Source organism: Ovis aries, chromosome 7, assembly GCF_016772045.2.
Source record: "Ovis aries strain OAR_USU_Benz2616 breed Rambouillet chromosome 7, ARS-UI_Ramb_v3.0, whole genome shotgun sequence".
In the NCBI taxonomy this organism is placed as follows: domain Eukaryota; kingdom Metazoa; phylum Chordata; class Mammalia; order Artiodactyla; family Bovidae; genus Ovis; species Ovis aries.
Window position 1 is genome coordinate 25,559,381 of NC_056060.1, and position 69,943 is coordinate 25,629,323.

Below are 69,943 nucleotides of genomic sequence, written 5' to 3' on the forward strand. Positions count from 1 at the left end.
AAGAAATGCAAAAAAGCAAAATGGCTGTCTGGGGAGGCCTTACAAATAGCTGTGAAAAGAAGTGAAAAGCAAAGTAGAAAAGGAAAGATATAAGCATCTGAATGCAGAGTTCCAAAGAATAGCAAGAAGAGATAAGAAAGCCTTCTTCAGCGATCAATGCAAAGAAATAGAGGAAAAGAACAGAATGGGAAAGACTAGAGATCTCTTCAAGAAAATTAGAGATACCAAGGGAACATTTCATGCAAAGATGGGCTCGATAAAGGACAGAAATGGTATGGACCTAACAGAAGCAGAAGATATTAAGAAGAGGTGGCAAGAATACACGGAAGAACTGTACAAAAAATATCTTCACGACCCAGATAATCATGATGATGTGATCATTAATCTAGAGCCAGACATCTTGGAATGTGAAGTCAAGTGGGCCTTAGAAAGCATCACTATGAACAAAGCTAGTGGAGGTGATGGAATTCCAGTTGAGCTGTTTGAAATCCTGAAAGATGATGCTGTGAAAGTGCTGCACTTGATATGCCAGCAAATTTGGAAAACTCAGCAGTGGCCACAGGACTGGAAAAGGTCAGTTTTCATTCCAATCCCAAAGAAAGGCAATGCCAAAGAATGCTCAAATTACCGCACAATTGCACTCATCTCACACGCTAGTAAAGTCATGCTCAAAATTCTCCAAGCCAGGCTTCAACGATATGTGAACCGTGAAGTCCCTGATGTTCAAGCTGGTTTTAGAAAAGGCAGAGGAACCAGAGATCAAATTGCCAACATCCACTGGATCATGGTAAAAGCAAGAGAGTTCCAGAAAATCATCTATTTCTGCTTTATTGACTATGCCAAAGCCTTTGACTGTGTGGATCCCAATAAACTGTGGAAAATTCTGAAAGAGATGGGAATATTAGACCACCTGACCTGTCTCTTGAGAAACCTGTATGCAGGTCAGGAAGCAACAGTTTGAACTGGACATGGAACAACAGACTGGTTTCAAATAGGAAAAGGAGTACATCAAGGCTGTATATTGTCACCCTGCTTATTTAACTTATATGCAGAGTACATCGTGAGAAACGCTGGACTGGAAGAAACACAAGCTGGAATCAAGATTGCTGGGAGAAATATCAATAACCTCAGATATGCAGATGACACCATCCTTACAGCAGAAAGTGAAGAGGAACTAAAAAGCCTCTTGATGAAAGTGAAAGAGGAGAGTGAAAGAGTTGGCTTAAAGCTCAACACCCAGAGAACGAAGATCATGGCATCCGGTCCCATCACTTCATGGGAAATAGATAGGGAAACAGTAGAAACAGTGTCAGACTTTATTTTTGGGGGGTTCCAAAACCACTGCAGATGGTGATTGCAGCCATGAAATTAAAAGGCACTTATTCCTTGGAAGAAAAGTTATGAGCAACCTAGATAGCATATTCAAAAGCAGAGACATTACTTTGCCGACTGAGGTCCATCTAGTCAAGGCTATGGTTTTTCCAGTGGTCATGTATGGATGTGAGAGTTGGACTGTGAAGAAGGCTGAGCACCGAAGAATTGATGCGTTTTGAACTGTGGTGTTGGAGAAGGCTCTTGAGGGTCCCTTGGACTGCAAGGAGATCCAACCAGTCCATTCTGAAGGAGATCATCCCTGGGATTTCTTTGGAAGGAATGATGCTAGAGCTGAAGCTCCAGTACTTTGGCCACCTCATGTGAAGAGTTGACTCATTGGAAAAGACTCTGATGCTGGGAGGGATTTGGGGCAGGAGGAGAAGGGGACGACAGAGGATGAGATGGCTGGATGGCATCACTGACTCGATGGACGTGAGTCCTGTGAACTCCGGGATTCGGTGTTGGACAGGGAGGCCTGGCGTGCTGTGATTCATGGGGTCACAAAGAGTCGGACATGACTGAGCGACTGAACTGAACTGAACTGATTGTGGGGGATCAGATATTCTATGCTGAGTTTTTCCATATTCTCATTAAGGTGGAAAATGTCACTAAAGATTCAATTCTTCATAAAATATTTCATAAGTTCCTGTGTCAGATTTCCCTAAATCAGTTTGAAACACACTGCCTGTAATCAGTGGAAGTAAGATGCAGGTTCAGAGCTCTTGGAGCTGAGGGAAAACGGAAAATGATTTGGCTCTCTGACCTGAAACCATTGTCCCTATTCAACAAACCAGCAAACATCTAATGACAAAGAATCACCATGGGACACATTAGACCTCCCACAGTTCCAGTTCATTCCCTAGTCCTGAGCCAAATAGAGAAAGAATAAATTGAGAAAAAGGTGAAATAAAGTGTTGTAAAGAAGAGGTGGTTTGTCTAAGTCAATTTTTTTTTAATAGATTTACATCTGATGCAGCTTTCTTATAGGAATATTTGATTTGAAAGAAACCAAAACTTGTTTCAACTTTCTTGAGATCTGCAGATAAGTAAACTTGGTAGGTTTTCTTCATTTAGTGTCAAGCACTTGCTTGATCCACTTGCTTGGGATTTCTTTCTTTAAAATGGGTTGGGACCTTTAACTAGAGAAAGAAACTTGGCACAATGACTTGTGATGCTTGGATTTACAATTTAGTTGAAATTCTTTTGCATCAACCACATAATATTAACACTCATGTTAGTCTGGCACATAAATTTTACTTTGATAATGATAGAAAATGATTTAAGGATCTGTATCGGTAATATTTAAGCTAAATTTTATTTTAAGGTCTTCTGAGCAGAGGAGGTTTTCTAGAGGCATATCCATGTGCATGCTAAGTTGCTTTAGTTGTGTCCGACTCTGTGTAACACCATAGGCAGTAGCCTGCCAGGTTTCTCTGTCCATGGGATTCTCCAGGCAAGAATAATGGAGTGGGTTGCCATTTCCTTCTCCATAACATTTTGTATTTATAGCAGTTTATCCCAGCCCAGTCCAACACAGAGACAAAAATGGCACTCAGTAGGCTACAGTGTTACTCTCCTTGAAGATTTCTGGCATTTTTCTTCTCCTCCTTCCACACTTATTAATTTCTCATTCATTTTCACTAATAGAAAGTTGTCATTTCATAGGAGACTGACAAAATTAAAAGGTATTATCAAGAATGCTTGCTTAGACCCATACTTACTCCTCTTGGATACAAATTCCCTTCCCCACAAGAGAATGCAATGGAGGATGCCCGTTCCACTCCAGGTGATAGTTGTGACCTAGATGTCCTTTGGAATGTTTAGGTTATTTCATCACAGCATTCAGTGTTCATTCTCTTGATTATTTTTTAACATTCAAATTTTTTGGGAGAATCTTTGTAAACCATCAGATAGCAATAACTCATCTAGAAAATATTTTCACAGAATACAATTTTCCAAGCTAATACATTTTAAACTTAAATTTATCTCTTTAAGCAAAATGCATTAACCAAATATATATGACCTCCTATCTTTTTAACTAGAAAGGGCCTTTATTATCAAAGTCATTTATGGTACATTAAGTAATATTAAATGCAATTTATATCAACTGTCTAAACTCAACTACTCTCATCTTCCAATCTGGATAATTCCATTTGTCGCAACCTCTTAAACCATACTTTTTAGATTCTATTAGAGACTCTATTATCAAGGATTGTGGAAAGGGTTTTAAAGCCCTGGGATGAGGTTCTGGATGTATTGAGCATGTTAGTTAACTTTTCTAATACTCTATTTCCACATATGAAAAATGTGGACAATAATCTCCTCCTCGCCAGATTATTATAAGTACTTTAATGCACACAAAATGTATGTGAAAACACTTCCAAATCCAAACTAAACAATTTTGCCCACTGACATTATGCTTTTTACACTATTTTTTACAGAGACTGACCCTTATCACTTCTAATTATAACTTAGAAGATGAAAAGTGAGATGCCTTTTCTTAAAAAAAAAAAAAGGTTCTTGTGCTTCTAAATATATTTTTTTAAATGAATTCTAAAAAGCTCTCTCTGCAGTCTTCCAAAGAAGCTGCAGAGAGAACATAGGCAGAAAGGATTATTTTATAATCTACTGGCAAAGTGTTTATTTCTCAATTGTGTATTATCTTGTAATTCATGTTTTCACTTATTGCTTATCTCAACTTATGCCTAATTAGAAATCATTGTGTTGCTGGATATTTTTAAAAGGAGATATCTTATTTCACTAGGTCCGAGAAATTCTAGACAAAAACCTAGAAATTCCATATACTGAATATAATTCATCTTTTGGAAGGTTTCTGAGTTGATAAGTGAAATGCTGCACTTTGCCTTCAAATGATCTGTGTTAACTAAATCAGATCTTTGCATCCCATGGCTGTCACTTTATTGATATTCTGTACTATATTCTGGTCATCTCAGTTTACTTCTTTTCATATGATACAATGTTAGCTTCAAAGGGACTGTGCTTCAAACCAAAACAGCTATAATAACTTCAGAGACAATATAGATTAAATGGTTTTAATGATGTAGTGGAAATTAAGTAAGAAAAATGACAGGGGCAAGAGGAGAGAGACCTGCATAGCAAAAATCGCAGGTCTTTTCCTTGTAAGTGTGGCCTCTGAGACTTCTCTAAGAATTGAAGCTGCTTGTGGATAATCCCAAATTGATAATGAAAATCATCCAGGCAAGAAGGCAATACATGATTCTGGATGCCTTAGCTCTTCCTATTGATTGTCGTATTTGCAATGGAGATTTATTGTTTTGCTTAGCCTCATATTTGACCCACAAGTGTATAAAATAAAGTGTTGACTTACTACATCTGCACCTCTTAGCTCTCCTCCATCAGTAAGGATAATTGAGAGAAGAATCTTTTTGTTAAAGTTTTAGATAAAACATTTTCTATTAGAAACAACTCTAGAGCATTTTAAATTAATGTTGAGAAGAACCTTTTAGGATCAGGGTCTACTTTTCTTGCTCTTGATAAAAATGAATGTTTTTCTTTGTAGGTACTTCATGAACCAAGAAAATAATTCTAGGGTGGCTGAGTTTGTGTTGCTGGGGCTCTCCAGTTCCTGGGAGCTTCAGTATTTCTTCTTCATGTTGTTTAATTTCTTGTATATCATCATTGTGCTGGGCAACCTCCTCATTGTACTCACAGTGATCTCTGAACCTGCCCTGCATACACCTATGTACATAATGCTCAGTAATCTTTCCATACTTGATGTCTTTCTGGCCACTTATGCAACCCCCAAGATGATTCATGATTTCCTTCATGAACCCAAGACCATCTCCTTCGAGGGCTGCATGGCCCAGATATTCTTACTCCATGTCTTTGCTGGTGGTGAGATGGTTCTCCTTGTAGCTATGGCATATGACAGATATGTAGCCATATGCAAACCTCTCCATTATGCAACCATCATGAACGTGTGTAAATGTACAGGTCTGGTAGTAGGCTCTTGGGTGATTGGGGTCATGCACTCCTTGAGCCAATTAGCTTTCACTGTAAACCTGCCCTTCTGTGGTCCAAATGTTGTGAACAGTTATTATTGTGACCTTACTTTGGTCATCAAACTTGCCTGTACGGATACATATGTCCCTGAAGTGTTGATGCTTTTGGATAGTGGTCTCATGGGGGTGGCCTCATTCTTGCTCTTGCTGGTCTCCTACACAGTCATCCTGGTCACTGTGCAACGTCATTCCTCAACGGACATGGCCAAGGCCCGCAGCACTCTGACTGCCCACATCATTGTGGTTACACTCTTTTTTGGGCCCTGTATCTTCATCTATGCCTGGCCTTTCAGCAGCTTCCCGGTGGATAAAGTCCTTTCTGTGTTCTCTATAGTTTTCACACCTATATTGAACCCCATAATCTACACATTGAGAAACAAGGAGGTGAAATTGGCAATGCATAAACTGAAGACCCGCTATGTATGTTCTAGGCTGCCTTCTCAACTCTCTCACCTAAGACTAGATGTGTTGAGTTGAGTAGATAGAAATACACTTGAGGAAACATGGATTGTCTCTTTTTCTGGTGACCACCATCATTTTTAAAAATACTTTATTTGCTTAAAGTGATAAAGATAATGCTTGTTCTTTGTTAAATATCTATTGTAGAGAAGCTTACATACAATTATGCATTCTCTAACCACAATTATTTTTGATATAGTTTTATAGTTAATTTGCTTATATTTGCTACCTAATGTCGGTGACAAGATATTTCACAAACTATTGTATAATTTAAATTGTATGACTATGTTACCTGCACAAACACACACATGCAGATCAGTGGAACAGAACAGAGAGCCTAGAAATAAACACACGCAATTATGGTCAATTATTGTTTAGTCGCTAAGCCATGTGCAACTCTTTGTGACCCCACTGGCTGCAGCATGCCAGACTTTCCTGTCCTTCGCTTTCTCCTGGAGTTTGCTCAAATTCGTGTCCATTGAGTCAGTGATGTTATCTAATCTCTTATCCTCTGCTGCCCTCTTCTCCTTTTGCCTTCAGTCTTTCCCAGTATCAGAGTCTTTTTCAATGAGCTGGCTCTTCTCGTCAGCTGGCCAAAGTAGTGGAGCTTCAGTTTCAGCATCAGTCCTTCCAGTGAATATTCAGGGTTGATTTCCTTTAGGATTGACTGGTTCAATCTCCTTGCATTCCAAGGGACTCTCAAGAGTCTTCTCCAGTACGACAATTTGAAAGTAGTCACTCTTCTGCTCTTGGCAATTCTGTGCTCACAACTGCACATGAGCATTGGTAAAAACATATCTTTGCCTATACAGATCTTTGTTGGCAAAGTGATTTCTTTGCTTTTTAATATGCTGTCTAGGTTTGTCAGAGCTTTCCTTCCAAGGAGCTAAGATCTTTTAATTTCATAGCTGTATTCACTGTCTGCAGTGGTTTATGGTCAACTAGTCTGCAACAAAGGAAGCAAGAATATACCATAAAGAAAAGACAGTCTCATCTATTCAAGGCACAGCCATTTACTTTTCGGTATTTTGTTAGCAGATGAGGAATTATTCAAATAAATAGTGTTTTAATTTCGGGAACATTTTTGTCTGCTTCCTTCTTCTCATTTTATAGTAATTAATCTGTTCTCCTGCAATAAATATTTCCCTCTTCAAGTATTAATTAGTAATGTTGGTTACTACGAGTGAAATGACACAGAACATACAAGACATACAAGACGTACACAAGAGACATACACTCTGGCCAGAGGGACAAGAACTGGGAAAACGAATTGCCATTTATTATTATAAAGCCCTCCTTAGGCAGAATTCCAGACTGTAAGAATAAGTCTTTTTAGTACAGTGCAGGTGCATACATGTTATCGTACAGCAAAGGGGAGTGAAATCTCTGTCTATTGCAGAGTCTGCACAAAGCCCTCATCTCCTTCTTATCTCAAGAAGGGAATACTCCCTTGTTTGCAAGGGACCATTAAACTCAAGGCTGTGTCCAGACTCTTTGGCAGAACGCCTCGTATGCAAGGACGCTAAGCCTGAGCAGAGACCCATTTGCAGGCACATCTCTGCTACCCTATTAACCTATTAACCCTATTATTATGAATAATAATTCTAATGATAATATATTCTCCTTTTAAGTAGTCTTTTCCCAGTTATTTTTAAGGGATATTTGATCAATACATACATTTTATGTATCAGAATATGTGGTAGAAAACACCATTATAACAGCTAGTAGAATACTCACCATGCGAGAGGTATTGCTCAAACATATTTCATTTTTTTAAAAAATAAAGGCAGTCTCTTCAATGAGTGGTGCTGGAAAAACTGGACAGCTCCATGTGAAAGAATAAAATTAGAACATTCTAACATCACATGCAAAAATAAACTCAAGATATATTAAAGACCTAAATATAAGACTAGATCCATAAAACTCCTAAAAGAAAACATAAGCAGAACACACTTTGACATAAATCATAGCAATATTTTTGGATCTATCTCACAAAGCAAAGGAAAAAAATAAACAAATAGGACCTAATTAAATTTAAAAGCTTTTTCACACCAAAGGAACTCATCAACAAAGCAAAAACGCAACATACTGAATGGGATAAAATATTTGCGAGTGTGACTGATAAGGGGTTAACAGCCAAAATATAGAAGAAGCATCATACAATTCAGTATCAAATAAAGCAATGACCTGATTTAAAAATGGGCAGAAGAACTGAATAGGCATTTTTCCAAAGAGGAAATGCGGACGGCCAATAGGTATATAAATAACAAGTGGTGAGGATCTAGAGAAAAGGGAACCCTTGTACACTGTTGATGTGAATGTACATTGGTATAGTCACTGTGGGAAACAGTATGGAGGTTTCTCAAGCAGTCCGTCCTAAAGGAGATCAGTCCTAAGTGTTCATTGGAAGGATTGATGTTGAAGCTGAAACTCCAATACTTTGGCCACCTTATGCGCAGAGTTGACTCATTGGAAAAGACTCTGATGCTGGGAGAGATTGGTGGCAGGAGGAGAAAGGGACGACAGAGAATGAGATGGCTGGATGGCATCACTGACTTGATAGACATGAGTCTGAGTGAACTCCAGGGGTTGGTGATGGACAGAGAAGCCTGGTGTGCTGCGATTCATGGGGTCGCAAACAGTCAGACACGACTGAGCGACTGAACTGAACTGAACGGCATGTGGTGTCTGAATGTTGGTTTAAAGTGCAGCAAACTGAAAAGACATTTCTTTTGGAGATTATTAAACATTATGGTCCAGAAGCACATGCTTCCAATCTTAGCCTTCAGTATATTCTAATATAGCAGCCAAAGTAATCATGATAAAATTTGTCACTTTGCCCAAAACACTCCAAAGTGTTCATCCATTTCCTGCATATTGAAACTAAAGTTGTTATGATGACCTCTAAGTCCCAATACCTCTATCCCTTGTTACCTTTCTGATCTTAACTCCAACATTTCTCATGCTTATTAACCCTGCTTCATTCAGCCTTGTGTTGTTACCATTTTTAGAAAATTCCAAGCACCTATACCAGGCTCTTTGCATTTGATATCCCCTCTTTGTGGAAGAAATTTTCTTCCTTTTGAAATCTGTATGCTCATCTCTTCACTTCCTTCAGGTTTCTTCTTTAAGTAATCTTTTCAGTGAAGTCTTCTGTGACAGCTCTATCTATAAGTACAATGTTTTCAACAATATTTATCATGCTTCACTGTTTTATATTTTGCTCCATAGCACTTACTACCATATAATACATTATATCATGTACTTATTTCTTTATAATAAATTTGTTTGTTTCTCCCAACTACCCAGTAAAAGCTTAATTGAGGACAACAGTTTTGTTTCATTCACTGCTACAGCCACTAAACTTGGAAAATTGCCTGTTATTTAATAGGCATGCAAAAATGTTATTGAATAAATTGGTCTTAATGCTATTGAAAGCAAAAAACAAAAAACAAAAAACCTACTCTGCATAAACATAGTGGGAGTAAGAAGCTACTCATCCCACAAGTGATATTTAATCCTCATTTCTTTCTCCAAAACATAGAAAGGTTCTAAGCAAAAATCCTTCCCCTTCCATCCCACCTTCATTCAATGCTATATAAACAACCAAAAATGAATACCTAAGTCTACCAAATATTCCTACTGCAGAAAGCAGCACTCTTTTTCTGATACTTCTGCTGACTGAGCAAATCTGTAGAAAAGTTTAAGCTTTCAGTCAGGAAGCACAGTTTTTAGATTCAAATCTTGTCCACAGTTAACTTTCTAGAATCCCATTTCATCATGTACAGAAGAAGGAAACCTAGCTAATGTAATTTTTTCTCAGCCATAAAAAAACAAGCACTGAAACACTTTTTTATTTATTATGAAATTGCGGGGTCTTACTAAGAAAAAGATGAATGTAAAGCTAACATGATTATAGTGGATTGGAGGAGATAAGATTTGGAGCCTTCAGTCCCCTTTAAGAGCACATGGGGGTACCTGCACAGCCTATCCAGGGTTCCATGAACCAAGGTTTGAAATTCCCTGGGCTGTAAAGTCTTCCTGGCTCTTCCAGGATTTTTAAATTCTGACTTGTCTTCTCATTCTGATTTCCCTCCCTCTCTCTTGGTCCTTGCTTGCAATCAACTGAATAAGTCTGAATATCCTATTGTTTAATATCCAAATGTTTAATCCCTTTGACCTTCTTTGTACATGCCCATCTTGACTTCAGCAGGCATATAAGCAACTCCTGAGGTATAACTTCCAATTGCAACTACTCTCCTCTAGCCTTTATCCCCTCTCGTCACTTCCACAACCATCAGATGCATACTCCTAAATCATATTCTCCTATATTGAAATTGTGAGTAGCATTTTATTTCCCAACAAATCAATTACAGAATCCTCAGTTGGTTCAGTTTAGTTCAGTCGCTCAGTCGTGTCTGACTCTTTGCGACCCCATGAACTGCAGCACACCAGGCCTCCCTGTCCATCACCAACTCCCGGAGTTTACTCAAACTCATATCCACTGAGTCAGTGAGGCCATCCAACCATCTCATCATCTGTCGCTCCCTTCTCTTCCTGCCCTCAATCTTTCCTCGCATCAGGGAAATCTTTTCAAATGAGTCAGCTCTTCGCATCAGGTGGCCAAAGTATTGGAGTTTCAGCTTCAACATCAGTCCTTCCAATGACTATTCAGGACTGATTTCATTTAGGGTGGACTGGTTGCATCCTAAGGGATGAAGTCCCTGCAGTCCAAGGGACTCTCAAGAGTCTTCTCCAACACCACAGTTCAAAAGCATCAATTCTTTGGTGCTCAGCTTTCTTTATAGTCCAACTCTCACATTCATACATTACTACTTAAAAAACCATAGCCTTGACTAGACAGACCTTTGTTGGCAAAGTAATGTCTCTGCTTTTTAATATGCTGTCTAGCTTGGTCATAACTTTTCTTCCAAGGAGTAAGAGTTTTTTATTTCATATCTGCAATCACAATGTGCATTGATTTCAGAGCCTAAAAAATTATAAAGTCTGCCACTGTTTCCACTGTTTTTCCATCTATTTGCCATGAAGTTATGGGATTGGATGCTATGATCTTTGTTTTCTGAATGTTGAGTTTTAAGCCAACTTTTTCACTCTCCTCTTTCACCCACATAAAGAGGCTCTTTAGTTCTTCTTTGATTTCTTCCACAAGGCTGGTGTCATCTGTATATCTGAGGTTATTGATATTCCTCCCAGCAATCTTGATTCCAGCCTGTGCTTCCTCCAGCCCGTGCTTCCTCCAGCCCAGCGTTTTTCATGATGTACTCAGCATATAAGTTAAATAAGCACTGTGACGATATACAGCCTTGACGTACTCCTTTTCCTATTTGGAACCAGTCTGTTGTTCCATGTCCAGTTCTAACTGTTGCTTCCTAACTTGCATACAGGTTTCTCAAGAGACAGGTCAGGTGGTCTGATATTCCTATCTCTTTCAAAATTTTCCACAGTTTATTGTGATTCACACAGTCAAAGGCTTGGCATAGTCAATAAAGCAGAAATAGATGTTTTTCTGGAACTCTCTTGCTTTTTCCATGATCCTGTGGATGTTGGCAATTTGATCTCTGGTTCCTCTGCCTTTTCTAAAACCAACTTGAACATCTGGAAATTCACAGTTCACGTATTGCTAAAGCCTGGCTTGGAGAATTTTAAGCATTACTTTACCAGCATGTGAGATGAGTGCAATTGTGCAGTAGTTTGAGCATGCTTTGGGGTTGTCTTTCTTTGGGATTAGAATGAAAACTGACCTTTTCCAGTCCTGTGGCCACTGCTGAGTTTTCCAAATTTGCTGGCATGTTGAGTGCAGCACTTTCACAGCATCATATTTTAGGATGTGAAATAGCTCAACGAAACTAAGCCATGCCATGTAGGGCCACCCAAGATGGACGGGTCATGGTGGATAATTCTGACAAAACGTGGTCCACTGGAGAAGGAAAAGGCAAACTGCTTCAGTAGTCTTGCCTTGAGAACCCCATGAACAGTATGAAAAGGCAAAAAGATAGGACACTGAAAGATGAACTCCCCAGGTCAGTAGGTGCCCAATATGCTACTGGAGATCAGTGGAGAAATAACTCCAGAAAGAATGAAGAGACGGAGCCAAAGCAAAAACAACACCCAGTTGTGGATGTGACTGGTGATAGAAGCAAGGTCCCATGCTGTAAAGAGCAATATTGCTTAGGAACCTTGAATGTCAGGTCCATGAATCAAGGCAAATTGGAAGTGGTCAAACAGGAGATGGCAAGAGTTAATACCAACATTCTAGGAATCAGCGAACTAAAATGGACTGGAATGGGTGAATTTAACTCAGATGACCATTATATCTACTACTGCAGGCAGGAATCCCTCAGAAGAAATGGAGTAGCTATCATGGTCAACAAAAGAGTCCAAAGTTCAGTACTTGGATGCAGTCTCAAAAATGACAGAATGATCTCTGTTCGTTTCCAAGGCAAACCATTCAATATCACAGTAATCCAAGTCTATGCTCCGACCAGTAACACTGAAGAAGCTACAGTTGAATGGTTCTATGAAGACCTACAAGACCTTTTAGAACTAATACCCCCAATAGACGTCCTTTTCATTATAGGGAACTGGAATGCAAAAGTAGGTCCTCCCTTAGGTAATAAAAAACGTATCTTAGACTATCTTCTGAACAATGGAAGCTCTGGTATTTTTATCTTTCTCTGGAAAGTCCTTATAGTGAGGTTTGCTTATTTTAAGGAGTTAAAATGAGGAATAAGATATTTCCTATTACAAGGAACATGCAAAAGAGATTAGCTTATTTATAAGGTTCCTTAGTCTGGTATTAGACTAACTAGATGGAAAAGAAATTTCATGGCGTTATCTCAGAGGTATACTGAAAAATCTCACTCCTTACCTTCCCTCACCCTTTTAGTGATATTTAAAGGGTATTTGTAAAAAAGATATGCATTAATATGTGTCTTCATAAATACCTGTTAAAAAGATGAAGAGCCCATTAGAAAATGGGCAAAAGACATGGAAAAGCAATTGTGGAGTGAAAAAAGTACAAATGGACAATTCAGGGATTAGTGGTTAACTCCACTAATAATCATTAAATGCATTCATATATCAGTGAGATGCGTTTTCTTTTCTGTGGGGAGCTGTGTTGTGTGGCTTGTAGCATCTTAGTTTCCTGACCAGGGACTGAACCCAGGCCCACAGCACTGAAAGCATGGAGTCCTAACCACTGGACTGCCAGGGAATTCCCAAGATGCATTTTTCATGTAGCAAATTAGCAAAATTAAAAAACCAAACTATAATACACTGTCTTGTCAAGAGAACAGGAAGTGAAGAATAGGCATTCTGATATATCATTTTAGTGAGATAAATTTTGGTATAGTTAATTTAAAAACTCTGAGTGCATAATTATATCTTAAACAAATAATGTATATAATCATAAAATTATGTTGCAGAAACCAGTACTCGAGAAACCAAACACCACACTTGGAGAGTTGGAGAACTCAGGTTTATTACTCTGGTGGGCCCAGAGGAGTTAACACGCTAAGCTCTGAGCCCCGAACAAAGGAATTACAGAGTTTTTATACGTGGACAGGCATGATTAAGTGGGTTTGCCGGTTTGCGGGAGCTGGGCAACTGCAAAGAACAGGACAAAGGTGAGTGAGATAAGCTCCAGTTCCTAGTATTGCGAGTCCCCACTTTCTGAGACCTACGTGGTGATCTGGACTTTGCAAGGAGCAAGCTGAATTACAGAGGCAGAGGAGCAGGAAGTTATGTAAAATTTTAACGTTTTCTCTTCAGTTACAGCTAAATAAAAGCAAGGTTATTACACATTAATAATATAGAAAATTCAAAATGTCCATATAATAAAATACAACAAATATATTTAAAAAGTGGTATAAAATTACTATATTGACCTGGGAGATATTTATTATATAATGTTAAGTGGTAGGTTTAAAACAATATGTACTGTGTATACAATGGTATACCTTTTATATATACAGTTATCTCTGTGTTCTCATTATAGATAATTTTTATTCTTATTCCTTACTTGACTTTTCTAAATTAAAAATTAGAATCTTGTTAATTAAAAAGTGGTTTACTGTTTTTTCTGATTGGAAAGATAATATATACTTATTGCAGAGCAACAACAACAACAACAACAAAAAACTTCAGCAAACATAGAAATGTGTAAGCAATAAATTTATTGCATTCTTTCACTCAGAGATAACCACCATTAACACTTCAGGGTAGACCTTTATAAGCTTTTCTGTGTATATAACACTAGCAAGAGTTTTGTATACAGATGATTTTAGTACATGGGTCTCAGACTGCTCTAAAAAGTTTCCTTAATTTCAGATTAAAAAGCAGAGGTGTGGACAGTTAAGAGTCCTATCTTGTCTGACTGCAGGTTTTACTAGGTATGATGACCTTGAATTCTTAAGTTGGAGCAGTCAAAAGGGGAAAGAGCCACTGAGTTGGTGGACAAAGGAAAGTAGAGACAGAAGAGCTAAGTGTAGTGATAGTCGCTCATTTGTGTGTGACTCTTTGTGATTACAGAGACTGTAGCCCACCAGGCTCCTCTGTCCATGGAGTTCTCCAAAGATAGACTTTACTATTTTGATTATTTTGCCTAAGGTGAAAAATGGTCTGTGTAAAGAGGTGCCACTAAAGTGCATGGAATAGCCATTCTTTTAAGTGGGATGATATCAAATATCATACTTTGATATTTAAGTACTGCATTAATTAACACATGCAAATATTTTATCATAGATGGAACAAAGGCATTGCACCTAACAACTACTGAATATCTTTTATGGGCCAAGTATTGTTATAAGTTTAACAGAAGTGGACCTTATGAGGCCTTCCCCAACAGGCCTTCCCCCACAGCCTCTGCTTTAGCTACTCTCTGAAGTACCTAGATAATAGTATTTGATGCACATTTCCTGAGTTGTTTTATCCAGTGGAAGATGTTAAGTACTTGATGACCAGGAGCACATAGCCCCAGGCCTGCTGGAGCCTAAGGACCGATACTGTTAACCCCTATAACACTGCCCTGTTACCTTGCCATCAGCCAATCAGAGGATTGCGCGTGAGATGGATGATCACAAACCTCGTGGGCCTTCTCCCTCATTTGGCTTTTAAAAATGCCTACATTTTTGGGCTTGAGTCCCCCGTCTCCTTTCATGGCCCTTCTATAAAGCTTTGTCTGCTACACACTCTGATATTTTGGTTTGTTCGACCTCTCTGTGTGTCAGGTGCATGAACTTGGGCTAACACTAAGTGTTTTATCTATTAATATTATATTATAGATATTCCCTACAATCTAAAATAGGGCATATCAGTGAAACATTTGCAAGCAAAAATGTTATAAAGTGAAGCAGTAATTACCTGAAGACATAACTTGCTAATGGACGCACAAATGACCTGAGATAAAACACAGATGCTCACAGAAACAGTTCACAGGTATGGTGGCCAGATGCTAAGAACCTAAGTGTAGTCCTAGGAAGAAGCTTGGCAGTGCCACTTCTTGCTATTCACGGATCCTGAAGCCTCTATAACAACTCACTGTAAAACAAACGCCAAACACTATTTTGGCTTTTCTCCTTCTTTTATAAAAGCAAAAGTCTTCTTCAAATTTAAGTTACCAAAACAGGCAATAATATAAGTCTTTTTCTATAAAGCAAACTTTCAATAAGCAAGAGACACTTGTAATTCTTTTAATCTTTACAAAAATCCTATGAGTCATATATTATCATTTTCTCCAGTTTACAGTTGCAAACCCAGAGAGTTTAATTAATATACCCAAGTTCATATTGCTAGAAATTATAAGACAATTCTTTGAAAGCTGTCAGTATGAGTCTAGAGTTTCTTTCCTGTTTCAGCAATTGTGATGATTGGTAAACTATTCTTAGAATAAACTATCATGCTCGGATGCAGAGACAAAAACCAAGTTATCCAGTCATTAAAAAATAAATGATTGTATACAACACGTATTTTATGTGCTAATAAGGAAGTAAGTATGTTGAGAGGGATTTGACACCAAGCTTGGCCTTGCTCATTTTCTCTCCCAATCCTATGCATTTCTATTTCACTTTACAGGAACATTCCCCATCCAGTTTCAGCAATTTGAAACCATGGACCAAGAAAATAATTCAGGAGTGACTGAATTTGTACTGCACAGTCTTTCAGGTTCTTAAGAGCTACAACTTTTCTATTTTGCATTTTTTACACTTTTCTATTTATCTGTTGTGCTGGGGAACCTCCTCATAGTGCTCACAGTCTTCTCTGAACCTTCCCTACACACACCCATGCACTTTCTACTCAGTAACCTCTCGTTCACTGATGTGTGTCTGTCCACCTTTGCTACCCCCAAAATGATTGTTGACTTCCTCGTGGAGCACAAGACCATCTCCTCTGAAGGCTGCATGGCCCAGATATTCTTCCTGCACACCTTGGCTGGTGGTGAGATGGTGCTTCTTGTGGCCATGGCATATGATAGATACGTGGCCAAATGTCGCCCCTGCATTATGCCACCATCATAAATGTGTGCAAGTGCATAAGCCTCGTGGTGGGCTCCTGGCTCACCAGGGCTCTGCACTCAGTAAGTCAGTTGGTCTTCACAGTACACCTCCCATTCTGTGGCCCCAACAGAGTGCACAGTTTTTTCTGCTACCTTCCCCTGGTGATCAAACTTGCCTGCACAGACACCTTCACTCTTGAGGTCCTGATGCTTTCAGACAGAAGTCTAATGGCCATGTGCTCCTTTGTGCTCTTGCTGGTCTCCTACACGGTCATCCTGGTCACTGTGCGGCAGCATTCCTCAGCGGGCATGGCCAAGGCAAGGGCCTCCCTGACTGCCCACATAGCCGTAGTAACCCTCTTCTTTGGGCTCTGCATCTTCATTTATGCCTGGCCTATTAGCAGTCTCCCAGTGGATAAGTTTCTCTCAATATTTTATATAGTTTTTACTCATCTTTTAAACCCCTTGATCTATACTTGAGAAATAAGGAGGTAATATCAGCAATGCAAAAACTAAGGCACCGACAGGTGCGTTCCTAATGGTCTTCCAGTTCTCCTTTGTGGCAAACAGCGGCCCATAATTATAGCCAGGTTAGTGTATCTTCTTCTGTGAATTACTGTTATGTCTCAAATACCATAGAATGAATTTCTTCCTTTTCATATCTTTTGCTTATAGAACAGCAAACTAGCCATCTTAGATAACAGAAGAATAAGACACCCTGTCTTTTACTTGTGAAATAATTTTTTAAATTTCATGGCAAAATTATTTATAGTGTTGGGAAAGGGTGTATTTTTCCTTTTACCCCTTGTGAGGTCTTGTGCATAAACTAGTAATAAAATTGACACAAAGCAGATTAACAGGAGAAAAAGAAACACATTTTAATTCATCCACAAGAAGCTCTCACAGAAATGAAACCTAATAAGAGGCCAAAGCAGGCAGATTTTATAGACTTTAGACAAAAAAACAAACAAACACAAAAAACAATAAATTTGTGAGGAATTGACAGGACAAAGAAACTTATGATTTGGGTGCCCAATTAGTGAAGAATCTAAGCAAAGTTTGCACTTGGGATAGTAAATTAAAGAAGTAACAGGTTTGTTCTATAGGCTTCTTGGCCCAACTCCATTTTTGGTGATAAGGGTGCCCTTCCACCTCCAGATACAGAGGGTGCAACCCCTCATATAAGAGATTTCCTAGTTTTGGCAGACAGAAATGTGGGTCAGCCAGAATGTCCTTCTTGCGCTGGTCATTTCTTAAGTAACTTTAAGAATCAATATAGTAACTTTAATAATCAGTATGTCATTGAGGCATATTTCGAGGCAACTTACTATGGAGATCAACAATAATATTAAAAGTCCTCTTTTTCTAAGTCTTTTTTTTCTTGTAGATTATTGGTGGAAATGTAAATTGGTGCAGTAAAAAACAGTGTTAAAAAAACTAAAGATAGAACTGCCATATGATTTAACAATTCCACATCTAAGTGTATACACATACACACACACATCTGGAAAAAATGAAAGCATTAATTCAAAAAGATATACACACCTTGATATTCATAGTAGCCCTGTTTAAAATAGCCATTATTGGAAGTAACCCAACTGTTTGTCAACAGACAAATGGATTAAAAAGATGTGAGATACACACACACACACATGCATATATAACAATGGAATATTACTCAGCCATATAAAAGAATGAAATTCTACCACTTGCAGCAATGTGGATGGATCTAGAAAATATTACATTTAGTAAAATAAGTTAGAGAAAAACAAATACACTATGATATCACTTATGTGCATTATTTAAAACAAATAATACAAATGAAGGCATACAGTAAAACAGAAACACACTCACAGATATAGAAAGCAAACTAGTGATTACCCGCGGGGAGGACAAATGGAAGAGGGGCCTGTTAGGGGTCTGGAATTAAGAGATACAAATGACTGTGTGAAATTGAAAGTGAAGTTGCTCAGTCGTGTCCGACTCTTTGCAACCCCATGGACTGTAGCCTACCAGGCTCCTCCATCCATGACATTTTCCAGAAAAGAGTACTAGAGTGGGTTGCCATTTCCTTCTCCAGGGTATCTTCCCAACCCAGGGACTGAACCCAGGTCTCTGGCATTGCAGGCAGACATTTTACTGTCTGAGCCACCAGGGAAGCCAAAAATGCACAAATGACTGTGTATAAAATAGATACGCAACAGGGATACATTGTATAGCACAGAGTATTATAGTCATTATCTTATAATAACTTCTAATGGAATATAAACTGTAAAAATACTGAATCAGTATGCTGTACTCCTGAAACTAATATTGTAAATCAACTATACGTCAATAAAAGTCTTCTTTTCCTTAAAAAAAGTGATCAAATTCATGCTTCTTCCAATCTCCTTGGTAAATATGGAGATGTACAAAATACTAAAATTATGTATAATATGTAAATCATATTTTCAAGTTTTAGGATAGTAATTAATTTACAGTTATTTTCCAGCCATCATCTTATCTGATATCATTATTGTCATAAATTTTACAGATGAGGAAAAATTGGCACAGTTCTTACCATTTTAGTTGACAGAACAAGTCCTTCTGATTGCAGACCTCATTCCCTGTCTCTTCTGTCTTCGTACATGTATATAAACACAAACAACTGTATTCCTTGCTATTCAAGCTATTTTAATCTGAAGTAAGGAGCTAATTACACTGAGATAATTTTTTGTATATTGGCAGATTATTTCTTGCAATCTAAAGTCTCATTGCACACTAACCAAATTTAGAGATCAAAAGAGCACATAGGTTATGATGCAGAACTCATCTGAACTCAGAAACCAAATAGATTTGCATACTTGCTTTAACAATGTTACAAATACTAAAATGTGACTTCTCAAGCAATGTTTACATATTTCAGTGTATTAAATCAAAGTTCAGACACTTAAAGTTGGCGATTCAAAGAGTACATAAAAAAATAGACACCTCTCCGTATAAAATGAGAGGATTTTTTCTAATAGTGTTAAATGTGTGATTTGCTCTATATATTCTCCTCCCTATCTCCATGCTGTGCACTCTAATTTCTGTTGACCAATAAAACATAATATTTTAAGGCTCTTTCAAAGTATAAAATCATTATTTTGAATTTTCAAAAATTTTAACTTTTTCAAACTTAATGTTCAATTCTTATTTATAGTGTAACCGTCTTTCACCAATTAGAAAACTGAGAGTAAGTGTCATACAAATTAATTTAGTTGAACATACTCATAATTGGCAAGAAGAAGAAATGAGTCAAGTAACTTTAACTTCTGACTTCTAGTCTTTGAAAGGAAGTCCATGCCCAAAGCAAATTATGCTTTTGATATAGCATATATAGAAGAAATAGGAGAAGGCACCCCACTCCAGTCCTCTTGCCTGGAAAATCCCATGGACAGAGGAGCCTGGTGGGCTGCAGTCCATGGGGTCGCTAAGAGTTGGACACGACTGAGCAACTTCACTTTCACTTTTCACTTTCATGCGTTGGAGAAGGAAATGGCAACCCACTCCAAATGTTCTTGCCTGGAGAATCCCAGGGACGGGGGAGCCTGGTGGGCTGCTGTCTATGGGGTCGCACAGAGTCGGACACGATTGAAGCAACTTAGCAGCAGCAGCAGCATATAGAAGAAATAGTTGTATGGAATAGGATTTAATGTCAATTATATTTTAAACAGTGTGAGACTCATTTTTTTCTCCATAATTTTACCATTCTGTAAGATTTTGTTGATTCTTCTGTGAAACATAGACTTAAAAGACAATAACCTAATATAGGACTGGGTCATACAACAATGGGAATAAAAAGGAAAACACACATTCAATGATCACATAAAGTTTATCAGTTGTGTTTTTATATATCATCTCATTCCATCCTTGCAAAATATCTATGGATTAGAAAACCAAGCTTATACCTCTATTGGCAACACTATTGAAACTTAAAAAAATGATAAAAATACTTTTGAGGTTTTGGTATTATTTAACAGAAATGAAGGACATCATGGTATCTGAAATGGTGGAAGTTTGGGAGGGGGAAAGTTGATGGAAAGTGGCTGTAGGTCATGAAAATGATGGGCAGTGCTTGGCTACCAGGGGTAAATTTTGTTTGTGCAGGACGGTTTGGGTCTGGGAACTTCAGTGAAAGTATGGACTAGCAGAGAAAACTAAGTAGCGCAAGGAAAAGACCAAAATATCTGTCTTCACTCTGAACTTATGGATGTAAAAACGCTTCCTCTTGGAAATTACAATGGTGGGATTACCCGCATATAAGTTTAGAGTTTGAATTTATATGCTGTGTATATTTTGAACACAATTACCTGATATAATCGCATATGATATTGAGAACTCAGGGGCTTCCACGGTGGGCAGTGGTGAAAAATCTGCCTGCCAATGCAGGACACGCAGGAGACATGAGTTCAATCCCTGGGTCAGGAAGATCCCCTGGAGGACGAAGTGGCAACCTCTTCCAGTATTCTTCCTGAAGAATCCCATGGACAGAGGAGCCTGGTGGGGTACTGTTCATGGGGTGGCCAAGAGCTGGACACAACTGAGCACAACACAGTACTCAGTGTTGAGAACTCAAAGGGACAATGAAGTTTGGGTGGCCTTTGGAAAAGCAAAACCAAAAATGTCTCTGAAGGATCACATGGATTTAGACACACAAAGTCCTGCTGCTGAGCACAGAAGAACTGATGCTTTTGAACTGTGGTATTGGAGAAGACTCTTGAGAGTCTCTTGGACTGCAAGGAGATCCAATCAGTCCATCCTAAATGAGATCAGTCCTGGGTGTTCATGGGAAGGACTGATGTTGAAGCTGAAACTCCAATACTTTGGCCACATGATGCGAAGAGCTGACTCATTAGAAAAGATCCTGATGCTGGGAAAGGTTGAGAGCAGGAGGAGAAGGGGACGACAGAGGATGAGACGGTTGGATGGCATCACCGACTCAATGGACATGGGTTTGGGTGGACTCCGGGAGTTGGTGATAGACAGGGAGGCCTGGTATGCTGCGGTTCATGACAAAATAGATTAACCTCCTGTTTTCCCCTCAAATCAGTAGTAAATCTATTAGATATATAAGAAATATGTTCAAAATGACTAAATATATATCGCAAATAAAAAGGAGAAAATATTACCATCATAAAGTAAAAGCAGGTGACTTCTGCTTAGGATAAAAAGAGTAGACATAATTTTCCATATTCCTCCTGCTAAATACAATTATAATAGTGGACATAATCTATTAAACAAATATTATAAGAAGGGAGACTGGATAGGGACCCAAGGAATGACATAATATAACTTAAAAAGCCAACAACTCAAAAACTCTAATGAGAAAAGACCAAAAAAAAAAAAATTCTAACAAAATCTTGTTCTCTCAAGCTGAAGAACCAAGAAGAAGGCAGCTGGCAAGACAGAAAACTTCCACAATAATTTCTCTCCTCCAGGAGAGAACACCATACCAAAACATTTTCATCCCACTTCACACTAGCAAAGGCCAATGGATAGCTTAGACTGCTATCCCTAGCCAAACTAAAAATGTACCCAAATCCTCCTACCTCCTGAGATGGTGTCAGAGGAGGGCATGTAGGGAGCCAGAGCTCCCATCTTTGTCAGACTATAATCAGTTCCTCCTCCCTTGGTGTAAGTGGGTAGCAGCATCAGCCTCCAGTTCCTCCCAGCCAGGTAGTATTGAAGGAGGCCTCAGGAGGAGCCAGAACTCTCTCCCACCCAGCAATGACTAGAAGCTCCTCACTTATCCTTAGGTGTTGAGAAACCGGACTTCTACCCACACTGGACCTGAGAGGGCATTGTTCCCCCTGTCTTCATTTTTTTTTTTTCTCTCTCTGCCAAAAAAAATGTGGGTTGTGTCTCTTTTATCATCAAAGATGTCATGCTCATCACATGATTTTTATTGTGCTTTTATTTTACTAACATTAGAAGAAAAGGGCACTAGATTATAGGTAGAGAATGAGGCCCAGTGATTCACCATCATTCCCACATACAAATGGAGAAACTGAGATTCGGGAATTGTGTTTTACTCAAAAGAATATGGCTGGTTAGCCCCCAAGTTCAAATATCTCTCCAGGCACGCAGGCAGCTAGTGAGGTTGGGTTCTCTGAAGAGTTAAAAGCCAAGTACAGTGAGGGTGCAAAATAAAGAGAAGACTGATCTTCCTTCAAGCTAAGGATAAACAGAGGCTAAATTTGTGGAAAATATGTGGAAACCCATCCAACAAGGAATGTACATATTTATGATTCCAATTCCTTCAAGTCTTTTCTCAAATGGAATGTATAACAGGTACCTGTCAAAGCAATTTATAAAGAAGCAAGCTAAACAGACCGGTTTAAATAAGGTTAGTGAGGTTTGTTATGTAAATTCCTTGGAGTCATCTCAGCCGGTAAGGATCTAGAGTTGTCTCTGATTAACTTCTGACATTCCTGGTAGAAAGGAGAAGGGAACATCCATACAAATATATGTCCTGGTTTTAGGCAGATAGGGAGGTCAGAGAGCTTTGCTTATATCTGCTTCTTCTCAATTGTCTGAGATTAAAATGTTTCTTAAGCCAAAGTGGCATATTTCAGAGTGGCGTATTTTGATACTTTTTAAGCTTTATTATTAATAAAAATGAAGGAAATATAGCAAAACATTAAAATATGGCAAAATTAAACACTATACAAAGACATTTAACAGTTCTCTTTGAGTATACTAAGCAAGAGAGTTCCAGAAAAATATCTATGTCTGCTTTATTGACTATGCCAAAGCCTTTGACTGTGTGGATCACAAGAAACTGTGGAAAATTCTGAAAGAGATAGGAATACCAGACCATCTGACCTGCCTCTTGAAAACTCTGTATGCAGGTCAGGAAGCAACAGTTAGAACTGGACATGGAACAATAGACTGGTTCCAAACAGGAAAAGGAGTACGTCAAGGCTGTATATTGGCACCCTGCTTATTTAACTTCTATGCAGAGTACATCATGAGAAACGCTGGACTGGAAGAAACACAAGCTGGAATCAAGATTGCCGGGAGAAATATCAATAACTTCAGATATGCAGATGACACCACCCTTATGGCAGAAAGTGAAGAAGAACTAAAAAGCCTCTTGATGAAAGTGAAAGGGGAGGGTGAAAAAGTTGGCTTAAAGCTCAACATTCAGAAAATGAAGATCATGGCATCCAGTCCCATCACTTCATGGGAAAGAGATGGGGAAACAGTGGATACAGTGTCAGACTTCATTTTTTGGGACTCCAAAATCACTGCAGATGGTGACTGCAGCCATGAAATTAAAAGACGCTTACTCCTTGGAAGACAAATTATGGCCAACCTAGACAGCATATTCAAAAGCAGAGACATTACTTTGCCAACTAAGGTCCGTCTAGTCAAGGCTATGGGAGAAGGTAATGGCACCCCACTCCAGTACTCTTGCCTGGAGAATCCTAGGGACGGCGGAGCCTGGTGGGCTGCCGTCTATGGGTTCGCACAGAGTCGGACACAACTGAAGCGACTTAGCAGCAGCAGCAGCAGTCAAGGCTATGGTTTTCCAGTGGTCATGTATGGATGTGAGAGTTGGACTGTGAAGGCTGAGTGCCGAAGAATTGATGCTTTTGAACTGTGGTGTTGGAGAAGACTCTTGAGAGTCCCTTGGACTGCAAGGAGATCCAACCAGTCCATTCTGAGGGAGATCAGCCCTGGGTGTTCTTTGGAAGGAATGATGCTAAAGCTGAAACTCCAGTACTTGGGCCACCTCATGCGAAGAGTTGACTCATTGGAAAAGACTCTGATGCTGGGAGGGATTGGGGGCAGGAGAGAAGGGGACAACAGAGGATGAGATGGCTGGATGGCATCACTGACTCAATGGACGTGAGTCTGAGTGAACTCCGGGAGATGGTGATGGACAGGGAGGCCTGGTGTGCTGCGATTTATGGGGTCGCAAAGAGTCGGACACGACTGAGTGACTGAACTGAACTGAACTGAAACTGAGGCTCGGAGTTAAATGATTTACCTAATAACGTATTCTTAGTTATTAACAGAACTGGGAACAAGAATCTACCTCCTTTAAGTTCTTATTCTTTGTCCTTTCCTCTGTATACTGCCCAAGGGCTGAAAGACCCTCCCTTCTTCTCCTATGATTTTATGGCCCTCTTTGTAATTGTCAACAATGTGGGATGCTATTTACTTTGTTCCAAAGGGAATATGTAGTAGAAAGTATTAACAATACCCATTGGAAGATGAATCTTTGCTATCTATTGCTAAGTCTCCAAAGCTTCAGTTGGTTACTTAGATAAAATCATGCACTGTTCCAATCTGACGGGAGAAAAAGGCATCTATAAGTATAACTAGGTGGAAAAAGTTAATCCCACAATAGGAAACTGAAGAGTTCAATTTACATTCGGACATGTCTTATATCAGGTAGGTTATATTTAACAAAAATGTACATTAAAAATAGATTGTGTCCAGGTACGTATTGCATTATTACATTGTGTCTCAAAGATAATCCACAGATGGGAGGAAAATGTATTAGAAGTAAAAGAAAATGAGTCAAGATGAGAACGTTTGTGTGTTTTAGCAGGTTTGGAAGAATTTGTGAGAAATTATGTAAGAAGGTGAAGTATTCTTAGTCAGATCATGACAAACTCCAATTGTATTTTAAAAAATCCTTTATGCTATGCTTACCTAGCACCTGAATAAATAAACATGAAAATCAAGGCTATATATTTCTTTGTGGATACAGGCCTATGATGTAAAACTATAAAAAAATCATGGAAATGTTAATACCAAATTCAGCTTATAGTTTTGTAGTTGTATATCTTTGCCTCAGTGATTTACTTTACACTCTGTAAAAGTGGATCAGACAAGATTTATTTAAACCTATAGAACTACAGTGCAAATTTCTTATTAAGATTCTCATTATTTTTTTTATCACTTTTTAAAAGCTTGGTAAACAGACAGTTGTTTGTTTCCAATACAAAAAATTAGTAATTTTCTCTATGCTGCAATTCAAAGGATTATTTTATTCCCTTTGAATTTGTTGGTTTGGTTATGGGCACTGGTTTTAATGACTCAAGTATGAGCTTGTATTATTAATGAGATGAAATATTTTTGTTCCATGTGGAGATGAAGTTTATGTAGGCAGTTTATGGTTTGTAGACAATTTACTGGGAAGGCCTCTGTGCACAGAAAGATTAGAAGATAGAAATACTACGTAAAATGATAGATACGCTGATGCTGCTAAGTCGCTTCAGTCGTATCCAACTCTGTGCGATTCCATAGATGGCAGCCCACCAGGCTCCGCCGTCACTGGGATTCTCCAGGCAAGAACACTGGAGTGGGTTGCCATTTCCTTCTCCAATGCATGAAAGTGAAAAGTGAAAGGGAAGTCACTGAGTCATGTCCAACTCTCAGCGACCCCATGAACTGCAGCCCACCAGGCTCCTCCACCCATGGGATTTTCCAGGCAAGAGTACTAGAGTGGGGTGCCATTGCCTTCTCTATGATAGATATGAGGTGAAATATATTTCAGTTAGCACTAAGTGCATTTATGGAAAATCTGTTCCACGCAAAGTATCTGTACTGTATCCTGTGGGTTGTACATAAGATGTACAAGTATTCAAGCGTCTCTCCATGTGGTGGAGAAATGTTAGCTACCCACAAACTCTTACCTTAAAAGAGCACATAATATACATGTAAGTAAAGCACCTCAACAAAATTAGGAGGTAAGAAATTTCAGCTTAAGCTCTGTGAAGACTTTTTGAGGAGATGGCACTTGCATTGGAATAGACCATCTATTTGTGAAAGATAGGAAAAAATGAGTAGGGAGTGTTTACCAGCTTAGTAAATGATTGAGTGTGTCTTTGCTGGAGAACGGTGCAGATAAAACCATGTTACTTGGTTGTCATGGTAAATAATTTAAAATTTATTAATTTTTTCACTTTAAGGAGTAATGAGATGTTACAAGTGGAAGAGTGAGGAAAAAGTAAGGTTTACAACCTGGAAGAATAATAGTGACAGTTACACGATGAAAAATCCTGAAAGGGAGAAACGGTTGAATTGAGGAGAAGAGCTGTGAGCCAGAAATGTACCTCATTTTCTCAATTTATACACATTGTGCTGTGTGCTCAGCTGCTCCGTCAAGTCCAGCTCTTTGTGACCATATGGATCATAGGCCGCCAGGCTCCTCTGTCCATGGGATTTCCCAGGCAAGAATATTGGACCGGGTTGTGATTTCCTTCTCCAGGGTATCTTCCCCACCCAGGGACTGAGCCTACATCTCCTGCATTGGCAGGGGGGTTCTTTACCAGTAGCCACCGGGGAAGCCCATATAATGGAATATTACTCAGTCCTCCAGGGGATCTTCCTGACCCAAGGAGCAAACCCACGTCTCATGTCTCATGCATTGGCAGGCAGGTTCTTCACCACCAGCACCACCTGGGAACCCCTTTATACACACTGTGTTCATACAATAAACATTTTCACTAGGTAGAGTTCATCATTTTATGTAATAAGTTCATAAACTTGAGCAAGAACAACTTTAGAGATGGGGAAACAGAAAGAAAGCGAGTCCACATGGAAAAGGTAATAAAATAATGTATTCTATATTTCAGAATACTGTCAGTTACATACCGTTATAAACACTGTTGTCACTAATACATTCATTTAATTTTTAATATTTTAAGATGGATTATTTTAATAGTTTGATTCCAGAAGTCTGTAATAATGTGTATATAAAATGTGGATAAGTTGAAATGTTTCTGTGAACATTCTTCCAGTAAAAATATAGGAAATGATTTTCTCATTGAAGCCTTCCCTGTGTGGATTGTGATTGCATCTGGATCTAAATAAAAACTGATCAAAAAGTATAGAGTTTCAGATATGTAGGATGAATAAATTCTGGAGATCTAAGTAATGTATTATATATTTAACATTTGCTGAGAGACTAGATTTTAATTGTTTCACAAATGAAAACATAACTATGTGGGATAATGGATATGTTAATATTAGCTTGATTGTGGTAATAATTTCACTGTGTATACATGCACCAAAATATCACACTGTATACCTTAAATATGTTTTACTCATCAGTTATTACACAATAAAGCTAGGGAGGGTGGGATTGAGAATCTAGGATGGTATCCCAGGGACAGAGTGAGACTTTAGCTTCTTGTATGAAATAGGCAGTTGAACACATGTATGATCCTACATGGGGGTAAGATCACTTCTCACTCTAAGGTTCATTATTATAACTGTGTTCAATGGTTAATTGTGAGAACAAATACAGCTATAAACAGAGCTTCCTGAAAGTTTTTTTTTTTCAGTTCAAAGGAATTGGATTTATACAGTAAGGCTATATTACTACAGGGAAGAAATGAGATGTAAGTTTGAAATAATTCTCAGGGTTATTCTGATTCCAAATAAAATATATTTAAAGGAGCATGGGACATTTATAACTCAATTATTTTTATTTCTCTATGCTGAAACAATTAGTTTTTAATTATGAAGAGGTCTTAATAATATCATGGAGAACACTAAGCAAGGGGATCATAAATTAAATTTAATTTTGATAAGCAAGCATAATGGAAAATTTAGGTTCTGTTTTTAAATTATTAAGCAAAGATGAGTTTTAGATAATTAAAATAAAGTTATAACATGCATTTTAAGAAATTATACAAAAAAGTAATTGACAGTCTACGTTGCAACTATAGACCTGGAAAATATATATTCAGCAGTATCTCCTTAGTAGGAACTGTTTAAATCGTTATTATTCCTGCAATAGTAGTAAAGTTTTGTTTACATTGTTATCACGATAAGTTAGATCATGAATGAGCTTGTTTACTACTATGTGAAAGATTATTAAGACTATCCCAAAACTCAAGGGGTTCTAATAAGACTGGTAAAATTATTTGGACATTCTCATAAGCTCCTTCTGACTCTTCAGATATATTATCATGGTCTCTTCAAAATTTTTCATTTAGCAAATATGCGTTATATCTGGTATTTCAGAATCCTTTACAATAAAAGTGTTATAGTTTGTAATTCTGATTCCTTCGATTCCCCTTCTTCAGGATTGTTTCAGAGCAAGTCTGCAGCCTGGATCCATGGATAAGGTCAATTCATCGGTGGTGTCTGAGTTTGTGTTACTGGGACTCTCTAGTTCTCGGGAGCTCCAGCTCTTCTTTTTTGTGTTCTTCTCTGTGTTATATGTGGTCGTTGTGCTGGGAAACCTTCTCATTATCCTCACAGTGACTTCTGACAACAGCCTGCACTCTCCCATGTACTTTCTCTTGGGAAACCTTTCCTTTGTGGACATCTGTCAGGCTTCCTTTGCTACTCCTAAGATGATTGCTGATTTTCTGAGTGAACACAAGACCATCTCCTTCAGTGGCTGCATAGCTCAGATTTTCTTCATTCACCTTTTCACTGGAGGGGAGATGATGCTTCTTGTGTCCATGGCCTATGACAGATACGCAGCCGTATGCAAACCCCTGCACTATGTCGTCATCATGAGCCGAAGGATGTGCACTGTTCTGGTAATGCTCTCCTGGGCTGTGGGCTTGGTGCACACACTAAGCCAGTTGTCTTTTACTGTGAATCTGCCTTTTTGTGGGCCCAATGCAGTAGACAGCTTTTTCTGTGACCTCCCTCGAGTGACCAAGCTTGCCTGCCTGGACCCTTACATCACTGAAGTACTAATTGTAGTCAATAGTGGAATCCTTTCCTTAAACACTTTCTCACTCTTGGTCAGCTCTTATATCATTATTTTCATCACCGTCTGCTTTTAAGTCTTCTGCCGCAATGGCCAAAGCATTTTCTACTCTGGCTGCCCATATTACTGTAGTAATATTCTTCTTTGGACCTTGCATATTCATCTACGTGTGGCCCTTTACCAGCTACCCTGTGGATAAAGTTCTCGCCATATTTTATACCATTTTCACTCCCATTCTAAACCCCATTATTTATACATTAAGGAACAGAGATATGAAGACTGCCTTGAGGAAACTTCTGACCCGTTATTCGAGGCCCAAGAAAATTTCTGAAATGCCAGTAATAGTGAGGAATTCCCTTTATTAAGACCAAATTCATTCAAATTCCACAAATCAATAGTCTGTTTATAAATATTTTCAACATGTTGTGTGGTATATCTTAACTGTGGTAAGAGTAATGAAGAAGATGATTTAGAGAATATTTACTGGATATTAAATTTTTTCCCAGATATCATCTTAGCAAAAGTTACATATCCAAGAATGTGAAAAAAATATCATGACTACTGGTTCCAGAGATAAGTTATGGGATGGCTGTATATAGATACCATAGATGCTTTAGTTATAGGTAAATACAAGTAGGATGGGAAAAAAGAATGAGTAGCTGATTCTTTGGTGGGGATAACTTTAGACCTCTTAAAAAATCTTATGCGTTTCCTAATTTACAGGCCTAAGAATCAATATAGGCAAATAGTATTCGAGAATTTGAAACTGAATTTTCCCAACCAGAGGATAGCAGCTTCACTGATTTAAGATAAGTGCATAAAATTAAGTGAAGAGTCTTCAGTTATGAGATTTCTCCTCCAATATCAGGAGAAATGCCTATCCCATATTATTTTCCAATAATTAACAGTGCTTTAAAATATGGAACTAAATATAATTGGAAGTTTACTTTTCAAATATTTAGTGGGCTTTCTCTGATCAGTTAAGGAAATGCCGGTTTCCTCTGAAATTACGAGTTGTAGAAGAGAGGAGAATCTTTAAAGCTGACCAATTCAACACTGACTTTTCAGTCTGTTCTATAAGGAGCTGTGCAGCACTCTTTGTATGTGGATCAAATACAAAGTTCTTTGTTATAATGATCAATGTTAAACATACATCCTGGTTAGCAATCAGGACCCCACAAACGAATCTCTACCCTGGACTCTGGGGACAGTTCGGGAAATTATTACTGTTGATTAGATCTTCTGTGTTTACTTTCCCAAATCTCTCAATTCATACAAGGCAAATAGATTATGTAAATATTAGTCTCTCTTTTATGCTAAGAATGAAAACTCTAATTTTGTACTTCATTGTTCGCCTTTTTTAATATATTGTTGTACTTTATTGTTCAGTTATACATTGTAATGTGAAGGCAGTTGGTTTTTAGTTTGGGTAAGCTGATTTGGTAGGTAATTTTTGACATTGAAATCTATATGCCATATATAATATTGAATTAATCTTAAATTTGTATCTTAATGGACTTCTTGAAATAAAATTCTAAATATTAAGGAATGGAGTCTGAATTCCCAGAGTTAATTTCACAGAAGAAGAAATGTTTGTGTCAGAGGACTCCAAATTTTGAATTTTTCTACATGGCCTCGCTTACATTGTATGCAAGTGAACAAAGTATCTTTACAAGCTCTCTCTCAAAGAGATATAAAATGCTATCTATATCTCAACTAAGTTTTTTCAAAGAGTGTCTGGAAAGCCAGCAATTTTTCTTGTAATAGAGAAAAACATATTTTGTTCTTAATTCTTTATGTGATCTCTTTACGAGCTGCATATTCAAGGTCCTACCTTTAAATGTTGATGAAGTTGACAACTTTCTTAACAGTAGATACAATTTCAGATAAGTTAGAAGAATTTCTAGACAATGTGTGCCAAGAAAAAGAGCAATGGTCACAATTATGTCTGGTGTTTCCTTTCATCAAAAAAGGTAATAAGAAAGGTTAGAAGAAAATTACAAGTATTCCTTTAATAAAAAGTATATTTTTCCTTCCTGAAGCAGGGCATGGCAACCCACTCCAGTATTCTTGCCTGGAGAATCCCATGGACAGAGGAGCTTGGTGGGCTATAGTCCATAGGGTTGCAAAGAGTTGGACACTACTGGAACGACTTGGCACACACATATTTTTTCCTTAGTGCATTTCCTTTTTTTAAAAAAAATGTATTTTTGATGTGAAATATTTTTAAAGTTTTTAAAAATGCTGGGAAGTCCCTCCTTTGCCCATTTATTGACAAGGAAACTATATCAGTTAACAGTTTAACAGGAGAAAATCAAAATTTAGTAACATACATACATTTGAGAGACCTGGAAAAATGTATAACTCACCAAAATGGCTAAAACCTTCACCTAAATACTGCCTGCAGCTAAAGAGAAAAGAGGATGTTGGGGACAGAGGTATGATTAGAGGAAGGCAATTCACATGGAAATACAAAAGCAAATGTTTGGTAAATGAATATTCGCTGAGCTGTGCAGAGACAATGGGACACTGAGAAGAATCTTAACAGACTTTGCTGTGTTCCTCCCTGCTATACACCTAGTTCATATGATAGTTATCAAGGAGATAGTGCATTGTGCTAAGTCACTTCGGTCGTGTCTGACTTTGCAACCCTATGGACTCTAGCCCACCAGGCTCCTCTGTCCATAAGATTTTCCAGAAAAGAATACTAGAGTGGGTTGCTGTGCCCTTCTCCAGGGGATCTTCCCAACCCAGGAATGGAACCCATCCTTCCCAACCCAGGGATAGAAACTTGTCTCCTGCATTGGCACACGGGTTATTTACCACCAGCTGGGAAGCCCATCACGGAGAAGGCAATGGCACCCAACTCCAGTACTCTTGACTGGAAAATCTCATGGACGGAGGAGGCTGGTGGGCTGCACTCCATGGGGTCGCTAAGAGTCGAACACAACTGAGTGACTTCACTTTCATGCATTGGAGAAGGAAATGGCAACCCACTCCAGTGTCCTTGCCTAGAGAATCCCAGGGACGGGGGGAGCCTGGTGGGCTGCCATCTATGGGATCGCACAGAGTCAGACACAACTGAGGCAACTTAGCAGCAGCAGTAGCAGCAGCAGCAGCTGCAGCAGCAGCAGGGAAGCCCATCCAGGTAATAGCTCCCTTCCTAAAACAGATCCTATTTGCAATTTTTAAAGGAATCTCCACACTATTCTCCATAGTGGCTGTACTAGTTTGCATTCCCACCAACAGTGCAAGAAGGTTCCCTTTTCTCCACACCCTCTCCAGCATTTATTGCTTGCAGACTTTTGGATTGCAAATAGAACTGCCTTATGACCCAGCAATCCCACTGCTGGGCATACACACTGAGGAAACCAGAACAGAAAGAGACACATGTGCCCCAGTGTTCATTGCAGCACTGTTTATAATAGCCAGGACATGGAAACAACTTAGGTGTCCATCAGCAAATGAATGGATAAGAAAGCTGTGGTACATATACACAATGGAGTATTACTCAGCCATTAAAAAGAATACATTGGAATCAGTTCTAATGAGATGGATGAAACTGGAGCCGATTATACAGAGTGAAGTAAGCCAGAAAGAAAAGCACCAATACAGTATACTAACACATATATATGGAATTTAGAAAGATGGTAATGATGACCCTGTATGCAAGACAGCAAAAGAGACACAGATGTATAGAGCGGACTTTTGGACTCAGAGGGAGAGGGAGAGGGTGGGATGATTCGGGAGAATGGCATTGAAACATGTATACTGTCATGTAAGAAACAAAGCGCCAGTCTATGTTCGATGCAGGATACAGGATGCTTGGGGCTGGTGCACGGGGATGATCCAGAGAAATGATATGGGGTGGCAGGTGGGAGGGGGGTTCATGTTTGGAAACTCATGTACGCCTGTGGTGGATTCATGTCAATGTATGGCAAAACCAATACAGTATTATAAAGCAAAATAAAGTAAAAATAAAAATAATAATAATAAAAACAGATCCTGTCTACATTCTTTAGGCAGTTAAAGGGAAAATCAAAGTTTCTTCGTGAGTCTTTGCATCTTACTTGTCTTCATCTCAAAATAATTCTCATGCCAAAGAAATATTTTGGGGTAGCAAATTGTGCTTCCCTACAGCTATTTTAATGATAATGTTTTTTTCTTTTCCTGCAAGCAAAAGAAACTAATTCCGACCATTCAAAGCACAAAGTTACTATTATAATAAGTTGGTATAAAGAAAAAAAAAAGTTGCCTTTTGTATCAGCTCCAAAAGGATCAAACGCTTAACCACTGCAGTCACCTACTGAGGGTGCACCTGAGAAGAATTCAGAATGGAGAAACACTGGTAGCACCTACCTCTAGATAGTTAAGAAGCCCTTTGAAGGACGATTTTCAATGACCTCAGATTCTTGTATTTTTCCACACAGAGAAAAACACTAAAAGCATTAATTTGATATATTTGTTCCTTTGTAATTAACAGTAATCTGCTATTTTGTTTGACTACATGTTTTTCTCAGCAAAAATATTTGTATTCTGGCTCCTTCCTCACCTCTTCAAACACTTCCTCAAAGCTCTTTGAGAGATTGTCTCCTGGGCTGTTCTCCAGGCTTTTCTGGTGGCTCTGATGGTGAAGAATCCGCCTGCAATGTTGGAGCTTGTGGTTCGATTCCTGGGTTGGGAAGATCCCCTGGAGGAGTGCATGCAATCCACTCCAGTATTCTTCCTTGGAGAATCCCCATGGACGGAGGAGCCTGGTGGGCTACAGTTCATGGAGTTGCAAAGAGCTGGACGCTACTGAGCAACTAAGCAAAGCACTCTTGGGCTATAGTCTTCAGTTACGTCTCTGAATAAAATTTAACTCACAATGATTCCCAATATCCCCATGCACCAGCCCCAAGCATGCTGCATATGTACCACAGCTTTATCCATTCATCTGCTGATGGACATCTAGGTTGCGTATGCCCAGCAGTGGGATTGCTGGGTCATAAGGTAGTTCTATTTGCAATTTTAAGGAATCTCACACTGTTCTCCATAGGCTTGCAGATTTTGGATCTCATTGTAGCAAATGAAGCAACTGACAAACAGCTAATCTCAAAATATACAAGCAACTTCTGCAGCTCAATTCCAGAAAAATAAACGACTCATTATTAGAGAAATGCAAATAACTCACAATTTTTATGTTGTGCATTTTACTATTAGTCAATGTGTGGCCATGTATATGCTTGGTTTGTAGAAATGTGCACATGATAATTTTACCAATCTTATATTTTCCCTTGTCAGGTTTTTAATCTTACATATATTCATCTATAAAAATAAAGTAATAATTTAATCATTGAATATATTCCACCACACTAAAATATTATATTTCTTTACTCTCAAATTTATGGATACTTGGTTTGTTTCCAGTATCGATATCTTTCAATCCACGCTGCAATACATGCCATTGTTCTTGTGTCCTTAGGTATGTGCACATTTTATTCGAGTGTGATTACACACACATATACACATGCAAAGTGATAGGAGAAATCTATTTCAACTTTGAAATCTAGACAATGTATTATATTATATGAAATATAGTTGAAAAGACTGGTTCACTAAAAAATATAGTCACAAACTGAAAGCAGAGAATTATTTTATTTGGTGGGAATGTTTAGGACTCCAAGCCTGGGAGACAGCATCTCAGTAGCTCTGAGATAACTTCTCCAAAGAGGCAGGAGAGGGAATCAGGCTATATACAAGTTTGCGACAAAGTGGGTAAGCAGTCTGAACATGAGAGACTATTGCTAAGTAGTAAGGAAAACCAGATATCATGGGAAGAGGCAAGGCTCAGGCTCACTGAATTCATTCCTTTCATACGCATCTCAGCTATCTAGGGCCAAATCCTGTTTCTAGATTGTTTATATCCTTAATCCCTTGTTCACCATGTGGAGTGGCAGGTGTGGCAGATGGCTATTTCTTGCAACCCCCCAGCTCTTCAGCAATTGCCATGGGGGGTAGGGTGGTGGCATCTGCTGGATCACAGGCATTTTGCTCTGTTTTGGGGGCCCTCATCCACATTTGGAGGCCAAAAATCACTGATGACTCAACATTTCTTGTTTATTGATATGGCAGGAGATATTTTCATTTCACAGACAGCTGAAATATTTGGGGGGAAAATACGTTTTTCATGTAGAAGATAGGGTGCCTTAAAATATTTGAAGAGACATTATGTTTAAGTGGGAGTAGGTTTTCTTTATTAAACACAGATGGTAGAACCAGTTAAGCACTCTAACAATAGACTAAGCTGTCCTGCGAAATAGTGGGCTCCTTGTGATTGGAGAAAACCACTCTGAGGCTGGGTGATCATTTGTAAGACAGTATGATTGTTTTCTTGGGCTCCAAAATTAGTGCAGATGGTGACTGCGGCCATTAAATTGAAAGACGCTTGCTCCTTGGGAAAAAAGCTATGACCAACCTAGACAACATATTAAAAAGCAGAGAGATTACTTTGCCGACAAAGGTCCATATAGTCAAAGCTACGGTTTTCCTAGTAGTCATGTGTAGATGTGATAGTTGCACCGTAAAGAAAGCTGAGTGCCAAAGAATTGATGCTTTTGAACTGTGATGTTGGAGAAGACTCTTTAGAGTTTCTGGGACAGCAAAGAGATCAAACCAATCAATGCTAAAGGAAATCAGTCCTGAATATTCATTAGAAGGACTGATGCTGAAGCTGAAACTCCAATACTTTGGCTACCTGATGTGAAGAACTGACTCACTGGAAAAAGATCCTGATCCCTGATGCTAGGAAAGACTGAAGGCAGGAAGAAAAGGGGATGACAGGATGAGATGGTTGGATGGCATCACTGATTTGACGGACCTGAGTTTGAACATGCTCCAGGAGTTCGTGATGGACAGGGAAGCTGGGCGTGCTGCAGTCCACAGTGTCACAAAGAGTCAGACATGACTGAGCGACTGAACTGGACTGGACTGATGATTGTTTTACTGACAGAAAGTTCCGAATTGAAAAATTACTTTGCTGACTAGGAATCAGTGGTAAATAATCTTTTGTTTTCATATACACCAACTAGTTGGTAATAAACTTTTTTCCTTTCTTTTCAATTCCTGGAAAAATTATTTTGTAAAACATAATTACTCCCACTGTTGGATGACATCAGATCTCTAAAGGGCGGTTTCTCACTTCCCCAAAGAAATCAGTTTCCTGGATTGAGGATGGAAAGCTTTATATTGCATTACCTTAGATATTATCATTATATAGTCCAGGACAAGAGGAGTAGAGCCTTCACTACTTCAGGCAAGAACTGAGGGGTATGCTTTTGCATAGCCCGGTTCAGGGACAAGTTTAAATGCATCAAGTCAAGAGTATATTGCAAATATTTTTAATATGGCGGGCTGCCAAGTTGATAATAATAGGATTAATATTTGATAAACAAAAGGAAGTATGATATAACCATTATCTGTCCCTTATATGCCATTTTTTATGCTTTCTATCCAGAAGATCATTGGCCATTTTTTAAAACAATTATTTACTGTCACGATTTGCCTAGAATGAAGAAGGGGTAACTATATAATGGCCAGTAAGGGTATCCTTTACTGCTTCTGCTTTGCTGTCCGTCACTCAACTGGAAAGTGACAAAAGTTAGCTGTTCCTTTTTTACTGATGGGTTCTACCTTAAATATTAAGAAGAAAATGAGATATAGCATTGACTTTAATCTATTCTACTTGGATTAAGAAATCACAGGAAACTAGGATGGGGAAGATTTTGCAGTAGTTTCCTGCATTTTGAAAAATGAAATGCCAAATCGTATCATCTATTAGCTACTTTGTAGAAAACTTGGATATTTTCAGAAAAACTTTTTTAAAAGATGAGACGATCTTTAAAAATTGAATAAATACCACTAACTGCAGGTTATTAACCATTATGCTTTCCCTTCCTCCTCTTCCTTGTACTTTCCTCCTTCTCCTCTTCCGCCCCCCTTTTCTCCTCTTCCTCCTAATTATTTTCTTCTTATCTTCATCTTTCTCTCTCCCTTTCTCCCTCCCTCTCTCTTTAATGTTATTCCACTAAATTATCATGATATTTGTCAGGCTTTATCTAGGAGACTGAAAGTTATATGAAGTCCCTCATGGCCACAAATTTTATATGTTTAAAATTAGTAACTGTAGCTTTGTAGGATCATTTTCAGTTTTAGAAATGGAATTTCTTTCCTTTCCCATGTTTGTTTGTCTCCTTCTCTGTATCGCTCATGTAAATACATGATCAGAAAAGCCAGCACTGGCCCAAATCTTCCACACGGAGATGAGAATCGCATAATGGAAGTTTGTAATGAGGTCAGTTCATGCCTTTTTAATCCGTTTCTATTCTTGAGTAACTTAAGTTTTTGATTTCCCTTAAAACTAGATATTGTAACTCAAATGCACTGAATAAAGTCCTTGAAAGGGTAGAATTTAGTGCCTCAAAAATCAGGTTATAATCACATAAATTAAAGCTTATAACAGTTTAAATATTTTTAATTGGTTAATTTATGGTTACTGTTCAGTCTTGCTTTTAAGCTTTTAAATATCTTATATTAGTTATATCTTTCACTGAAGAATACAGGGTGTAGAACTTCAATCAGTATAGTGACAAATTAATACCTATTGTGTTGCGCTGGGTACACAGAGCTAAAGCCAAAAATGTCTCCTGATCCACAAGAGGTTGTGCAGGGTTTTCTTCTGGGATCAAGTGGCCACATAGTGCCCAATGTATTAAAGCAAAATGTCAAAAAACAATTTAGAGGCAATTAACACATTATTTAAATGTTCTCTTTTGAAAATCTATCTTGTGTTCAAAATGCACCATATATAGTCATAGAAAATATTTCCAAAAGAACAGACAGATTTTGATAAATCCAGGTGTGTCAGGCATGTTTGGGAAGAGACAAAAGGCAGAGTTGGAAGAGACTGAAGATACATAGGTGACTCATTCACCTTTGGTCTTTATGTAACAGAAGGTGAACTCTGATTAACTATTGTTCAAAGGATGAAAGGAATGTTCTTGATTTTCACAGAAACTTTCAGAGTATTACCATTGCCTCTTCTTTCCACATTGTCACAAATACCAAGCTTCCTAAAGCACTGTCAAACACTTTATGATTCTCGGTTTCGAGAACATTAATGTAATCCACTGGCATTACATTCAAGGCTAATTGCATCCATGTTTTGCTCCTAACCTACTGTTCCCAACTTCATTTTGACTGTTCCTTAGCACACCCTTTTCCAGCCAAGCCACTGAACTCGTGGCTCTCTGAGGATGCCTTTCATGGTTTCACATTTGTAGCTTTAGTCCTGCTATTCCCCATGCTTAAAATAGCCCTTTGCTTCAGATTTGGCTAGCAAATTACAAGCTTTTAAATAGTTTTAGCTAAAATGATACATATCTCATGATATGTTACCTTACCACTTTGGCATAGTTTATTTCATTTTGCTAATATCTATCATATTGTTGTATCAGTTATTGTTTGCTTGTTTCTGATTTTATAATTTTAATATGAATATCTTATCTCTCTATGATAGAATCCATATCTAATTATCTTTATTTCCTTTTTAAAAAAAATTTACTTTATTTTACTTTATAATACTGTATTGGTTTTGCCATACATTAACACGAATCCGCCACGGGTGTACACATGTTCCCAATCCTGAACCCCCCTCCCACCTCCCTCCCCATATCATCTCTCTGGATCATCCCAGTGCACCAGCCCCAAGCATCCTGTATCTTGCATCGAACCTAGACTAATGATTCATTTCTTATATGATGTTATACATGTTTCAATGCCATTCTCCCAAATCATCCCACCCTCTCCCCCTCCCACAGAGTCCAAAATATTGTTCTATACATCTGTGTCTCTTTTGCTGTCTCACATATAGGGTTACCGTTACCATCTTTCTAAATTCCATATATATGGGTTAGTATACTGTATTGGTGTTTTTCTTTCTGGCTTACTTCACTCTGTATAATCAGCTCCAGTTTCATTCTCACTTCTACTTTCCACAGCAGTCATAGATGTTAAATACTAGTTCATTGACTATTTACATGGTCTCATTAAATTAACTTTTAATTGAAAACTTATCACATTTCTTTTGTATATATACTAGATACAGTGTCAATCATTGTGACATTTTCCTGATTTTCTTTTACTTAGGTAACAGTGGATTGGATACATGGCTCACACAAATGAATCAATGGTATCTGAGTTTGTGCTTCTGGGACTCTCTAATTCTTGGGAACTTCAGCTTTTCTTTTTTGCCATCTTCTCAATAGTGTATGTGACGTCAGTTCTGGGCAACATCATGATAATTGCTATTGTTTCCTCTGACTCCCATTTGAACTCTCCTATGTACTTCCTGCTCAGTAACCTTTCTTTCATTGATATCTGCCAATCTAACTTTGCCACCCCCAAGATGCTTGTGGACTTTTTTGTGGAGCACAAAACTATCTCCTTTGAGGGTTGCATGGCCCAAATATTCCTTCTTCACAGTTTCGTTGGGAGTGAGATGATGTTGCTTGTAGCTATGGCATACGACAGATTTATAGCCATTTGTAAGCCTCTACACTATAGCACAATTATGAATCGAAGACTCTGTATAATTTTTGTGTTTATTTCCTGGGCTGTGGGTATTCTTCATTCTGTGAGCCACTTGGCTTTTACAGTGGATCTGCCATTCTGTGGCCCCAATGAGGTAGACAGCTTCTTTTGTGACCTTCCCCTGGTGATCGAGTTGGCTTGCATGGATACTTATGAGATGGAAATTATGACTCTAACTAACAGTGGCCTGATATCACTGAGCTGTTTTCTGGCTTTAATTATTTCCTACACTGTCATTTTGATCACTGTCCGTCACCGTTCCTCCAGTGGACCATCCAAGGCACTTTCTACATTAACTGCCCATATCACGGTGGTGATTCTTTTCTTTGGGCCTTGCATTTATTTTTATATATGGCCTTTTAGCAGACTTTCTCTGGATAAGTTCCTTTCTGTGTTCTACACTGTTTGTACACCTCTGTTGAATCCCATCATCTACTCTCTGAGAAATGAGGATGTTAAATCAGCCATGAAAAAATTGAGAAACCGTCATTTGAGCTTCTGGAAAAACTAGGGAACACCATGGAGGAACATAAATATGCAATGGAAATGAAAAGCCCATTGCTGGAGCACAGCATCAAGTCAATTATTTTCGCTAATGACAGGGGTTATTGAATTACAGAATTAGATTTTTTTTCCCAACTGCAGAGGAATTACATAAAACCAGTTCCTGGTTTGCTATTTAATTTTAACCAGTTTTTCATAGTTTATAATTCTAAAGTACAAATTCTCTCGAAAATATTTAGCAACTTTTCAAAATATTTTATAAATAATTTAGATATTCTAATCTGCAAAAAAAGCTATTCATGTTACCAAATTTGTGATTCTCTTCAGTTGAACTTGTGTAATTTTTATGCCTTGCAATCAAAACATACAAGTAAATTATGTTTCTGTTAGGCTCTATCAACTTATTCATAATATTTTTTTCTATAAATTGACATGGTGAAAAAATATTGTTTTAAAGCATAGATTTCACTTCACTTGTATACATTTGTTGCGTGTTTTTTAGCTTATCTTTTCCTCATGTATTGAAAATTTTTGGTTATTTATAGTTTTTCCTATCTGCTGCTATGTCCCAATAAAATTTTTCTGTTTTTTTCTAGATTATTTGATATACATTTCTATTCATTTCAAAACTTTTTCTAGATATTTGGTGCTATCAGCAGCATACCTATCTATTTCCCTAGCCTACTTATTTTTAAGTAGAAAAAGTTATTTATAATGAGTTCTACATTAGTCATAGAAAATTGCAAATATCTTTGAAATTGTCTGCAAATATATCAGATATAGAATATTTAAATTCGCAGAAAAAGTCAATTTCTTATGTACCTAAAACATACAAATGCACAAAAATGACAAAATTTTTTTGAAATTGAGGATAAAGTCTGAGATCTATTCTTTCATATTTCTTGGAAAACAGAAGAAAGAATGCAAAATTCTTGTACTTGTAATAATATTTTGCCTGCATGCTAAGTCGCTTCAGTCATGTCCAACTCTTTGCGACACTCTGGACTGTGGCTTGTCAGACTCCTCTGTCCATGGGATTCTTCAGGCAAGAATATTGGAGTTGGTTGTCTTGCCCTTCTCCAGAGAATCTTCCTGACCCAGTGATTGAACCCAGATCTCTTATCTCCTGCATTGGCAATCAGGTTCTTTACCACTAGCACCACCTAGTAATAATGGTTTTAAAATCTGTGCTGGAGAAGACTCTTGAGAGTCCTTGGACAGCAAGGAGATCAAACCAGTCATTCCTAAAAGAAATCAGTCCTGAATATTCATTGGAAGGACTGATACTGAAGCTGAAGCTCCAATACTTATGGCCACCTGATGTGAAGCACCACTTCATTTGAAAAAGACCCTGCTGCTGGGCAAGATTGAGGGCAAGAGGAGAAGAGGATGACAGAGGATGAGATGGTTGGATGGCATCACCAACTCAATGGACACGAGTTTGAGCTAACTGGGAGATAGTGAAGGACAGAGGAGCTTGGCATGCTGCAGTCCATGTGGTCCCAAGGAGTCAGATGAAACTTAGCGACGGAACAACAAATTATTATTTCATTCGCTGGCCAAAGGTTTCTATATACTTCTCCCTTTGCCTTATGAAAAAGGCCTTATAACAAAAAGACTAAATGTATTCTACAAAGAAAAAAGAGTCGCTTAACAGAAAATAGAAAGCCTGCAATTGTCATCACATTGGGTTCAGTATTAATTAAATTTTAATACATAACTTAGTGACTATGTGTTTAGATATTAACTCTGCATGATAAATCAGAGCCAGCTGAGTCTTAGATATAGATAGTCTTTTAGAACCATGATACTTATTATTAGCTAAGGATTCTTGGAACTTTAGACTTCAGGTCAAATTCATTTGTACAATAACAAACATGGTAATGTTCCTTTAACATGACTTTTATTTTTAAACAAATTTTGTATAGTGCCAAAACATTTAAAATATGTAATAAACATTAATGCATTCATGATACTGTTGGTAGTATTTTTTTCCCTTTTAACTCTGACTTGCAGGTGAAAATGGAAAGTTGCCAATAGTACCCTTGAAAAACTGTCATTTAGCTGCTCGGATCTTCAGTAATCAAATATCGAGGTAGAGGAGGGGTAGGTGACCCAAGGAAAAATGGAGGTGAGGGAGAACAGTAGGAGAAAGAGGGAAATTAGAATTTAAGAGTGGCCATTTGATTTGGTCAGTTCCTTGTACTACCAGAGACACATTCTTCCACTTTCTAATCATTGTTGGGTCTACTTGGGACTTTTGTGATTGGGCACAACCTATCATATTGAGTTTGATAAATTCAAAAGTCAAAAAGTTAAAAAAAAAGTTGGCAAATATGACTACACTAATTTCCATAAAAGTTTTAGTTTCTTTTTTTTTAAAAATTCTATCACAAATAAAGTCAAAAGAAAAATTAGGTGACAAGCAGTATTATCCACAGGGGTAATATCTTTAATTTGTAAAGAGGTTTTATAAGTCAGTAAGCAAATACCCATGGCATCCAGCCCCATCACTTCATGGCAAATAGATGGGGAAACAATGGAAAAAGTGAGAGACTTAATTTTTTTGGATTCCAAAATCACTGCAGATGGTGACTACAGCCATGAAATTAAAAGACGCTTGCTCCTTGGAAGAAAAGCTATGACAAAAATAGACAGTATATTAAAAAGCAGAGATGTTACTTTACCAACAAATATCCATCTAGTCAAACCTATGGTTTTTCCAGTAGTCATGTATGGATGTGAGAGTGGGACTATAAAGAAAGCTGAGTGCCGAAGAATTGATGCTTTTGAACTGTGGTGTTGGAGAAGTCCCTTGGACTGCAGGGAGATCCAACCAGTCCATCCTAAAGGAAATCAGTCTTGAATATTTATTGGAAGGACTGAGGCTGAAGTTGAAGCTCCAGTACTTTGACCATCTGATGTGAAGAACTGACTCATTTGAAAAGACCCTGATGCTGGGAGAGATTGAAGGGAGGAGGAGAAGGGGAGGACAGAGGATGAGATGTTTGCATGGCATCACCGACTCAGTGGACATGAGTTTTTGCCATAGCTTGCAATAGCAACATGTCTGCTATTCCTGAATAAAACCATTTTTCTGGTTAAGGTAACTGCCTGCTTTATCTTAAAGGTTGGCATGACTTATGGGTTTGTCTTATTTTTAAAGATTAAACTGGAAAAATCAATGGTAAAATTTGAGATCATCAGAAGATCTCGAAACTTTTGAGGAGAAAAATGATGATGGTTTAGACAGGGGAGTTAAAATGAATATAATTTAACAAACTGGGAATATTTTGGAAGAATACAAAGTAGTATGTAGAAAAAAACTAATGAAAAAGAAAGAACTAAGTTTCTGGCTGAAAATGCTGAGGCAAAAGAAATGCCATTAGCTGGGGATGGGGCCGAGTGAAGGAGGAATAGGTTTGGAAACAGAAGAACTGAAATATCTGTGAAATATTAAAGAGAAAGATATCAAGAAGGAAGCTAGTCTATCAGCAGAGAATTCAGAGAAACCTGGGTTTCTTTATCTGCTCATCAAGTTTCCCTTTCTTGCTGTCACCTGCTCTTTGCAGACTTCAGTCCTTTCACTGCTCTGAGACCTCTTTCCACAAAATCCAAAAGCAAACTACTTGCATATCTAAGCAGTTTTACCCACTGTATGCCCAAATGAACTTTCTGATTCTAATGTATGGTTAAGCAATGAGCAAAGACAATTAAAATATTGGATTTTGAGGGGTAGCTTATTATAAGGTATGGAGTTTGAAAAACTTCATCATAGATATTTCCATAAAAAGAAAAAAGTAAAGGATTAAAGTAAAGACTCTAATTCTCTTAGGCCCTTTGCCTGATTTATATTTCTTAAGAAACATATTCCTGCTCTGGGCATTTGGGCTAGTGTCTGCAATGGCACCCCACTCCAGTACTCTTGCCTGGAAAATCCCATGGATGGAGGAGCCTGGTAGGCTGCAGTCCATGGGGTCTCGAAGAGTTGAGCACGACTGAGCGACTTCACTTTCACTTTTCACTTTCATGCATTGGAGAAGGAAATGGCAACCCGCTCCGGTGTTCTTGCCTGGAGAATCCCAGGGATAGGGGAGCCTGGTGGGCTGGCATCTATGGGGTCGCACAGAGTCGGACACGACTGAGGTGACTTAGCAGAAGCTTACTGCCTTAGTCACTTTAAACAAGAGGGAAAAAGGCACATGGAGGGAGACAGGTTGTTAAACAAAAGTAGCTGGTGTTGCAAGCTCCTAGATCACTACATTTCCCTCTTGTGATACGTACTTTGCTTTCAATTATAGACAAATAACTTAAATGTTTTTATTATCTTGTTTTTGAGAAAAACAACTCAAAGTGTGTTAATAATTCCCACAGCAAGATGACCTCACTTAATAAAGAAAGTTTTTTTAATGGGCTATTGCAGTCCATGGGATTGGTTATCTGAGATTTGGGGGCATGTAGTATAGTATTCAAATATTGTCTTATGGGCACTTGTGACTCAATCTTTTTTTAAAAAAAGACAATAGGTTTTGGAGGTTTCTTTTCTTCAACCTATTATTGCTTCCCTGTGATTTCTCTCAAAACTGGCATGCAGAATTTAATCACATGAAGCAAAAAATTAAATATAGATACTAACATTCAGAGTTAAAGGGATTCTGGGCTAAAGTAATTATAGAATTGAGATGACAAGATTCTGTAATAGCCTATATGGGACAAGAATCTGAAAAAGAATGGATATATGTATATGTAGAATTGAATCACTTTGCTATACACCTGAGACTAACATAATATTGTAAGTCAACTATACTCCAATATAAGGAAGGAAGGAAGGAAAGTCGCTCAGTCGTGTCCGACTCTTTGCGACCCCATGGACTGTAGCCTACCAGGCTTCTCAGTCCATGGGATTTTTCAGGCAAGAGTACTGGAGTGGGGTGCCATTTCCTTTGCCAGGGGATCTTCCCGACCCAGGGATCGAACCCGGGTCTCCTGCATTGTAGGCAGACGCTATACCCACTAAGCCACCAGGGAAGTTATAAAAGAATTAAATTAAAAAAAGAACTTGGAGTTTGTATATGAGATTCTAAAATCTGAAATAAAACATTAGACTTATCTGATTATTGTCTCTGCTAACACATTGATGGACTGAAGCACCCAGGTGAAGGTAAGCATATTGCTAAATTATTTTGAAAAAATAGATATGGTGATAGAGAATAGAATGGGGCAAAAAGTTGTCATTTTAATAACCCAATAGATTTTGCATTTATCACTTTGAAAACTCTTGTCAAGCCTTGTATATACATTGATACACTATAGGAAGATGTTTTGAAAGGCATAAATTTCTATGAATAAGACAAAAAAGTAATTAGTAATTTTTATATTTTAAAATGCTCTCAATATGTGGATGTCTTACCTTGAATAAATAATACAGTATATCTCATGCAGCTGTCATTGAATGTGATGACAGACACAGAAACATTTTCTCAGATTCTGAGATCTGGCCATAAACTTCATTTCAAGGGTTCTTACAAGAAATCACAGATCATTTCAATTTTATTTTGAATGACCCAATTATCACCATGTATTTACATAAAAATATAAATTGCTTTTCAAATTCTGTATATAGAAGTATATATATATAGAATTGGGAATACAATTTTATATCTCTATTTCTTTTTAGAAAACAAAAAAGACTAGGCTTTTAGTGTGTGTCCATATTTTAAGACAGAATTTACAGCTTTCTAAAACTGTTTAAGCCTACGAGGCAGAATAGTGTTCAAAAAAGTCAATTATGCCAATTTCATAGTAAGGTTAAAAGCTAAGTTTCCATTATTTAATTTCTAATAAACAAACCCAAATTATACTGATGTTTTTCAAGAGGATGCTTATTTCACATAAACAATTGTTTGCACATGTCTGCTATTCCTTTTGTCTGAAGTAGATTTCCTCAAGGCTTGCTCTTCATTTTCTTTAGTTGGTGCTGAAATGCAACCTGCCCAGTGAGGCTTTTACGACCACTTGCTTAGTCCATATTCCTTTACCCTGCTTTATTTCCTCTGAAGCACTTGTCACTAAATGACATAATATATATTTTATCTCCATTGCCTCTGCCAGTCCCATAGTTTCTTTAGGATACAACCAAATGAAGGTAGGACATTTCCGCCCCCCCTTTTTTTCCCCATTGCTTTGCCTCCAGAACCCATGGAGGTTGCATGGAGCAGAGCAGGCAATTTGTATTATTTGTTGAGTTAATTAATATATAAATTATGTTTTCAGTTGACTTTGGAAAAACATTTTTGTTATTGTGATAAACTCATCAGAGAAAGAAGAGATTAAAAAATGACCAGCAAAGATAAGTGGTACAAATATGTTTAAATAACAAACATATCATAGTAATTAAATTACATTCAGTTCCATCTTTGAAGTGCTTTGAAAGTCTGATTAAATAATATTATATTCAACAGCTGTAAAAAGGAGATCACACTGAAACATGTATAATATCATATAAGAAACGAATCGCCAGTCTAGGTTCGATGCAGGATACAGGATGCTTGGGGCTGGGATGACCCAGAGAGATGGTATGGGGAGGGAGTTTGGAGGGGGATTCAGGATTGGGAATATGTGTATACCCGTGGTGGATTCATGTTGATGTATGGCAAAACCAATACAATATTGTAAAGTAAAATAAAATAAAATAAAATCTGAAAAAAAAGGAGATCATATGGAGAGAAATAAAGAGTGATTGAAAAGAACATATGCTTCTGAGATTCTAGGAAGATATTTTGACTACTAAATCATGTAAAAATCAAATTGTTTTAATATAGAAAAGTGAAAGTAATTTGTCACTCATAGTAGTTTTACTTGTTACAAATTAATTTCTCTCTTTTATTATCACTGCAGATTTTCTCAAATGCATGGACACATCTCACTTATTTCTCCAATGTCATTGCTAAAGTAACTGGTCTGATTTTCATCTCTTTGCACTTGGCCTAAATTTCTTGTCCCTCCAAGATTCTGTAAAAGGCATCAGATTCATCTTTTGAATTTGTAATCTGAATGTGTAAGTATGGTACATGGGACTTTCAAAATGCTATTGAGATCTTGCACACTTCTATAAAAAGTATATTGGTATATAATATCAAATCAAATTTTCCCTTCCTTCCATATTGACTTATCTATTAGATAAATCTGTTATCTCTGTCCATCTTTTATCTAGCCAATTCATAAATGCAAAAGTAAATGACAATTTGTATAGTTATGTAACACAGGGAAAATATTAATTCTTAGAAATAATAGTAATAATACCCTTATACGTTATTACTTTTTTAATAAATAATGATTTTTTCTTCCCCTTAGCTAACTTGAGCAGCCCAGATTCATTTAATGGATGGAGCAATAAGTCAGTGGTTACTGAATTCATTTTGTTGGGCCTGTCTAGCTCTCGGGAACTCCAGCTCTTCCTTTTCTTTATCTTCTCTGTGTTTTATGGTGCTGCAGTGATGGGAAACATTCTTATCATTCTCACAGTGATTACAGACTCTCGATTGCATTCTCCGATGTACTTTCTTCTTAGCAATCTCTCCTTCATTGATGTATGTCAGGCTACATTTGCCACTCCCAAGATGATTGCAGATTTCCTCAGTGAACACAAGACCATCACTTTCAAGGGATGCATGTCACAGATTTTTTTCTTGCATGTTTTTGGGGGCAGTGAGATGGTACTTCTTGTTGCCATGGCCTATGACAGATATATCGCTATATGCAAACCTCTGCATTACATGACCATCATGAGCCGAAGAACGTGCACTGTCCTGGTGGGGGTCTCCTGGGCCACTGGCATCTTGCACTCAGCCAGTCACCTGGTATTCACAATAGATCTTCCTTTCTGTGGACCCAACAAGGTAGACAATTTCTTTTGCGATCTCCCCCTTGTGATTAAACTTGCCTGCTTGGACACCTATGTTTTCGAGATACTGGTGCTCACAAATAGTGGCCTGTTGTCACTTATCTGTTTTCTCCTTTTGCTCATTTCTTACACTATCATCCTTGCTACTGTCCATCGCCAAGCCTCTGGTGGGACATCCAGGGCACTTTCCACTCTGTCCGCCCACATTACTGTTGTAGTTCTGTTCTTTGGCCCATTAATCTTTATCTATATTTGGCCCTTTGAAAGCTTCACAATTGATAAATTTATCTCTGTGTTTTTTACTGTATTCACTCCTCTTCTTAACCCTATGATTTACACTCTAAGGAATAAAGATGTAAAGGAAGCCATGAAGAAACTAAGGAACCAACATGTGGGTTCCAAGGAAGCCTTTTAGACAGCTGTGATGAAGCAACACAAGTCCTTTCTTCTTGCTCTTTGTAATGCCCATGTATAGTTGTTATCATTGTGTTTCTATCATAATTAGTCTTCCTGGTTATAGGACCTGAATTGGTCACTCTAAAGTTGGCAAATGCAATGCAGAACCTCATATTATGTTACCAGTTTTGATATTCTGTGGTTCACTTCATCTTCCCTGAAATAGTAACTGTGCTCTGCTGTGCTTAGTTGCTCAGTCGTATCTGACTCTTTGTGACCCCATGGACTGTAGCCTGCCAGGCTCCTCTGATTCTCCAGGCCAGAATACTGGAGTGGGTTGCCATGCCCTCCTTCAGGGGATCTTCCCAGCCCAGGTATTGAACCCAGGTCTCCCACATTGCAGGCAGATTCTTTACTGGCTAAGCCATGAGGGAAGCCCCAAAACAGTAACTAAATATATTAAAATTTATAATTTCCCTTATATAGGTCATGTTAAAAAAATCTTGCAGCTTTTTAAAGATATCTCCATATTAAATCAGATTAGCAAACACATCTAACTTGACTGGAGTAGCATAGAAAACAATTTAGTGCTAAAAACAGAAACTGCTTTGACATTACAGGCTAAATGAAAACTACTTTCATAAATTATAGTTCATAACTATTTCAGCTAATAACGATTCCTATAAGTAGCTGAAAATATTCCACATTCATAAATAAGGCAATACTGTTCATAAGTTTTAAATTATATTTATTAATTATGTTAAATTTTAAATACCCCAAATACTATAGTATCAATGATAGGACTGAGTTTTGATGCTCTGATTTTGAAACAAATAACATATCAATAGCATCACCAAGGCCATAATTCAAATTATGAGTAGTCTTACACTTTCTGGGACAACTGTCATAGCACTTTACAGATTTTATTTATATCGTTGACAATAAACCCACCAGCTAAAAATGATTATAGGATATCTAAATAGACAGTGATATTGTTTAATTCATGTGAGAGTTTAAATTTCAAAATAATCACAGAAAGCGCACATATTAGTAATTATGAAAATTATCTCATACTTAAAAAAAATTAAGTGAAATTTCAGAAACATCTCACCAAATCAGGGAATGACCAGGATAAAGAAGGTGAGCACAATTGATTCAGCCCCTTATTAGTCACAGATCTATCACTGTTATCACCACATCACTGATTCATGCCAGGAGGTGTTTATTCTGCTTGTGTTAGCTTTAAATCCAAATGTCATTTTTTAACTGAAGATGTAATTGTGTTTTTGTTTCTATTACTTAGATTGTAAGACAATTGCTGTTCTATTACCATATTTGTCAATATACAAAAAGTTTGACATGCAAGCCCATGAAGTAAGTGCCATAAGAAGGATATAATGTTCAAAACAGTGATTTTCAGGTTAGTTATACTGTTGTTTGATACACATGAGGCATTTGGAGTGATGAAATAAGAAACTAGTGGAAAACTAGTTTGTCCTTACCTCAGTCATTTCTTTGATACATTGTACCCTGCAGCAATCTGATCTCTTTATCACATCTGTCATCCGCATGTGAAGGTGTGAGGTTACTTCATTGGATATTACTTTAATAAATTTAAATTTATTAAAAACAGGCTATATGGATATTATTCAAATGAGAAATGACAGGTTTTACAAAATAGGCAAAGCCATAGTTTCGAGTTCAGTAAAAGATTTCAAATGAAGTCAAGATATCTATTAAAAAGTTCATTACTAGATAATAAAGGCAAGTAATAGGATATAATAGACATTACAAACATGTTTATAATGGAATGTTATAAACGTATGCAGTGTTAATAATGTCAGTGTGGTAATGTTCAGCTTTGTTCAATTCAATGCAGCTCAATACTTTTTAGCAATTTTTTACTTAATTTATGCAGATGTTGTGGACAGAGGAGACTAAGAAAGAACTCTGGCCTCATATAAATGACTGAATATTACGGAAATAAAGACTCACAAAACTTACTCTGTATTCGAATTGCAGAAGGGTATGGAGAAGGCAATGGCACCCCACTCCAGGACTCTTGCCTGGAAAATCCCATGGATGGAGGAACCTGGTGGGCTGCAGTCTATGGGGTCGCAGAGAGTTGGACACGACTCAGTGACTTCACATTCACTTTTCACTTTCATGCATTGGAGAAGGAAATGGCAACCCACTCCAGTGTTCTTGCCTGGAGCATCCCAGGGATGGTAGAGCCTGGTGGGCTGCTGTCTAGGGGGTGGCGCAGAGTTGGACATGACTGAAGGGACTTAGTGGCAGCAGCAGCAGCAGCAGCAGCGTGACCAGCAGAGCACATTTTGCTGTCCAACCACCAGAAAACCTCATAATTGATACCAATTTAATGAATTGCCCTAGTGCAAGTTTTGGCCTACAGACTTACAGACCCAGAAATGCCAATATGTTGATAATTGCAAGAAACTTGGGGGAATTTGTCAAGTTCCACTGAGACTGTAATTATAAAACAAATCAGATAGTCACGGCATTGTGATTAGAATAGATATCAAATTAGTGCTTTTGGTGAACTGATGTTGGTTACTTGATTGACACAAGATCATCATACTCTGATAACCCAACAGGGAAACCCCACTTGAACAATGTTGGGGTGGGCACTGCTCTGATGTGCCTTGGTGACTCCCTCTCTTATTTTTCTATATATTCAGGGCTGCATATAGTCTTTTTCAGGGTGTGTTAATACCTCTCACCAGATTAAAATCAAAATTTACTGGCCTAAGAGTCACTGTTATTGAATTGAAGATAATTGACATATGTTCTATCCATTATGTATGCTTATAAAACCTAATTCTCAAATGATAACCATATTTTACTATTTCTAAACACTCATAAGTCATATATCATAGGCAGAAAATTTCATGAAAAGCTATGCAAGTGATAAACACAAACAGAAAAAAAGTTAATCTATTAGGTAGTAAAAATATAATTTAAAACAAGAGAGAAGTGTTACGTTCTCTGTTATACTGATAAGGAATAAAATAAGAATGAAAATTTGGAAATGTGGAAGTTCTATATAGTCAAAAATTACTGATACATTTTTAGAAAGCAATCTGCTATATTTATCAAAATATGTCTATATTCATAACTTAATAAATTTATCTAGGCATTTTCTATCTTGAGTAATTAAACTCCTAATTCTCAAGCACAAAATTAAATATTTATAAATGTTATACATTATGGACTCTAGAAAATAGAGTCCCCATTAAGAATTGAATAAAGCTAGTCATAAAGAAAATACAAATTTTTATTCCTTTCAATGCAAGAATGCCATTGAAGACAGAGATTGATATTTTTTCCCCTTTCTGGAAGAACATTCCTCCACCCAATGGAACCAGAATACACTTCATTCTAAAATTTGACAAGCATCATTATAAGGGAATATTTTAGGCTAATTTCACTTAAAAAGAAGTATAAAAAATTCCTTTAAAATCAGCAATACAAATTCAAGAATATATAAAAACAGGAAGCAAAAGTGATGATCTAGTTAAGATACCCAGAAATATAATATTGGTTTGAAATTTAACTATCATTCAATATAATTCACTGTACTAACAAAATACAAGAAAATAAACATATGTTTCCAGGCAAGAGTACTGGAGTGGGGTGCCATCGCTTTCACTGCTTGGAAAATCCCATGGATGGAGGAGCCTGGTAGGCTGCAGTCCATGGGGTCGCAGAAGAGTCGGACATGACTGAGCGACTTCACTTTCACTTTTCACTTTCATGCATTGGAGAAGGAAATGGCAACCCACTCCAGTGTTCTTGCCTGGAGAATCCCAGGGATGGCGGAGCCTGGTGAGCTGCCATCTATGGGATCGCACAGAGTCGGACACGACTGAAATGACTTAGCAGAAACATATGTTTATCTCAATACATGGGAAAAGTTTTTAATAACAGTCACTGTTGAAGAACAAAACTTTCATTAACTAAGAACAGAAAAAGTATCTATGGCTGAAAACTTCAATATGAGGCACAAAGAACATAATAGTGCCTATAAATAGCATTGTTATCTACTAAACTGAAATGCTAGTTCAGAAAACAAAACAATGCCAACAAAATTTTTTTAAAAATTTATAAACAAAGTAGAAGGAGGTGGGATTCACAGCAAATTGAATTCAGATAAACTTTGGAGGTTAACTAAGTGAGTAGAAAAAATCCACCCTAAAACATTTAAAAACTGCAACCTGGAGAACTTTACACTAAGTGCAATCAACCAGACACAGAAGAATAAATATTACTTGGTATCACTTATACAAGAAATCTAGAACAGTCAAAATCATAGAAAATCTCATAGAAACAGAGAGTAGCAGTTGCCTGATGAAAAGGAAAGCAAGGAGATACTAGTTTAGTCAAAGTAGTTTCTATTATAAGATGAAAAGCTCTGGAGTTCTAATATTCATCATGGTGACTATAGTAAACAAAACTGTATTTTACACTTGAAATTTGTTTAGAGAGTATATCTTATGTTGAATGTTATAACAAAAGCAATAACAATAAAAAGGAAACTTTCAGAAGTAGCAAATATGTTTGTGATACACATTGTGGGGACAATCTCACAAGTGTATAATTATCTTCAGATTTAGGAAATTGTATAAATTAAAAATGTACAGTTTTTGTATGTCAGTCATATACCAATAAAATGTTTCTTAAAAAGTTAAAGCTCCACATCTAACAAAAAATTAGAGAATGACAAAGTAAATGATATAACATTTAGTGAATATTTTAAATAAAAACATTAGATATAAAAAAGAAGTGTACTTATATGATAAGATGTTATAATATCATTTAATAAAGTGGAAGATAGAAGGTATAGATCAATTAAAAGGTAAAATAAAACCAACAGGAAAAAAATAGAAAACTTAAAAAAAAATCCAATAGAGGAAAGAATGAGTAGGAAAAATGAGCAGATATTGATAAAATAAAGGGCTTCCCTTGTGGCTCAGCTGGTAAAGAATCCACCTGCAATGCGGGAGACCTGGGTTTGATCCCTGGGTTGGGAAGATCCCTTGAAGAAGGGAAAAGTTACCCACTCTGGTATTCTGGGCTGGAGAATTCTTGGGGTCACAAAGATAAAATAAATAGAAAAAAAAATAGCAAGATAGTAGATATATAGTCATTAAAGTAATTACATGTGAGTGGTCTAAGGACTTCACTAAGAAACAGATACTGTCAAGATGAACCACAAGCAAGAACCAGCTATTTGCTGTGTATAAGGAATCAACTTTAAATATAAAGACATAGACTGCTTAAAATAAAAGGATAGAGAAAAGACATAGAATGCAAACAGTAATTATAAGGGAACCAAAGAAATCAAATCAATATCTGACTCTGAAGACTTCAGAACAAGGAATATTACTGAGATTAAAGAGAGACATGCTGTGATAGTTAAGAATTTAATCCATCAAGAAGGCATAGTGATCCTAATCTGCTCACACCTGATCGATGAGCTTTTAATTAATATATTGAGCCAAACATTTCTTCTAAATGTACTTATTTATTTGTTTGTTTTTGTGTAACAGAGTTTTATTAAAATAAGAAAAGGTACAGGGAAAGCTTCTGACAAAGACATCAGGAGCGGGGCAGAGAATCACCTTTGCTAGTCTAGCATGGGAGTTACATACTTTTAAAATTAGCTATTCAGTTCAGTTCAGTCACTCAGTCGTGTCCAACTCTTTGCAACCCCATGAATCGCAGCATGCCAGGCCTCCCTGTCCATCACCAACTCCAGGAGTTCACTCAGACTCACGTCCATCAAGTCAGTGATGCCATCCAGCCATCTCATCCTCTGTCGTCCCCTTCTCCTCCTGCCCCCAATCCCTCCCAGTATCAGAGTCTTTTCCAGTGAGTCAACTCTTCGCATGAGGTGGCCAAAGTACTGGAGTTTCAGCTTTAGCATCATTCCTTCCAAAGAAATCCTAGGGCTGATCTCCTTCAGAATGGACTGGTTGAATCTCCTTGCAGGCCAAAGGACTCTCAAGAGTCTTCTCCAACACCACAGTTCAAAAGCATCAATTCCTCGGTGCTCAGCTTTCTTCACAGTCCAACTCTCACATCCATACATGACCCCTGAAAAGCTGACTGTGGCTCAGATCATGAGCTCCTTATTGCCAAATTCAGATTTAAATTGAAGAAAGTAGGGAAAATTTAGCTATTACAATAAGTCAAAGAGTGTCTCAAGGTTGCAAAGATCTTACTAGACCCACTCCCATAATTTACATTTTAAGATAACAGAATTAGTCAGAAGGTTTTCAGCTCAGTTCATTTCAGTTCAGTTCTGTCACTCAATTGTGTCTGACTCTTTGTGACCCCATGGACTGCAGCACTCCAGGCTTCCCTGTCCATCACCAACTCCTAAAGCTTACTTAAACGCATGTCCATTGAGTTGGTGATGGCAACCATCTCATCCTCTGTCATCCCCTTCTCCTTCCACCTTCAATCATTCCCAGCATCAGGGACTTTTCAAATGAGCCAGTTCTTCACATCAGGTGGCCAAAGTAGTGGAGTTTCAACTTCAGCATCAGTCTTTCCAAAGAGTATTCAGGACTGATTTCCTTTAGGATGGATTTGTTGGATCTCCTTGCAGTTGAAGTTACTCTCAAGAGTCTTCTCCAACACCACAGTTCAAAAGCATCAATCTTTGGCACTCAGCTTTCTTCACAGTCCAACTCTCACATCCATACATGACTACTGGAAGAACCATAGCCTTGACTAGATGGACTTTTGTTGGTAAAGTAATGTCTCTGCTTTTTAATATGCTTTCTATGTTGGTCATAGCTTTTCTTCCAAGGAGCAAACATCTTTTAATTTCATGGCAGCCTCACCACCTGCAGTGATTTTAGATGCCCTGATAATAAAGCATCTCATTGTTTCCATTGTTCCACATCTATTTGCCATGAAGTGATGAGACCAGATGCCATGAAGTGATGAGACCAGATGCCATGATCTTAGTTTTCTGAATGTTGAGCTATAAGCCAACTTTTTCACTCTCCTCTTTCACCCACATAAAGAGCCTCTTTAGTTCCACTTCACTTTCTGCCATAAAGGTTGTGTCATCTGCATATCTGATGTTATTGATATTTCTCCTTGCAATCTTGATTCTAGCTTGTGCTTCATCCAGTCGAGTATTTCTCATGATGTACTTGGCATATAAGTTAAACAAGCAGGATGACAATATACAGCCTTGACATACTCCTTTCCCAATTTGGAACCAGTCTGTTGTTCCATGTCCAGTTCTAACTGTTGCTTCTTGACCTGCATACAGATTTCTCAGGAGGCAGGTCAGGTGATCTGGTATTCCCATCTCTTGAAGAATTTTCCACAGTTTATTGTGATCCACACAGTCAAAGGCTTTGGCATAGTCAATAAATCAGAAGTAGATGTTTTTCTGGAACTCTCTTGCTTTTTCTATGATGCAACAGATGTTGGCAATTTGTTCTCTGGTTCCTCTGCCTTTTCTAAGACCAGCTTGAGCATCTGGAAATTCATGGTTCACATACTATAGAAGCCTGGCTTGAGGAATTTTGAGCATTACTTTGCTAGTGTGTGAGATGAGTGCAATTGTGTGGTAGTTTGAGCATTCTTTGACATTACTTTTTTTGGGGGTTAGAATGAAAACTGACTGTTTCCAGTCCTGTGGCCACTGCTGAGTTTTCCAAATTTGCTGGCATATTGAGTACAGCACTTTCACAGCATCATCTTTTAGGACTTGAAATAGCTCAGCTGGAATTTCATCACCTCCGCTAACTTTGTTCATAGTGATGCTTCCTAAGACCCACTTGACTTTGCATTCTAGGATGTCTGGCTCTAGGTGTGTGATCACACCATTGTGATTATATGGGTCGTGAAGGTCTTTTTTTATATAGTTTTTCTGTGTATTCTTGCCACCTCTCTTAATATCTTCTGCTTCTGTCAGGTCCATACCATTTCTGTCTTTTATTGCACCCATCTTTGCATGAAATGTTCCCTTGGTATCTCTAATTTTCTTGAAGAGATTAGGCTGTGTTCCCTCCCTATTGTTTGACCTGAGGCCAAACTATGGTGGAGGTAATGAAGATAATATTGACCTCCTTCAAAAGGTCCCATGCAGGCACTGCTGCATGCAGTGCCCCCAAGCCTGCAGCAGGCCACCACTGACCCTGAGACTCCTGGACATTCAAGGGCAAGAAGTTTTTCAGGAAGGAGAAACTGTCCTCAAGCAGGATATATTGTTGTTGTGTAATCCTTAGAACAGAGTTCAAACTGAATTGTTTGTTTTGTAATCATCAGTTCTGAGCTTAAAGAAAAAAAGTTTTATGTGACTAAGGAATGTAGAGGAAAAAAAGGTGTTTGTCCTTTCCTCCTCTTTGAGAATTCCAGACCATTCTCTCTGCTTCAAGAGCCCCAGACCCTTTTCTCATCCTCTGGGAACCCTGGACTTCTTATCAACCTGCCTAAGAATTGACTCTCTCATTCCCCCCTTTTCTTTTAGGAGAATTATCTTGCCAAGGGAAAGGGGCATCATTTTCATTCCATAACTACTTCCTGCTGCAATAGGGTGCTGTCCCTAAATTGTTGAGGCAACATATTTTCCTAACCCTCTTGAGGGTTTCTGCTCCAGAGGCCTCAAGTAAGAGTTGGAGGAGTCTGGTGCTCGTAGGAGCCTGAACAACCAACCATTTGTAACTTACAAGATTTGAAATGGTTAAAAACAAATCCAGTTACACAGTTACAGACACAGGCAGCAAAGACAGAGCAATTAGAATTATTATGATTAAAATAGTTTTCCACCATGGGGAGCTTCTTAATGCTTCCCAAAGTGAGGTGACTGACACTTCAGGAGAATCCATAGCCTGAATCATCTTGTTCATGTGTTTAGCAAAGTTAGTAACATTAGTACTCATATTGGGTATGAATAATGGCACAAGCTCCTCCTTGTGCAGCCCTTAGAATATTTAAGGCCAATCTGTTTTGTAAAACCGCCTTTCTAATTTGTATCTGTTCAGCATCAAGGGCTGAAAGTTAGTCACAGCATCAACTCATGGCGTAACATCTGATCTGTAGTTGCCAGAGATGGAACGATTATTGCAGCTAGATAATCATACCAGTGAAATACATATCTTGCCCAATTAGTTTTAAGGTGTGGCAGATAAGTAGGCTTCTCTGGAAGCTCTGAAACTATGAAGCCAAGAGTAAAAGCTAGACCTAGGGTGCATCTCCCTATCCAGCCAGGGGGAAGCCCCACCCATAGGTAAGAGCTGCATATTCAGTAGGTCCCATTTGGTGCAAGCCAGCATGACTGAGCGATCCAGTCCCAATCAGTGCCTGGCCAGGCAAAAGGAGGACTTGAGCTGGGATTGGAAAACACAGGAATGATTACACTGCATATTTCTTGAGCCAAAAATCCCAATTGTTTCTAATCTTTATAATTAAGTTGTCAGCTAACTTCTGGGGATGGCTCTATTTGTTCTCAGCATATGAGAGCATTAGATAGTAGATGTCCCTTTTTAGGAGTTAGCCATATGCCCTCATCCCATATTTGATAAACATCAGGTAGAAAACCACCAGATCTAGACCCTTTTACCTTTTTAACTGCAGCAAAATAGCCATTAAACCAAGACAATGTATAGTCAAAGTTGAAAGTCACATTATGCCCATAGTTACGGTACAATATGTTACACAAGTCCATCTTAAGATAGTTAGATGTCATCACAGAGTTGAAGAAAGTCCTTTCCTTGAAGCAGAGAAACCCATCATGGGAAGCCTTCAACTGATGAGGAGGGGAGTGCTCCGCAGACCCAGCAATTACGTCGATTGTGGAATGCAGCGTAGGAATGAGCCCAGGACAGGAAGGCATTGTCTTGAGGGTCAAACTGCAGACTCAGGACTTTTGGAGTCAGCAGAAGCAAGCCTACATAGATTCTCAGGCCCATCTTGGTTCCTGGCTCAAACAGTGGCTAGTTTGACTCAAAGCCTGGGTCAGAAGTTAACCTCCCAGTAATGTCTGTTGAAAAGCTAAAAGCTGAGTCACATAGTTAATTTTAATGCCTCAGGATCTATGACAACATCTGTGTATTAAAACAATCTGTCATAGAGACAGTACCTTCTTCTTAGCGGCAGTTCAAGTCCTCATTAAAGCTATGGGTAGAAGCTTTAAACCAACTGTCTTGTGTTTCCTGAGTTAGCTTACACAGATGCCTCTTAATAATGTCATTAGCCTTTTCAACTTTTTCTGAAGATTGGGGTCTCCAGGAACAGTGTAAGTGATATTCTATTCCTAGAGCTTTCAACATCCCTTGAATTACAGCAGCTTTAAAAGCAGAGCATTGTTGCTCTGAACTTTAGAGTTTAAGATCCTACTTACATCATGAGATGTCAGTACAGTAAAATTTTGCCCATTAATAAACTTATGAGCTTTCAGTTCAGTTCAGTTCAGTCGCTCAGTCGTGTGCGACTCTTTGTGACCCCATGAATCGCAGCACGCCAGGCCTCCCTGTCCATCACCATCTCCCAGAGTTCACTCAAACTCACGTCCATCAAGTCGGTGATGCCATCCAGCCATCTCATCCTCTGTCATCCCCTTCTCCTCCTGCCCACAATCCCTCCCAGCATCAGAGTCATTTCCTTTTTTTATTTTTATTTTTACTTTATTTTGCTTTACAATACTGTATTGGTTTTGCCATACATTGACATGAATCCGGCATGGAGTGAAGTAAGCCAGAAAGAGTCTTTTCCAGTGAGTCAACTCTTCACATGAGGTGGCCAAAGTACTGGAGTTTCAGCTTTAGCATCATTCCTTCCAAAGAAATCCCAGGGCTGATCTCCTTCAGAATGGACTGGTTGGATCTCCTTGCAGTCCAAGGGACTCTCAAGAGTCTTCTCCAACACCACAGTTAAAAAGCATCAATTTTTTAGCGCTCAGCTTTCTTCACAGTCCAACTCTCACATCCATACATGGCCACTGGAAAAACCATAGCCTTGAATAGATGGACCTTAGTCGGCAAAGTAATGTCTCTGCTTTTGAATATGCTATCTAGGTTGGTCATAACTTTTTTTCCAAGGAGTAAGTGTCTTTTAATTTTATGGCTGCAATCACCATCTGCAGTGATTTGGGAAACCAAAAAAATAAAGTCTGCCACTGTTTCCACTGTTTCCCCATCTATTTGCCATGAAGTGATGGGACCAGATGCCATGATCTTCGTTTCCTGAATGTTGAGCTTTAAGCCAACTTTTTCACTCTCCTCTTTCACTTTCATCAAGAGGCTTTTTAGTTCCTCTTCACTTTCTGCCATAAGGGTGGTGTCATCTGCATATCTGAGGTTATTGATGTTTCTTCCAGCAATCTTGATTCCAGCTTGTGTTTCTTCCAGACCAGCATTTCTCATGATGTACTCTGTATAGAAGTTAAATAAGCAGGGTGACAATATACAGCCTTGATGTACTCCTTTTCCTATTTGGAACCAGTCTGTTGTTCCATGTCCAGTTCTAAATGTTGCTTCCTGACCTGCATATAGGTTTCTCAAGAGGCAGGTCAGGTGGTCTGGTATTCCCATCTCTTTCAGAATTTTCCACAGTTTATTGTGATACACACAGTCAAAGGATTTGGCATAGTCAATAAAGCAGAAAGAGATGTTTTTCTGGAACTCTGTTGCTTTATTGGCTTTAGGCATTAGTAAAACAATAGTAATAATTTCCCTTAAATAATGAGGCCATAGTCTTTATTTTCAGTAATAAACTAAACTCAGACCCTGTGGACAAGCTCAAAGTTGGAGCCTGCAAGACAGCAATTTGAAGAGCCTTAAAAGCCTTTTGAGTAACTAGAGACCAAACCAGCTTGTCAGTTTGGGGCAGCTGAGTCTCAGTTTTGAGTTTATATAAAGGCCAGGCAAGTTCTCCATAACCTGAAATCCACATGTGGCCATAGCCTGTAATGCCAAGAATACTCTCAATTGTCTTAAAGTCACAGGTAGAGGATGATCTAATATAGATTTAACTCTAGAAAGCATCCTTCAAATCAATGATTGAAAAATATTTGGCTCGTCCAGACAGCCCCATCATGGTAGTGGATTGGGAGGAAAGCAGACCAGGGGCTTTAGTGAGCAGAAAGTTGCCCCAATGTCCAAAAGAAAATCAACTTATTGGCCCTCCACAGTTATTAATACCCAGGGTTCCTCAGATGTTACTAGGATGGGAGCTTGTTTGCGGACCCCCAGGCACCTTTGGTCCCGATTGTCGTGAGAGTCCAACCCCTGGGGCCTACACCTCAGAGGGCAGTCTCTTCTCCAATATGGTCCTTTGCAGACAGGACATGGAGCCCGGGGCGGCTTAGATGCCTGAGGGCAATCCAGCTTGAGATGCCCCTCTTTTCCACAGTAATAACAAGTCCATCCCTTTCCACCTGGGTCCCTCTGGGCATTTTTTCTCAGGCTGTTTCAGAGCAGACCTAACAGCCACTGTTGGAGCTTCAGTCCTTTGCCTGGTGCTTTTTTGCCTCTTATTCTCCTCCTCATATTCTCTACCATAGTCTATTGTCTGAGCCAGCTGCAACGGTTTTTCTAAAGACTGATTTTGTCCAAACGCCTGTTTTCGTAACTTAGGGCAGATATCTGGAGCTGGCTGAGTGAGAAATAAGATCATTCCTCCTTCTGCACTTTCAAGATCAACATCAGTAAACTTGTGGAGAGCCTCCCATGATCTATCTAGGAATTTACCAGGAGTTTCCTTCCCTTCCTGCTCTATGTCAGCCAACCTAGCAAATTCTAATGTCTTAGTGTGCACTTGCTTAAGTCCTTCAAGAATACATCCGGCAAAGCAGCTCTGCTATTGGAACTACTTGGCTCCCAGTTGGAAGGAGGGCTATTTTGTGTTCCCTCTTTCCCCTTGTCTCATGTCCAATTCATTCATCTCCAAAAGTAGTAACTTATCCCCAAACTCAAGTTTTCGAGTCAGGAGTCAGTGTCTGTCCCAAGACATACATTACATCTCTCCAAGTAAGGTCATAAGTAAAGTTAGTCCTGTAAAGTCTTCTATGTACTTTTTGGATCCTCTAAATAGTCCTGACCGCAATTGGGACTGTTTGAAATTCTACCGAGACTGAGGCAACCCTTCCTAGAAGGTTGCCCTGATTCTCAACCTGTTCAGTTGGGAGCCCCAGATAAAGGGGTAAAGTAAGAGAACAGGAGGGAGCTGAAGGTTTCACATGCAAATCTGCACCCTTAGGACATAAATCTGCCATGTCTCTCAGAGAGATAAAGAGCAACACATATGTCACTTCTACCAATTTCCCTTATTTTCTACAGGACCGGTCTAGATGTAAAACAGTAATAATTGAGATCCTTCAGCAGGTCAGCATTCCTCGTCTTCCAAAGGATACTGTGGCCATTCAGTATCACAGAAGATCAGATATGTCTTTTTAAACTCGGGGGATCAAACTTGTCCCAGCTTGTTTTTTAAAACACATTTTAAAGGAGTGGTTCTGGAATTGCTAGCTCCCATCTGTAAGAGAGAAAAAAGTGGCATCCATAGCCATGACTTCTTTCCACCGGAGACGTCCCTCCCTGCTCTAAAACGAGGTGTAAACAGACTTTCCACCAAAGCTTCCCTTCCCTGGTCAGACTTAGTTTGTCCCTTACCGATGCAGGCATCTTACTCATATCAGTTCTTACCTGGTTCTACCACCTCGACAGGGAGGAGATGCACAAGGGGTAGACCTGATGGTATCCCAGATTGATTTAGTTCCATACGACCAAGACCTTCATTAGATTTGCCCTTTTCTCTGATGCCCCCCTTGGTGGAGCAGAGAAGCTTTTTGGAATGTTTCCCAAGCTAGGCCTACTAGGGAAGCATCCATCTTACCTGTGCCTATGCACTTTCCTGACTACAGTCCTAACCCCAGGAGAAATGGTGAGTCACAAAGGGATGAACAACAACCAAGATGTCCCTTCTGAGTGTCACCACGCCAGTATATATGATAGCAAAAGAGGGTCGGCCAGTGAGGAAAAAGTGATTTTTGTCCTCAAGCTATTAGGGCCAATCCTTCCAGTTCATTCCCACAGATTCCACAAAAGAATATCTAAGGAGTTGAGGCAAAAGCCCCCTGAGAGCCTGCTCTGGTCCATTGAGAGCTAATGCTACCAAAGGAAGAAGCCCACGGTACTTCCAATCTGAACAGATCCTGGCAATTTCCCATCTGTGTCCTCAAAAACCTCATGGTCACCAGCACTGCTTCTATCCATATAGATAGGCAGCACAGCCATGAGAAAGACTTACTTTCAGGCCGCTGGCCCCTGAGGCAGGCAGCCAAGAGAGTAACCTCTAGCCTGAGAGATGTTCCGAGAGCTAGACTTCCACCTTGCTCCATACATGCTCCTAGTAACTTTCCGCTCCTAGCAAAGCTAGGCGCTTCCATACTTGGGGTCTAAGTAAAAGTACATAGTAAGAGCATGGATCACAAGTCCCTTGAAAGTCTATGATCTGACAGATTAGGTTAGTAGTTCTAATTCCCCATGCAATTACAAAACTGTCAAAGAGACCAGGAAAAGTTGACTGAGAAAGGAAAGTTCGGTCCACATGCTTCGCCCATTTCTGGCTGCTCTCCTTGCAAGGACATTGGGTGTCTCTTGGCACTGACAGTTTGGTGTAAACCCCGACAAGATTCCTCTTTTTGGGACTGCCTTCAGTCATTACAAGGCACTGTGAAACCACAGAGCAGGGCTCATCACTTTTAACGCAGGGCGTGTCATTCATTCACACTAGCACACCATAGAGTTAATAAAGTAAAGCAGAAAACGTGCAAACTGGGAAAGTAGAGAGACTAGAGTTCTGAGTGTTCTTATTTTGTCCTGAAGATCCTGGACAAACTCTCTAGGTGCTAGCTTACTGTGAACGATGTCAGATTCGTGATCTCCGAAGATTTAACATCAGGCCCAGGGACCAGGCTTGATCACTCAAGAGCTTTTGTGTAGCAGAGTTTTATTAAAGTAAGAAAAGGGACAGAGAAAGCTTCTGACAAAGACATCAAAAGAGAGACAGAGAATGCCCCCATTTCTTCTAAGTTTATTTTAAGGAACACATTCAGTTAAGAAAAAGACTAAATTTTCTACAATGTGGGAATAATCATTTTATTAAATCTACAAATTGGAGGAAGATCCATATACTAAGAATGAAGTTTGCAAATTACATGTAACAATCAGGAGAAAGGTTCATGATTCATGTTTAGAGAACATTAGGCATTAAAAAAAACCTATATAAACAGGGTGATCCCTTCCATCAAAATAAATGATATTTAGGAATTAAATATAGGAATGTTAGAGAAGTAGATATCACCCATATTGATGATTTGAGCCTGAATGTTTCCTAGAATGTTAAGGATAACATTAGCAGTATTGGTATTATAGTAAAGGTATATTTAGGAAAAATGTGTTAATTTGGAGGGCTTCCCTTTTAGCTCAGATGGTAAAGAATCCACCTGCAATACAGCAGACCCTGGTTTGATTCCTGGGTGGTGAAGGTCTGCTGGAGAAGGGATAGGCTTCCCTCTCCAGTTTTCTTGGGCTTCCCTGGTGGCTCAGCTGATAAAGAATCTGCCTGCAATAATGGAGACCTGGGTTTGATCCTTGGATTGGGAAGATCCCCTGGAGAAGGGAAAGGCTACCTACTCCAGTATTCTGGCCTGGAGAATTCCATGGACTGTATAAGTGTTGGACATTTTGGAGATGATAAATTTGTGGTTCAGAGGCGTCTTGTGATACATTTTGGAACTTTAGAGGTGTATACTTAGGGCTCTTTCTTATAAAGGTGTAAAGTTACTTAAATGTATTAATCATCCAGCAGGAGACCCTAAGGAGAAAATGATTCCAAATGACAGACTTTTGGAGATTATCTACAGGAAAAGGATAGTAGAAAGGATAGGTATCAAGGGTACTAGGGAGTGCTTGTCAACAAAACATTTAAGAGTGCTTTGGATGCATGTGTTTGGGAAGAGATGAAGAATCAGTTTAGCTCTAATCATGAAATCAAAATGTTCCGAACTGTGGAAGAGGCATCATGGTAGAGAAGAAAGGACATTAGGCAAAGGGTTAGAAAGTGGTATTGGTCAGTATCAACTGAATCAAACAATAATTCTTCGAGAGCTCTTTCAACCAATGTATAAATTTAAGATGCTGGACTAGTTGACTTTAGTGTCCACACTAATTTCAAACTTCTATGTTATAATAAGGAATTCTTTTCTTTAACCTTTTATATATATATATATTTTTCTTTTTTTATTTTACTTTACAATACTGTTTTGGTTTTGCCATACATCAACATGAATCCGGGAAGAAAACATCATAGCTTCACTTAGCTTTGGTTTCCTTAAAAACTTGAACTAAAAAGTTTAAATTTCCGGAAATTACTTGAAGTTTATTTACTAAAATCTATTCAGCATGATACAGTGTTTCTATTATAAAAGATCTTCCCCTGCCTTACCTTGAAACCAAGCACATGGCTCTTCTAGAGCTACCAACATACCAAGATGATGCAACGTTGTTTAGTACACAGGGGCACAAAATGGCTCCTCATCAATTTTTAACACCCTCAATGGCCCTGTTCTAAGACTTTCCTGAAGCAGAAAGGACTAGCTAACAAAACTGTTCATTGCTCTTCTTTCCACCTTGTTACATTTTCTCCAATAGGATAAAGCATTTCCATGAGTCCTCCTGCTTTGTCCATTTGTGAATGCTCAAGGTGATGTACTGTAATCCTGTGAGCAAACAAGCTCTCATGCAATCAGCCTCAATGAAGGTAATTTCTGTTATTACAAGTCTCTGTGTCTCCTGGTCACTACAATCTAGTGACGTCAAATCACTAATTAGCTCCTCACACTCGGGATGGTTTTTCTTTTTCTTTCTTTTTTTTTTTTATATCTATGTGTTGAGGACAGTGATACTTCAAAGTGTAAATGGTGAAGACTGAAGTCCATAAAGACATGGGTTCAGTGCATTTGCCCCCATCCAAGGGATCCTGAAAAATGTTGTTTTTTCCTAGTAGGTACAAAATAGAGGCTATTCTAGAGGCTAGGCACTAGAAGAGAGCTGTTTTTCCTCAGCCTTCTAATTCAGTTAGAACAGAAAACAAAGAGAAGCAATCATACTCTGCTCTTTCAATCTTGGATTATTCTATGTCCATTTTGCTTATTATTGTTATCCAAATATCTATATCTGAAAAGTATAGACAGCTGTATTTCTTTGCTAAAACCAGGATGGATTTACCTTTTTGATTGAATATGCTTTTATTTTAATACAACATTTTGTAATAATTTTTATAATGGAACTAACACATTTTGGGGATTATGCTTTCAAAAGGCAGAGAATTATAGAATCATAAAGATTAGGAGGGAGAGTTCTTATCCTCTTTTGAAAAGAAATGGTGCACCTTCATATCGGTAAATTGCCTAAAATTGCAGTTATTTAGTGAGAGGTAGAATAAGAACATACATTTCAGTGACTCAGGCTACTTCTTGTATAGTCCATGATATCTTTGGACATCATCTGCTGATTTGGGTTTCAGGTTATTTTAAAGCTTATAATTTAGAATGGCTTTTGTTGGTTCATGACAAAGAAATACCAATATAAATAAATTATGAAAATCAAAATATCCTGCTGAATATATGCCTTACTTGTGAAAAGAGAAGATATGTCATATATGATTACTATATTTTAGAATCTTACTACTACTATGATAAATTTACTACATGGTAAATTCATTATTGCACAAAATGTTTCATTCAAGTGTTTGATGATTATATATCTCTGAGAAGCAGGGGGAAAGTTACCTACACTTTGAATCAAGGGAAAGTAAGATAAGAGGAAGAAAAAGCCTAAATGTTCCCTAAACATGGTTCTGATAAACGACACTATGCTCTTGATATTTCAATATTTTTACAGACCCCAAATCATATAATAATCACTATCATTGGTGATGCTTCCTAAAAATATTCTTGCTAATTAAAAACAAAGTTTATATGAAATTGTAGATTAAGTTCACTAAGAGTTTCCCCTTGAGAACAGTGTTTGAATCCTTCAAAAATATCATCGGTTCTCTGGACCTCTCAGATGAGGTTAAGTTGAAAGAAAGCATTCTCCTAGAATATGTGGGTAAACAATTCTATACTTAAAGCTTCAGTGGAGACTAAAAACTAATTCTCTTCATGTATGCTCATTGACATTTAATTGGTTTTAATTTCTGGAGTTCTTTGAAAGTCATTTATGCTAAATTTTTGCAAAATTGTAAAAGAGCATTTTTTTTTTGCATTTATTCCTTTTTATCTATTGCTTTGTCTTTTAGATTTCTGACTGCTCCAAGTACTCCCCCAGTTACTTAAGATCTATATTAGGACACAGCATCCAGGTCGGTGTCCCCTTAAACAGCTCATCCTGGCTACAGACATCTTGAGTCTATTTCCTACTTATTTTAAAGTAAACTTCTTTATAACTCATTTCTTCAAGGCCAGGTCTGTTTTCTTAGAAGATGTAGAAATGACAACTAAATTTGATCCATGAATTAACGGCTATAGATTATAAGCTTTCTCCACACTTTTCACTTCATCTTAGGTAAATGAAAGCATTTTGTCAATATCCTTTTGAAGATGACACACAAGCTTTGTCTCCACAGAGTTGGTTAAATCTCTGATCTGGATTTACATGGAGAAGGTAAAAGCAGCAGAAATGTTGGAAAGCTTTTAAAAGATGTATCTTTGACTGGTAGAGTTTGGTGGCCTCTGTAAACTATACTCAATTATTTCACTTCATCTACCAGTATTAAGTTCTGAGATAGAAGTATTGGAGAAATAATTATTTGATAGAATTTCATATAGAAGGGGACTGAGGGTCATCTAGTAAATCTTATGTACATGTTAATTTATCTTTAATTATTATAAGAAATGAAAAATTGGTGTTTACATGAACACATCTACTAACTGGAACTCATTCTTAAATGAGACAGATAACACCATCTTTGAGCAGTAAAATAATCTGAAAATAGTAATAATTAGTTATTCTGGTCTGAAACAATACATTATTCAGAACATTTGCATATATTTAATCATTACAATTGATTAAAGATGTGTCACTGATGTAATTGGTTAAGAAACATTTTCAGTGTCTCTTTGAGAGCAACATCATTTTCAACATCTGATATTTGAGGATAATGAACCCTGAAAGACTAAATATTCAGTATCATACAGCTGCCCAATGACAACTTGTTTTTATTCTAACAGCTTTATATTTCCACTAGTACAGTAGTTTTATTTGATGTAAAAAGACAGTCCAATTCCTCTAAAAAGGAATATTGTAGGGAATGAACGGAAATGAGGATTCATCAACTTCTCTACATGAAAAAAGGGATTCTAAGTGTTAATAAATGAGCTTCAGGGAGGCAGGTTATAAACCTAAGTGATCTATTACCAGCTCATGGCACAGAGCCTTGGGGAAAATGGACAGTTATGTACTTAAAGAATAAATGAACTAAAAAAGAATGAACTTTATTAGAAGTAAAGGATTTATACTTAAAGTAATTAATTTAGTTTCTTTTGCTCACCACTTTGATCTTGTGTGCTAAGCTCAGATGTTGATTGAATCAGTTTTACCAGTATTCTCTCTGGAAAACAATATCCTTTCTTTTCCTGGGAACCCCAAGAAGCCAATGACCGTAAAGAATACACATATGCAAAAGACTCAATGGGAGGGTGACTCTTAGGATGATTGTCTCACATAATAGATTTCATTCTAAAGATGTCAGAATGTCTTCTCTACTCACAAAGACTCCTGCTGCCCCCTTCTGTTCTAGCACCAAAATATCTCCCTTGGAAGCTCCCTGTGCTTAAGACCTTGCTTTTTCTGATAGGGCAGATATGAACCCTTATTTGCTGGTTTTGTTAGATATTAAGCTCTGCCCTGTATCTAGGGATTCAGTGCAGGATTCATGTCAGGGGTGTAAGAGTCAGGGTGTTTTCCAGGGAGGATACATCAAGATGGGTTCCTGGAGTTGACTTGCTGATACGAAACTCCCGAGAAATGATGAGGAGGGGAGAAGGAGAATGGCACTGAAGAGAATGTGGTGGCTCCTTAATATAAAGTTGTTTCCATGTGTAATTTTACTGTCCACCTGTTCTGACTTCAACCTCTCCTAGTTAGGTTTTTGAACAGCCTGGGATCATATGTTTTAATATAACCTAGGATAAAATGTGAATTAATTCTTTGGTAGATTTTCTAGAGAATTAGAGATTTGAAATATACAGGTGAGTCCCTGAACTTGGTTCTTGGGGGTTGAAATTATTCATTATATACCCTGTCTTTATGTCTAAACCTTCCAGTTAAACTCAAAGGATGCTAGGCAATTTTAAATTATAATCTAAGAAGACATTAAGTTAAAAACTTGCAGATGAGTAGAAATCAGTAAAAGATACTCTTTCCCAAGACCTAATTTGGATCCAGAGAAAGGTTCTTTAAAATCATATGCTTCATTACATTTACTCACACAACTTTTCCAAGTTTTTTTAAAGTTAAAGTAGCATAAAAGGGAGAAAGTTCTGATAAAATAGAATATAAAATAACTGAGTAGAAAAGAAAAAACAATTTTCCTATGATACAAATTTCTTACTGAATACTCTTATACAATATGATTTTAAGCCCTGCCAAATCAAATAAAATATCAATCATAATTCAATAATATGTCTACATTATGAACACCAATGTCTGAGTTTAAAGAAGCTTAACATCTTTGGGGAATAACTGGGAGGAACTAACAGTATATTCTTTCATATGATAGAACTGCATGAAGAGATGAATCACAGCTCTAGGAAGACTTACAGCAAACTCTGGATCTTTAAGTTTTGCTGTAGTTTTGTGTTTTAGTTGAGATAATTTGTAACTCAATAGGGAAAGGGATAAGATTTAATTCCATAGGAAGGCAATGACTTCCTAGGAGCTCTCTCACATAACGAAATGCCATCTTTTCTTCTCCTGTTTAATTTTTTGAACATATATCACATATACTCATAAGCACATGGAGCGGAAGTAGATATCTTGATGTATTTTCACAAAGTGAATACTCCTATGTAACTATCAACCACATCAAGAAACAGAACATCACCAGCAGTTCAGAAGGCTCTTCTTATCCGTTCTGTCCCCAATTTCCCTTTAAGGATAATCATTATTAAAGCTTTTTCAACCCTAGAGTTTAGTTTCACCTATTTTTGAACTTTATTTTAAATGGTTAGCACAATATATACCTCTTTGTATCTAACTGTCTTGGTCAACATTAAGTCTGTGAAATTGTCTTCCTTTGTGTTAGCAGTGTAAAAAGAATTTATGCCCTTTACTGCAGAAAAATGATTTAGTCTC

At 38.0% G+C, this 69,943-nt stretch overlaps 4 protein-coding genes, 1 non-coding gene and 1 pseudogene across 6 annotated transcripts; 5 read left to right on the top strand and 1 right to left on the bottom strand.

Moving 5' to 3' along the window:
• The first annotated feature begins 4,922 nt into the window (after nucleotides 1-4,922).
• Nucleotides 4,923-5,894, top strand: LOC101102567 (olfactory receptor 4K15-like). Its single transcript, XM_004010947.5, has one exon. The coding sequence runs from the start codon at nucleotides 4,923-4,925 to the stop codon at nucleotides 5,892-5,894; it is 972 nt and encodes a 323-aa protein (XP_004010996.2).
• Nucleotides 5,895-16,003: 10,109 nt separating this feature from the next.
• On the top strand, nucleotides 16,004-16,869 carry LOC114115700 (olfactory receptor 4K15-like; annotated as a pseudogene).
• Nucleotides 16,870-28,496: 11,627 nt separating this feature from the next.
• On the top strand, nucleotides 28,497-29,469 carry LOC101118026 (olfactory receptor 4K5). Its single transcript, XM_027972180.2, is given in 2 exon segments — nucleotides 28,497-29,171; nucleotides 29,173-29,469. Coding segments are annotated over 2 exon segments (972 nt in total).
• A 9,839-nt stretch (nucleotides 29,470-39,308) lies between these two features.
• On the top strand, nucleotides 39,309-40,244 carry LOC114115703 (olfactory receptor 4K1). The gene has a single exon (XM_027972182.2). It carries the CDS (start codon nucleotides 39,309-39,311, stop codon nucleotides 40,242-40,244), a length of 936 nt encoding a protein of 311 aa, XP_027827983.2.
• Nucleotides 40,245-44,439: 4,195 nt separating this feature from the next.
• On the top strand, nucleotides 44,440-48,555 carry LOC114115704 (olfactory receptor 4K1-like). Of its 2 annotated transcripts, none has more exons than XM_027972183.2 (2): nucleotides 44,440-44,470; nucleotides 47,639-48,555. In XM_027972183.2, the coding sequence occupies exons 1-2, from the start codon at nucleotides 44,440-44,442 to the stop codon at nucleotides 48,553-48,555; spliced, it is 948 nt and encodes a 315-aa protein (XP_027827984.2). The 2 variants fall into 2 exon arrangements, with proteins under 2 accessions (XP_027827984.2, XP_042109043.1); XM_042253109.1 differs by lacking the exon at nucleotides 44,440-44,470 and adding an exon at nucleotides 47,175-47,188 and having other exon boundaries at nucleotides 47,628-48,555.
• TRNAC-ACA (transfer RNA cysteine (anticodon ACA)) lies at nucleotides 45,194-45,265 on the bottom strand. Its single transcript has one exon. It is a non-coding gene; the product is annotated as a tRNA-Cys (tRNA).
• Nucleotides 48,556-69,943: the final 21,388 nt, after the last annotated feature.

Excerpts from the sequence above, each read along its gene's own strand:
- LOC101102567 (XM_004010947.5), top strand. The coding sequence starts at position 4,923 with ATGAACCAAGAAAATAATTCTAGGGTGGCTGAGTTTGTGTTGCTGGGG.
- LOC114115703 (XM_027972182.2), top strand. The coding sequence starts at position 39,309 with ATGGCTCACACAAATGAATCAATGGTATCTGAGTTTGTGCTTCTGGGA.
- LOC114115704 (XM_027972183.2), top strand. The coding sequence starts at position 44,440 with ATGGAGGGAGACAGGTTGTTAAACAAAAGTA. Across the intron at positions 44,471-47,638 it reads CAGGTTGTTAAACAAAAGTA|TGGTTACTGAATTCATTTTG; the intron begins GCTGGTGTTGCA and ends GCAATAAGTCAG.